Below are 72,089 nucleotides of genomic sequence, written 5' to 3'. Positions count from 1 at the left end.
AACTTTAAGGGTGGTCTGCTGTACGATTTTTTTTTATATATGAAAATGCTTGGAAGACAGGCGAAAATCTTTATTTTATTATTAAACAGAGGAAACAGGGCTGGGGGAACATAGGGCTGGGGGAATATAGGGCTGGGGGAACATAGGGCTGGGGGAATATAGGGCTGGGGGAACATAGGGCTGGGGGAACATATAGACGCTCCCCTCAGGATCTTGTAGTATAATTCTGAGTAACTGCCTGGGCTTGCTTCTGGTGGTGATGATACACCAGTGGTTAAAAAATTAAGAAGATTCTTAGATGAGCGGTGAAACATTTTCAAGTTGTTTCACAGCAAGTCCAGCTGCTCTGAATACTACTACAAGATACTTACAATGTAATCCATTGCCACATTTTTTCCTGTAAGACATAATAAGCTGTTCTTCTTTTTGTAATACTAACCAGGGGAAGGATGGCAGTCATAGTTGTGATCTTTGGCCACTGCACCTGCAGGCGATGCCTGTCTCCTCTGAGGCAGGTATCTCCTGAGATTCAGGCAGGACAGCAACACAAACTGCTTTCTTGCTCGCTGGTAAACTGACTCCCGAGTTTGGGAGCCTAGTCCTGTATGAAATATGTTGATACAATGATTGTTCATGATACATTTTTGATAATTTTTCCGTCCTCAAAAATATCACAGAATTTAACATGTAACCGCATTTTAGCCGATTGAAAAGAGGGTGAAATTAGGTCTTAGACGTTCAAACCCAATATCACCCAGATTTCAACTAAAAATCAACGTTGAAAAAACGTTTTGTGCTCGCTGGGTCAGCTCAGATCAGCAGGAAATTGATTACCATTTAACGCTAGCCAGGGGCATAGTGGAGGCTAAACCCAAATGAATTCAGTTTACACTTGTACTATCAATGGTTTACACGCCTCTTTGAAATGAGGCAGAGAGTTTACTCACCTATTTTAAGATCAACTGTAGCCTACTGCTAACCTTGGATAGTTTACCATCGCTGTATTTACCAAAAAAACCCAGACGCTACTCTTAATCAAAGCTGTATAACTTATAGCTTTGATTAAGAGTCATTATCACGTTATTGTTTATTTGGATCCCCATTATTTGTAACTGATATTAATGGTCATTGTAAACAGGTGTACGATGCATTAATATAAAAAGCAAACACAAGCACTAAACGTAACAGGTAGGCAAGCTAACGTGAGTTGTTGCTAACGTTGCTGCTAGCTGCCTACTTTCTCAACCTAGTTAGCTAACGTTAAGGCATGTACACAATGGACAGTAAACTGGAAATGATCGGTAAAGTGAACGTTACCAAGAAGAAGAAAATTATATAAATACCTAAACATTAGCCTTCTTACCTTTAGAAATTAACGTTAGGTTGAGCTAACGCTAGTTGCTGTTGAGTCAGTCTCCTATAGCGAGTCAACAGAGATGCCTCTGCGAGTAATACAGCCTTTATGGCGTTTCGAACGTATCGACAGTCTATTGTTGTGAGCGAAAATGTGTCTGCAAGTCGTCTTACATCATCTAAACCATTGACAGTAAATCTAAACGTATTACTGGCAGTGGCAGCTTTAAAAGGGACTGTGTGAACTCCATCCATGCCTGACTGTAAACAAACCGGAGACTCTTCTTCTGTTTATTTTAACGGCGGTTGCCCCACCCAAAATGGTGCATTACCGCCTCCTTCTGGATTAATCCATCCAATGTTTCCATACTCCATTACAGTCTTGTGATTAGCCCAGTTTCTAGTAAAGGAGTAGAGTGTAGAGCGGGAGAAGAGGAGAAATTAAGAAGTGTAAACAAGCCAAAAATAAAGATGGACGTTCCCTGTTAAACGCATACGCGTTAGTTGTAATTCCAAACTCTAACATAACACCCAGTCTCTCTCTGCACACCATGTCCTGCATGAGGGCGCAGAGCGAGCGGTATGCCCGGTGCTCTTATTTTGGTGGGGTTATTGAGGAGGCGGGACATCCCTTAGCAAGCGATCCCCCTGATTGGCTGATTACATTTGTGGATTGACGCTGTGGTGAAGGGGGAGCAAAAAGATTTGTAGACGAATGCAATGCATTCCACACACAGGCTGTGATGTACAAACACTAATTCAACACTTGAACACCTAGCATAGCGATCCACACACACACTGTGATGTGCAAACACAGATTCTACACTTGAACACTGAGCATTGCACATAATTTGTATGTGTGTCTGGAAACAGTGGTTTGAAAATACAAGTTAGAGTGTGTTTGTTTGCAAATTGCGAAGAGTGCATTTGTAGAAAATTCCACCATAAAACAGCGGTACAATAGTGTCAAAATTCAGAAAATAAATGTGAAACAATCTACAAACAGAAATTCTGGTTTTGAAGTACAAGTCACTGAAATCTATTTGTGGATCATGACGTGGATTTAAAATGTATTTGTGGACCATGTTTTCCATTTGCGGATCATGATGTGTTTGTTTGTGGATTTTAAATCTATTTGTGGATTTTAAATCTGTTTGTGGATTTTGGTTTCAAGTGTGGATCATGTTTTAGTGTTTACAGATTGTACTATCTATTTGTGACTCATAATCTGTGCATTTACAGTTGTTCAAATTATTTGATACGGGTAGGTGAATGTGTTTTGCACCTACTTCACCGCATCGGTATGTGCAAAAATGTGAGTGTGTGTGTTTCTTGTTTTGTGATTTGTATAATAGGTTTTGTGCACCTGTAATGAAGAATTTGAGAAGGTGTAACTGTTGTGTTGTGTTTGTGGGAGAGAGAAAAAAAATCTATAAGTTTTCTACAACTACAAATTCACTGATACACATTTGTGACTATGTAATACAACTACAAATTCACTGATACACATTTGTAACTACTGATACACATTTGTGAATATGTACTCCAACTACAACACATTTTGCTCCCGAATTCTCTTCATAAGTGCGCTTAGGGGGACTCAAGGGAGTGCAGGGAGCTGAATTCTGTGAAATTTGGCATAGCGCCACCTACTGGCAACACAAAAAGCGCTTTATCTCCATAGCCATTCATCTGATCGACTTCAACTTTGGGGAGTGCACTGATGGGAACTCGACACAGTGCAGTGCCGGATTTTTTTGTAATTCAGCACAGCGCCACCTACTGGCCACACAAAAAGTGGTTTATCTTGAGAACCGTTCGTCCGATCGACTTCAAACTCGAGGAGTGTGATTATAGTTAGAGAATTTTAGCAAAATGCTTGGACCATCTGTGAAAAAATTTACTACCAATAGCTTTCTTCACCAATGTGTTCTTATAGGTGTCTAGAATCACCTCTCAATTAGTGCAAACCCAAATCCTCGTGGAAAATCCTGGTTGATTATACACTGTGCTTTACATAACAATAACCAATATACCAATATCATATGGTCAGGGAGACATTTTTACTCAAAAATAATGTTTGGAATGGATTCAGCACCCCTGAAAACCCCTAGTTAGACACCCCACAAGTTCATTTTAGACTTTTAATTTTTATCATATTTTTCACCCAAGCCCTCGGGGCACCTTAATTGTGATAGGCTCTCCAGGATTTTCCACGAGGATTTGGGTTTGCACTAATTGAGAGGTGATTCTATACACCAGAGGAGGTTTTTCCAGTGAGGCATAGGAGGATGGTCCTCCTCTATTAGATTGGGGATTTTATATAAAAAAAATATATATTAAAAAAATATATATTTTTTTTTTTTTTTTTTTTTTTCATTTTTCATATTTTTTTTTATAATAAAATATCAATCAAATGTGTTTTTTCTTATGTGCAGACGCTCATTTTTTCATTCATTATATAGCTCCATGCAGACGAGTCACTCTGGCCCTGGTCCCAGCATGGGGGAGGGGATTAAAAAACACCCGCCCTGTGGGCTTGATTTATTTGGTAATTTATCTAATGAAAAAATAAGATTGGTTGAAAAAGACTTGCAATTCACAGAAAACAGTGAGAGTGATGTGTTTTCCAACGAATCAGATTGAGGAGGAGGGGAGCTCTCCCTTAGCCCGTGAAACCAGGTGAAACCCTAATTGGTTGTTGTTTGATTGATAGATTGCTTGACATTGATTGACATTCTGTATTGTCCAATGCTGAATACGTCTGAAAATCGGCAACGTTGTTCCACTGGCTGGTCTGTGGTCACGCTGAATCAAGGAGGTGAAATCCACTGCTTGACCTGACAGGAAGGATTTACTGAGACAGTAGCAGCATATCATATTTCCCTCTTATTTTTATTTACTTTTTTATCAATCAGTAAGTGTTCACAAGCCAGACAGTCGTTGATATTGGATTACCACCAAAACGAGTTTCGAGTTGCGGGGAGACTTGAGCTGCGCGATACGGGCTTTTTGCAATGTCAGAAAACTGGAATATTTGCAACGTCTCGACTGCAGCGTTTCCCCTACAGACAGCACGGATATTCAAGTAAGTCAATTGATTTCAAGTTATCCGAACCTTCTATTAAATTCGGCGTCGAAATGGTTCACTGAGCAGCGCTATTTTTGTCGTATTGAAGTTTCATCCTGTAATTTCTTATACTAAAACCCGCGAAGCTTAAATTCACACATTTTTTAACTGAATTTGGCCTGTAAATCGATAGCTGACAGCGGGCTCAATTTTAAAGCTTGAGTGGTGATCTTTATATCATATGAAAGTAGAAGAAATAAGGAATCGATTGGGATGAAGCATGTCAACCTAGGATGTCGGGAAGGGGGGGTAAATAACGCTCCAAAGTTGATAACTAAATGAGTAGTGCAGCACTGTGCACATGAAGACACACTCTCGTTCCAGATGCAATTAAGTGTAATTTAACGCTATTTGACAACAGTTTCGGCCATAGATTTTGTCAAGTATCATACAAACAGTGCAAGACAGCCATTATAAAGACAGGTTAGCTGATTGAATGGACAACACCTGTCTTGTGAAAGCACACCTGAGTGTGAGACATCATAGGATGAATCAAAACATTGATGTCACAGGTAGGCTGTATACCATAATATATCATGAATCTATGTGAATAAATAGATTTATATAAATAGTAATCACAGCCTAATGCATAGAGATAAATCCTGAAACCTTCTCGCAACAGTTCTAGCCTAAGCCAGTGGTTTTCAAAGTGGGGTCCCCAGCAAAAAGGGGGGATAATCTATTTTCACTATAATTCCATGCCATCCATAAGTAACACAATCTAAGATAGTGTAGAAGTGAGTAACTAGGCTAATTATAACCATAACAGCACAAATAATTGACAAAAATCTCGAAATAAATATACAGTATTTACTCTGAGAAATGAAATAATGAGAAAAGGAACAATTATTGATGGTTAAAACTGAATAATGACATCACAACAGTCTAATCCTAATGCTAATTTAAAATGAGATTTGGGCGTTTTGGGCAAAAACTGCTTGTGGGTGAGAGTATCAGCAGCAGAGCACACGTCATATTTTCCCTGGGACCGCCTCACGTGCCAGGTGCTGTTCCGTCCTGTAGTCCTCTCACTGGGTGCTAATGCAATGCTCCTCACTGGGTGGAAAGCTAAGAGGCTTGACAGCATGGGAAACATGGCAAATACACACACACACATGCGCGCACGCGCGCGCGCACGCGTGAAAAAAAAAAGCCCAAATTTTTTTCGCCGACTAGCTTCCTCCCCTGTTTCCAAGCTCACCAGCCACCACTGCTATACACCTATAAGAACACATTGGTGAAGAAAGCTATTGGTAGTAAATTTTTTCACAGATGGTCCAAGCATTTTGCTAAAATTCTCTAACTATTAGGGGGACTCAAGGGAGTGCAGGGAGATTAATTCCGTGCAATTTGGCATAACGCCACCTACTGGCAACACAAAAAGCGCTTTATCTCCATAGCCATTCATCTGATCGACTTCAAACTTAAAACTCAGGGAGTGCGCTTAGGGGGACTCAACAGAGTGCATGGAGCTGAATTCCGTGCAATTTGGCATAGCGCCACCTACTGGCAACACAAAAAGCGATTTATCTCGAGAAACATTTGTCCGATTGACTTCAAACTTGGTAAGTGCGCTACTCGGACCCCGATGGAGTGCGGTGCCGCATTTCATGCAATTTGGACTTATTCCAGGACTGTCTGTATGTATTTTCTTCGCATATCTCGAGAACCGTTTGTTGGATCGACTTCAAACTTGCGCTTAGGGGCACCTGACAGAGTGCAGTGTGTGTGCGGGGGGGAGTGCCCACGGGGTGGTGCATGGGGGAACGGGCACTGCACTAGTAATAATAATAATAAAATAAAATAAAATAATGCGTAATAATGTGAAAATATATTTTTCTTTGACTGGTTATTACTGTAACAAACAAATCATTCATCGTTAGTATGACAGGTTGACACAGCTGACTGTGAATTTGAATGCAGGTTGCTGGGCCGCATTGTCAATGGCATGAAGTTCAGCGTTGAGTTCACAGTCAACCACCGTGTGACCGTGCGTGTCCAGCAGAGAGCAGCAGAGCTGGCATCTGTACACAGACTAGGCGAGGTGCTGTTCCCTGCCGTGCCCACCTCCCTCTACCAGCAACCACCACTACCCACACTCCGGTGAGTCCTGCCTATATAGCAACAACAGGTGGATCTACTACTGTAGGGAGGCCCCTTTCCCATGGGTTGTACTCTGGACTGTGTGGACTATTTATTTCACAGCAGCGATCCCTGTAGAGTTGTTCTCTCTATGGATGAAGTCATATAACGTCATTATAAGATGATAAAGGAGCTGCACGCCCTCTAGTTAAAGTTGGCACATGATTGCATATCGCTGTTTACCTGTAGTGGACAGTTAAAACAAAATAGACATATGGAAAAGTGTTAGCCACCAGCTACCCTCTTTGACTGAGCAGTAGGTTATTTATAATACATGGGGAAAAGAGAGAAAGAAATGATGACCCCAGTAGTAATAACAAGATTTCTCGCGACCTTGTTTTGTTTATTGACATCAAAGTGTAATCCTAATGCTGTGTGAGTGCATGAGTAAGCCAGGTATCTTACAGTAACTGCATATCAATGTGTGTGAGTGCATGAGTAAGCCAGGTGTCTGTATCTTACAGTAACTGCATATCAATGTGTAGATGAAGCCACAGTCTCATTCAGCCTCTGGTCTTTCTAGGTTGTTTGATCGACACCTGGAGGAGAACCCCGAGCAGTATGAGGCCGTTCAAAACATTGTCGCTGGCTCCTCCAAACCTGCACCTTACCTGGTGTTTGACCCACCTGGCACAGGTACTGCATGTGGGTGTGGCTGTGTGTGTAAATCAGGCAGTGGCATTTTTGTCTCTTTCTGAATAGAAAATAGAATTGGGGGGGGAACTGGGGGGGCTACATGGACCATGATGCTATGAATCCAACAGCGACTTTTGTAATGTAGTAAATAGTAAATAAAATAATAATAATAGTAAAAAGCCTACATAATGATAATAATAGCTCTGGGAAATGTCCGGCTCCCGGGCCCTTAGCTTTCTGACAATGTGGCCCCCTGAACAAGTAATAATAATAATAATGCATTTATTTTATATAGCGCTTTTCAAGACTCAAAGACGCTTAACAGTAAAACAAGAAACAAGCAGCAGGCAGCAGACACAGGCAACAGATACAGGCAACAGATACAGGGGACAGGTACAGATAACAGTGACGGTTCAGGGCAAGGTTGTATGGACAAGCAGAGGAGAGGAAGAGAACAGGAGGGAGGGGCAGGTGGGGGGGGCGGAGGGTGATGGTTTGGAGGAGGTGGTCAGGGGTAGGGGAGGTTGTAAGCTTGGGAGAACAGATAGGTTTTAAGTGGGGTTTTGAAAGTGGGGAGTGAGGGAGAGTCTCGGACGGTCTGGGGGAGGGAGTTCCAAAGTCGGGGTGCGGCGCGGGAGAAAGCACGGTCACCAAAGGTTTTGAGTCTGGATGGGGGGATGATGAGGGTGGCAGTAGAAGAGGATCGGAGTGTACGTGAGGGGCGATGGGGGATGAGGAGGTCAGTCAGGTAAGGGGGGGCTAGGCTGTGGAGGGCTTTGAAGGTGAGGAGGAGTAGTTTGAAGTCGATGCGTTGCAAGTAAAGGCTTCACTAAGAGCGTATTACTTCCTCTTGGTCCTTGCCAGGGTTCTTACACGTCTCATCTTTTAAAAGAATACCTCCATTTTCTGTCATTTATCAGCTGTCATTTCATCCATTTTATAGCACTGTTTAAGGCCGGCCCACGTTTTAAATCGTAAATTAGCATTTGACATTACATCTGGTCCAGACTGTCCCTGCTCCTCTTCAGGACGTCTGGTCCAGACTGTCCCTGCTCCTCCTCAGGACGTCTGGTCCAGACTGTCCCTGCTCCTCTTCAGGACGTCTGGTCCAGACTGTCCCTGCTCCTCCTCAGGACGGAACATATTGCCTACATATTGCCTACATATTGCTTACATATTGCCTACTGTAGGCAAGGTTTCATAAAATAAATGCACAACTACAGAAAAAATTCAATATTGATCATGACAAATAATCATTCTTGCGCCAAGCAATGTAGTCCTTCAGCCGCGGCATTTAGCGGAATGGTTGCCAAGCAACAAACAGATGCATCAATACAAAGGCGCCATGCCATAGACGCAGTAATACTGTGATGCGGTCACAGGTGTGTATCAAGAGAGTATCTTACCACGGCTTTCAAATGCAGCTCAGCCAATCATAATCAAGGACCGGAACTATTTGTTTTATAACTCCTTTATTCAAATCTGCTGCATGTATTTTCACAGGCATGCTCTAACCTGGTCAGGGACACGTACGTGTTTCCTGCTAAAGAGGAGCTGATGAAGTATGATCATGGTCACCACCCTGGTGACCGCTGGAAGGTACAATAGCAAATTACGCTTACAGTGCATTTGTGTGGTGGCCTGCAAAAAACATTTTCATTTTGTTTTTAATATTTTCCAATGAACTAGAAACTCTCACCTACTGTATACATGTATATAACTTTTTGAATGACTAAGATAGTTCTCTCACATCAAAAGTTACGAGTACTTTAATCTGTTATGTGTCATTCCACCAAAACCATAAAAATAAATGCTTTGCCTTTTGCTTTGCGAAACACACACACACACACACACACACACACATGCACGCGCGCACCCACGCACACACACACACACACACACACACACACACACACACACACTGTTCCTTCTGCACATCTCCGTTGCAGTTCAGATACACTAACATAATTATGCAATCATTATTTATTTTTTTATTACATACAGTTATTTGTTTTAGTTAACACACATGAATTAATTATAACTTAAAATATATATAATATAGTCCTACTACTTGTGTTGAACCAGGATCTGGTCAAACAGTTGCATACTGGTGATCTTAAAAGGCTTTGATGTCTGCAGGTGTGTCCCTGTTGCAGCGTCTGATGGAGGATTTCACTCTGTACCTGAAGGATGAGGGGACGTTCAACAACCGCTTTGTTACCAAACTGCTGCGTAACTACAGGTGTGTCGTACTTACGGCTACGGTTTATTATTGTCACTCCTTGACAGAAATGGACTCATCGTCTAAACTAAATGTGCTTTTCATTTCCCCCCTTGTCCTCTCAGGTCTCATCCTGCCATTCTAAAGATTCCAAACGAGCTCTTCTACGACGGAGAGCTCCAGTGCTGTGCTGACGAAATTATCCGCAACTCCTACTGCAGATGGGAGCACCTGCCCAAGAGGGTAACAAAATCCACCCAATACACACAAACAGTCTAACATCACAGCATCTTAAAATACACCTGCACTAGAAATCGCATAAATTGTCTTACGTTTTAGTCTACAGCAGTGATACTCAACTTGCAGCCTGCGGGTCACATGCGGCCCCTGATGGAATTGCACAATTTATTTATTTATTTGTTCATTTATTTATTTATTTATTTATTTATTTATTTATTTATTTATTTATTTTTGCTTTTTTTTTTTTTACAGTGCACCTGAACGCAATATGCAAGATACCCGCTGAATAAGTGTCCAAATGTCTGTCATTCTGGCCAATACTCCACTTCTGTTATAGCATTTCAGTCTGGAATATGGAATATCTTTCAATAATCTATGATTTAGCTGCTAAAATTTGTCAAATACCGCCGTCTGCTTGCTACCCAGGCACTGACTTAACCTAACTAACTATCCGGTGTGCACAACATTGTCAGACTAAACTCCGGCTGACACCCCAAAAACCTACAATCCGCTACAGAAAAATGTCTATTGTTTGTTTATTAACTGGCCCCTAGCCTTCTATCATTTCACGAAAGTGGCCCCCGGGCAAAGCAAGTTGAGTATCCCTGGTCTACAGTCTACTACTCTGTGTTGTCAAAATGCTTTTGCTATGACAGGACTGCCATCTAGTGGCGCTCTTTTACTCATCAGGTTGACAGGATTCGGGCGTTCTGATATTTTCTCATGTGTTGGATAGAGAAGCTTATATTTTATTATGTTCATGCTTGATTCAAACATGTAATTGAAGCAGGAACCAAAAAGCAGTACAGGTCCACACACTGAAGCTCCCATTTACCTTTTATTAAGCCATCCAACAGACGTCATTGTGACATTGTGGACAAACATGTCTGAGGAGGACATCATGTCTGAGGAGGACATCATGTCTGAGGAAGAGCAGTCGCTCGAAACGTCACATGTACACTGTACACAATCTTTTTATTTCAATTTTTTGTTTATTTTTTGTTTTTGCTTTTCTTGTCATGTGTTTTTTAATTTCTAATTTTTTTCTATTTTTAGTACTGTGCATCAGTAAATGCTTGTTTTACTTTATGTATTGTCTTTGTAATGTCTGTGATGTTATGTTATTGAAATATACGGGGGGAAAAAATTGTCATAAAAAAACCAACCGACCAAGCTGAGGTAACACGGGGCTGCGTACCTGCGACCCTCGTGTTGGTAGGCAGGGAATCTACCGCTACACTACCCGGACGCCACAGGCTTGACGGTTAGATATGACCAACCAGTATCGTGTGTGTGTGTGCTCTTGTAGGAGATCCTGGAGCTCCGGAGCCGTCACGACAGCCGTCTCGTGGAGGTGGACTTGGGAAGACGACGAGAGTTTGAGAGCAAACTGTCTGAGGCAATGCCACAACTCCACCACGAGCACGAGAGACAGATCCTACATTACAAAGACGAGCTAGAGAGGACCTACACTGTCAGTCAAGGTACACCCCCAATAGGGCTGTGAATCTTCACTGGCCTCACGATTCGATTTGATTACGATTCAGAGGGCTACGATTCGATTCGATTATCGATGCATCTTGATGCATCTTAAATCGATGCATCACTTTAGTTCCCCAATACATGATTTTTTCTCACTTTCTTTTTTGTGGCTACTTTTAAAATAAAAGTGCATTTGGAATTGCATTGTATTATGATCCATAATTAAAATAAACAACTGCATGTACTTCCATTATATTTTATTTGATTATTAAAATAAATAAATAATAATAATAATAATTAAATCGATTTTTGACATTTGTGAATCGATGCAGAATCATGCACGTCCGCATCGCGATGCATCTTATAATCGATTATGTTTGACACCCCTAACCCCCAATCAATGTGTGTCCGGAAATAGCAGACTAGAATGCTTTTAAATGTTCTAAAGGTGTGTGTTTGCATTGCATGCTCTCCGTACTCCAGCTCGAGAATGCCCAGCAGGCTGCGTTGGACAAGAGTGACGCTGCATCGGCCACCAGAGACAAACTGGGAAGCACTAAGCTCCAGACGGAGCTTAGTGCTTCAGCCTCAGCTCCCAGCTCCAGCAGTACCAGAGAGGGGGAGGCAGACTGAAGACTACTGTCCTAAATAAGTGCGAAATGCCCCCCACCCCCCCGATTTTCTATCCCATTTTTATCCCCCATTAGTGCTAATTTAATTTATTTATCCTGGTTGCTGCTCCACCCTCTGCCGATCTGGGGAGAGCCGAAACTGGCTCCATGCTTCCTCCGAGACATGGGCAGTTAGCCAGCCGCTTCTTTTCATCTGACAGGGGAAGCTTCACCGGTAGGACATAGCACGTGGGAGGATCACGCTATTCCAACGAGTTCCCCTCCCTCCGAACAGGCGCCCCTAACGACCAGAGGAGGCACCACATCAGCAACCAGGATATTGCATGTTTTGGTGAAGGGAGTTCCTATATGAAGGAAACTCCCGGGAGGCACGGGGAGAACATGCAAACTCCACACAGAAAGGCCCTTTTGACGACCCCACCCGGGCGGTGGGCACTCAAGGACATGCGGACGGGCACGCATTCCTTCAGCGTTCACAGCGTCCCAGGTGGGAATCGAACCCAGGACCTTCGAGCTGTGAGGCGACAGCGCTTACCACTGCACCACCATACCCCCTCCCAAGTGTGTTTCTGACCACGTCCGGCCTGGAGGTGCTTTGGGTGGATCTTCTTCTTCTTCTTTGTCTGTTTGGATGCAGGTTTATGCAAGCTGAAAGCAGGTCAGCACTCAGAATGGTGTGTGGCAGACAGTCCGGGCCTATAAGTGCTTGTAATAATCCATCTCTGCTCGTGTTGTTTTCCAGATTGCACCTGTGGCCCAGCCTCTCTCAGCTCGCCTGCCTGCAAGATGTCCTCACACTCAACAGAGCACGATGCTGTGAGCGTGGCCGAGGTCCACCTGGATGGGAACTACATCATGCTGAAGAACAACTCTGAGGCTGTAAGATTCTGAGTTAACAGTTTGTCTTTCGGGTGTGTGTTTTCACCCTGCACTACTATGCAATTGAAAATGGTTTCACATCTCTAAATCATTACAATAAATAGTAGTTTATTTTAAGTCACAATTTCACTTCAGTTAGTTATGTACCATATACAGAGGGGGGAGGGGGCAGTTAATTCAGTGGCATACAGTATTTTAAACCTTAGCATTTTTGTAGACTAGTTTTAATGTAATTGTTGTAATCAAATTTCCATTGGACTATAACTTTCTTTGTTTTAATGTGAAACACTTTGTAAGCTCTGATTTTAGATAAGGGTTCTATAATTAATGATTTATATAGGACTTGTCTCAAATAGATTATTATTAACATAAATGATTAATTCTACTCTGCATTATCTTATTGAAACATCTCTGGATGCCTGTTTGACCCCACCCCCTTCACCTGTGTTCTCATACCTGCATTCTCAGGAACAGCCACTAGGTGGCTGGTCAGTTCGGAGGACTTACCCAGATGCAGGTGACATCTCCTTCCACATTCCCCCTAACTATATACTGGCTGTGGGGCAGACACTCACTGTGAGTAGTTTGTTACATAACGATTAAAAAAAGGTAGTGTTATCGTTGTTATATGTTTTCAGTATACTATATTGTTATGGTTAAAACACTTAAATCACCACCAACCAAAGCAACCTAACTTAGAGTGTGTGTGTGTGTGTGTGTGTGTGTGTGTGTGTGTGTGTGTGTGTGTGTGTGTGTGTGTGTCAGATCTGGGCGGCGGGGGCAGAGGTGGAGCCCCACCCTGATGACTTGGTCCTCCAGGGCCACAGGAGCTGGGACCCTCTCACTGATGTGAGGGTGATCCTCCTCAGCCCCGACCATGAGGTAACTACTAACTACAACTGCATCTCACTACCTGGCTAGGTACATCAGACGGCAGCACCAAGTCAGTCCTGTTTTGGCCACACATATTATTATATCAACACGTGGAACGTGTTTGTTAGTATAATATTAGTCACTTACAGGGATCCAAAGTAGTAACCCACAGCATCCCAGGCGGGAATCGAACCCAGGACCTTCTAGCTGTGAGGCAACAGCACTACCACTGCGCCACCGTGCCCCCATTTACTGTACTTTACTGTTTTTCAGCCTTTAAAAGCAGGAAAAGACAACACGTGTGCCATGTTATGATATCCAAAATCTAAGATGATATCTAGTCTCATATCACGATATTGATATATTGCCCAGTCCTACTCAGATCTTATCTAGCTAAGATGTGGGATGAAATGAACCAACAGATTGATCCTAACACCATTTAGGAGATGGCGGCCTGCAGGGTGGTGGGCATGCAGGGATGCGCCCCCCCTGTTTTGCCACTGCGCCCCACACTTTGAGAAACACTGCTCTAAAAAGCAATGTCCCTCATGCTGTCACTAAGTTCAGTTCTTTGGTATGGCCGCCGGCTGGGAGCAGCAAGTAAAGTTGGCTGCCACTGTCAATCACTGAGGATCAAGCCAGTGTGTGGCTGTCATTGCAATTTACTATATCAAGCACCTAGTCAACTTTTTGATGTGCATAAACTACTTTGCATGTTAACAACAGTACCGGTAATTAATTGTTCATATAAAAAACACTAAGTATGTTTTGTTTGTCATACCTGATATGTTTCAACTGCTGACTTCCTGCAGTCTTCTTCAAACACATCACGTGATGCTACTGTGACGTGTTCTATGGCTGGTTTATGTAGGTTTGGTGCATACAGTAGACTGTACATATAAATATTGGTGGTTTGGTGGGAGGACCATGCCCCCTGTTGGCCGGTAGTTTATGGAGGAGTGCATCCCAGGTATGAGACAACATGTAGGCCCCCTCATAGCAACCCACTCTGATAAAATTGCTTATTTGGCATGCTTTCCCTCGGCTGCATGGCTAACGACCACTTACGTAAGAACTACTTTGTTCCTGATAGGACAGCATGCGTCCCACGATGGCAGTTTGTTTCATGTGTTTACTTGGCACGTTGTGTTTTCCTCAGGATCTGTCCAAGGAGGCCAGCTGTGCGGTGATGTAACATCTCCCACCTCCACCTCCACCTGGGAAACCTGGTCTCTGGCCTGGAAACTGGTCTCCTGTCGCTATCCGGATCCAACTCTCTGCTTGGAGTAGTTGAACGTTTACTGCAATATTTTACTGTAAATTCTCACTGAAGGTGAATAACTTTTATTTTATGTTTTATTTAATTTGAATGGGTATGGGTGAATGTAGAGGTGTATTTGCAGTGCCTCATCTACACAGGTGACCTTCTCACAGGTGAGGTTGGTGACCAACTCGTTGACCAACTTGCAGATCTCCTGCTCCGGCCTTTTGTTGCCCTTGCCGGTATACAGGTCTCATTATAGATCTGATTATGAATGAGATCTCCACAAAGCTTGCTGTGAAGGTGAACTGTACGCCTGCACATATACCTCCTCTGCAAACTGTACCTGTGTGCCATGCTGCCTGAATGCATAGAGGCAGGGTGCCAAATACAAATACTATCTCTTTAACAAAATCCACACACATTTAGGCTCTTCTATGTGATCTCCTTTTCATAACTATAATAACTAATGTAATGTTTTGTTCATGTTATTCTATCATGTAATTTGAACCTGTGGTAGGGAATATGACTGTTCATCTTCTTTTTTTTTACCTGCAGTTGTAACCCTCCTCCATGGGCTAATCCATGTATGTATATAAACAGACTAAACTAAACCAAACTACTTCAACAATGTGCCTATATCCTAAAAGAAGGGGGGGGGACCAGCCAAGGTGAGACAAGAGAGAAAACGGGTAAAAGTCTGATGCCATAACAGACCAACAGTCACCGCTGTCACAGTGAAACTGGTTGTGTTACCTACCATAAGTGTCACATTTCACAATGTATGGAGACTGAAAAAAATGATTGTAAAGATTGTCCCTTCTAGGGGGAGGTTAAGCTACAGCGAAAGTCAAAATACAGAAAACAATTAATCTTTTAAACATTTGAGTTTTGTTTGTAGAAAACATTCACTTTCCTCCCCAAACAAGCAGAAATGAAAGCAGATCATCGCTACCCCCCCCCCCCCCCCCCCCCCCCAATTCAGACGCTTGCTCTGCCCAGTTTGTCTTGATCCAGTTTGTGCCCATTTTCCCCCACAACTCAACAGGTCTGTTTGAATCAAATGTGCAAACATGATCATTTAAGTGTTTGTATTTGCAAGGTAGACAATGGTTGCAATCAGACAATCATATTCTCCAATGAAACAATAAGTAACTCAGAATGTACAGTCTCCCTCTATTTTCTTTTTCACGTGTGCAAACATTATCAACAGAAATGAATATTTGATAGCAGTGGTTCCAGTAGGGAGGTCGTCTTAAACATTGGGCACCAAATAGATTTGACCTTTAAAAAGTAGATTAGGAGAAGTGCTTAAAAAAAATGCCTAGTCTGGTTTACCAGACCGATCTCCACATCAGCACTGTGAACCTATCTCCACATCAGCACTGTGAACCTATCTCCACATCAGCACTATGAACCTATCTCCACATCAGCACTGTGAACCTATCTCCACATCAGCACTGTGAACCTACCTCCACATCAGCACTGTGAACCTATCTCCACATCAGCACTGTGAACCTATCTCCACATCAGCACTGAACCTATCTCCACATCAGCACTGTGAACCTATCTCCACATCAGCACTGTGAAATGCCTAAACAATCCATTCTTCTGTTATTCAGGGAATCAGGGAGATACAGATACATTGTTTATTAGTATTTGTTGATTTTATTTTGATTTTTGCAATAGATGAAATTAAACATATTATACACACAGACACACACATACATAACATAACATACATATATACTGTGTAGGGTTCCCACTGTTTCTACACATCAAAATAAAAGAATCAGGGACATTCTAGGTCTAAGTGCACTGGTTGGTTCTCTGGAAGGTAGGAGGGCGGGACACAGCCATGCTAGAGCTACTATGGGGGCTGGGGGAGGCCCACCGGGCGCATCACCATGTAGCCGTCAGAGTCCATGGAGGACGGGGGCTGGAGCTGGGGGTGACTGTGCGGGGCTGAGCAAGCTGAAGCCAGGCTGTGAAACTGGGGGGAGTTTGAGACGTGGTGGGAATGGGGGGAGGAGCTAGCTTGCATAGGCACGCCACACATCATGGGCATGTAGCCGCTGTCTTCTATGGCAGAGGCAGTGTTGGGATGAAGCAGGCTTCCGGTGGCGGAGCGGAACAGCCAGGTCATCGTCCCCTCGGCCTCGCTGGACGTTGGGAAGCGATCGCCGCCAGCGCCGGAGCTCTTACTCGACGACGTGCCGACAACAACAGACTCCGTCCTCGAGCGCCGCTGTAGCCCCGTCTGGCTCGGCGGCAGGTTGCCTAGGAGACGCCACGCCCTGATGACCGGCATGGGGCTGGAGCTGTTGCTCCTGGGCCGAAACTCCCCCTGGGCGGTCTCCAGGATGCTCTTGTGCATGTTTTGGGCCACGACAGAATCGTCCACCTGCATTCATAACTGCCCCGGGCCGATGAAGGAGAGAGCCCCGGTTTCAATGAAAAAGAAGCGCCCTGAATGTCCGCAAGACCTGATGTTCATCAGGTGGAGGTTCACGCGGGGGGCTTCAGAGTTCAACTTAAGGAGGTGGATGGTTTTACTAGAGAGGCACAGCCGGTAAACACCTGTGAGCTTTTTAGTGTGACCCAGTCCCTTCCGTTTCACATTCACCTGCCACACCTCCTTAATCACAGTACAGGGGGTGAGCGTACGTGTACCATAGCCATCATCTAAATCATCAGAATCCAGGTGGCCTTTTTTCCCCTCACGTATCAACTCACCGACAGCTACGTACCAGTCCTCTTGCTCCTGCTGGTTTTCAGCCCCAATAGCAAAGGATTGGTCCTTAGTAAAGAGGGCAATGAGGTGTTTGTTTTTACAATCCTCCCTTTTGTTGACCATGAAGCACTGGTCGAGGTAAATTACCCGTTTCCGGGGAGGCCGGGCAGCAGAGCGCAGGCAGCTCCTGAACTTCTTCTCGCTGTCGTAGTACTCCAGGCGGCTCGGGCCGAGGTGGCTGGCCGCGCGCAGCACGAAGAACCTCTTGCGTTTGTGTTTCTGCTTTCTCAGGTAGCCACATTTGCGAATATCGTCCACGACGTCTGAGGTGCTGTTGACAGAGGCGTATACATGGCTGCTGCTGGCGGCGGGGGAAGCGTCAGGGTCCTCCTCCTAGGCATGCGTTACCTATAAGATATAAATATAGCACATGAGATTATCAATGAGCCCAGACATGTCCTTTGTGACTGCTTTAACCTAATGCCATCAGGAATGTGTTTTTAAACTGCCTGCATTTCAAACAAACAGAAGCAACTTTGCTTTGATTCCAGGAAGCATTAGACTTGTGAACAGCCACAGTACAAGAGGAAATGTTCACTTTGTGTTCAGTGTTCAGTGTGTGAACACATCAATTCATGCAGTTGCACTTTGACTCTTGTGCCTTTGAGCTGTTGGATATTGTTGGCCAACTATAGACGGCCCGGTGCCATTAATCCTTGTTATGATATTGCCATATTTAAATGTGTTATAAATGTGTATGAATGAACTGTCACAGGCTTGGGCGGTATCTATTTTTTCATACCTTCCTGACATTAGACTTTGAAAACTGAGATGTGCTACCCTTTCATTTTGTTTGCAGTATACATGGCTGTTCTATGTATGTGTGTATGACATGTATGTGAACTTTGGTCTATGAAATTAATGCTATTTTCATGTTAGAGACTCAGCTTACCTGATTGGATCGTAGCCCAATTTTGGCAGAGGTGACACCCATGTTGAGGACGGACCGGGCAGCGCGCACGGTACTCTGGGTGCTTCCGAGAACAGACCTGATCCTCTTCCCACAGAACTCTGGCTTAATGACCTTAGAGAGAAACAACACAGCACTTTTAGTAAATAGATAGTGCGCCGAAAGCGGGAAACACACAGTGTTCAGCGAAACCTGGGGAACACACTGAGCAGGGGCGTAGGTGTAGACCTATGGATTAGCAATCTATAACAAAATTCAACATTAAATCAACATTAAACATGTCAGTTTAATGTTGTCATATACAGCTCCTCTGCTCTCAGGTGCTGCTTCAATACTTTGACTGTTACCAGGAGTCAGAGCGCTGTCCATGGTTCTGATACTGTAGCTTTTTCTTACAGGGGCAGACTCACAGAGCAATGCTCAGAACTCTTTTCGGGAGTGCCTTGTTCACATTCACACACATTCATACCTGGAAGCTGACCAGTACAACCAGTCTGATCTGCTGGCCACTGATCAGCTCCAGTGGAGCAGTTTGCAGCTTGCTCTATGACCTTTCTATTTTCCCCCCATACAACAGCCTAAGTAGCTCATTCACCTGTCAAATCCAACACATTGTTGCATAATTTATATATAGCCTAGAATGATGTGTGTGTCTGTGTGTGTGTGTGTGTGTGTGTGTGTGTGTGTGTGTGTGTGTGTGTGTGTGTGTGTGTGTGTGTGTGTGTGTGTGTGTGTGTGTGTGTGTGTGTGAGAGATTGTCACAAAATGCAGCATCATGTTATGGTCATTGACTTGTAATTTTTCTCAGATCATGATCACCATTTAAAAAATGTCATTACATTGCTCATAGTAATGTTGAATTGCTGCATGAGTGACACTGCAGCCCCCAATATACTACAATACTACTAGAGATGATTACTTTTAAAAATGAAGACAAACCAATATTAATATCTGTTTTAATACTTAAATAATGTCATATTATGCATAATAAAGTGATTATATACCCCTATAATGTCTCTCATATTATGCTTAAACACACACACAGACAGGGATACACGGTGTGGACGTTTCATAGACCCTTCTCACGGGGGCCATTTTGTGTCGAAAAGGCAGAATAAACAGGTGCGAGCAAAACGCTAATGAGGGTTTCCACATTCCAATCATGGACGTTTGAAACCACCATTAGTGTTTTGCTCGCACCTGTGTTTATTCTGCCTTTTTGACACAAATGACCCCATTAAAAGGGTTTATTGATGGGGCTCCGGCAAAACCATGCCCTGTGCCAAGCAAGATTAACATTGTGTGTCCAAAGCATAGGTCTAAAGTCTGCATTGATTTAGCTAAATGACAGTTCCAAACGGGGCTAGATGTAACATTAATGTTAAAATCTGAGTCTCAGACCTGAAACAAATCCTAAATTCATGTTGCATCATATGATTTAACTGTTAGCTCGAATTAATTACGGTTTAGCTAACGTTAGTTTACCTAAGGGTCGTTTTTTTTTTTTTTTTTTTTTAGTTATAATTCATAACGTTAGCTTAACGGTAGCTAGCTTACTAAGCTAACGTTTTAAGCTAAGCTAACGTTAGCTAAGAACACAAACAAAACAAAAAAGTTAATGTAGCTAATTCAAGTTTTAACGTACCTTCTTTGATGTAAGAGAGGGTGTTGCTTGGAATTTGTCGTCTTGTCGATTGCTTGACGTCTGTTCAAATTCGGCGGCCTGCATTCGAGACTTCCGGGAGAGACTTTAGACGCCCAGGAACACAGCGCCCCCGGGCGGTGAAGTAAAATTGTGGCCAAGCTCGGTATTGCAAGTCACTTGACGTGAAGTCACGGCTACTACTGCATGCTGTATGCATTTGAATGAAAGCTGCATAAAACATTGTATTTGTTTTTATTTAGCCGGAGCTGGGCACAGACCATCAGTGTGCAGTGCACTGTTCCAACATGACCATCACAAAGCCCAAACAGACGGTGTTGACTCCGGTGAGAAACAGCTTTCTGTGTTGACACTACTAGCTACTGTAACTTCACTTGCTTTGTCGTATTCAGTGGTTTCAGGATATTTGATATTGTTCGTAAACTAGTCTGAGGCTAACGTTAGCTATTGGGTTAGCTAATGGGGCAACGGTGTCAGTCTCCATTCATAGCTCAATCTGAACACTTCATGCGGCTTGTAAAAAGTGATTTTGTGCTTTTCTGAAGTAACGTTATATAGCCTATCTAACTGATCTGAAACAGCTGTGATGTGTGATGCACTGTCTGTAGCTCTCCTAGCTCAAACAAACAGGAATGACAGCTATCCTTTTCCTGGTGCAATCATACCAGCGTTCTATGCTCTGCTTGGGGCCAGACTTTGATGGAGATATGCCTCCACCAGATCAGATGAAAATACACATTTCAGACTGAAATAGCCAGGCTACTGACAGATTTTTCCTAATGTGTGCATCATGTGTTTATTTGCTGTTAGGGCTGCACAATAATACATCGTATTTTAATCATCATTGTGACCATGTGCAATGAACAGAACACATCGCAAAGACAGCCTGAAATGAATGAATAACCAAAACCATTTTATTTACATGTGCTATGCCTTCACACTCATTCACACACCTTTCCCTTGCAGCGGTGCACTGACTCCGCCAAAGCCCAAACACACTGTGCATAGTTTAATCTAAGAGTCGCTACCAGAGAGCCATGCTTGTGCATAGGCTATTCAATGTTTGGGGTCTATGTTAGCAGTATTAAAGCAGAAAGACATAGGAACTGTATAGCTAATATGCATACTTTAATATTTGTTTATTGCAGGCCTATAACCTGATGCTGCCAGATGGGGGCAGTCTTACCTAGCAGCCACTTTGGCAGCTACCCATGAGCCATTATGGAAGACATGCTCAGGTGTGGTCAGCTTCTCTCTCCCACTGTGTCCAGCTGTTCCTTCTTGGCTCTCATCCCTGATAATGTCTGTGTTCCCCACAGTCCATTCCCTTTGCTGGGACCATCCTGGGCGCTCAGCAGCCGGGGGAGATGGTTCTGATCCAGGGCTCCGTCCTGAGTGACGCTGACAGGTACAGGGTCCGAGCGGAGGGCGGGACAGGACAGGACAGGACAAGGGGGCTTATAACACTAAACTTGTGAGTTACAGTCTGCTTTAAGGTGATGACACAGCAAGACGTCCTTGGCTGAAAAACATTTGAGAACCTCTGCCTTAATGCATGTAAAAAGCAGTAGGCCATGGGGTTAACTAGCCAGCACACGCGCCTGATCAACATGTGACTCCAGATCACAAGCTACAGTGGGTTATGTTCCAGCAACATTGTTAACTTGATGTTACTGCATTTCTTAGCAAGACTTCATTGACAAACTGATATATAAATTCAAGAGAGAAAAATCATCACCGTTCATCATTCAATATCTCTAAAATTGAGGATCCAAAAATGTTCTCATTTTGTCAGGCAGGGACTTAAGTTACTTACACTGCTAACACTATGCTTTAAAAAAAAACATTTCATTGTTTGCTATCAATAATGTCTCAAATAATGTTGTTAGAATAGATGTCACATATTTCAAATGGAAATATCTTGTTTTGAAATAGTTCAGTTGCAGGGTGAGGATAGTGACACACTGGGAAACTGTTGAAACAATGTACAGAGTAGATGAGCACTGAAGCACACAGCCAACATCTATTCAAAGGATCTCTCTGCAACAAGCTGTTTGCATGTGATTCACCACAGTCAACCAGACAGGCACAAGACTACTTTCAACCTAGCCTACACAAGAACCTCTTATCATAGAGGCATGTTGAATTTTGGATTTCTTACAAGGACAATTTTAAGGCTACAAGTAGCCTATGTATTAATAACCTACAAGTATAAGCCAAGTTAGGGTTTCATGTCTCTACATCTACATTGTTTCGTTGTTTCCGTTTCTGTTTTTAAAAATGCAAAAAAAGAAGAAAAAGAATGACGTCATAGGCTGTGTATCTGATCACGTCTTGCAGCAGGATGACTCACAAGAAATACGTAGACTGACTTTTGATATGCTTTTGAAATAGGATGTTGCTTTAGACATGAGTCAGTGCATCAATGGTGTTTTGTTCACACTCAATCTTATTTAAACAGTCTATTTGGCTTTGGAGGAATGATCTATTAACAGGCTAAACTGGTTGACATTCATTATAATTAAAACTGCTGTATTAAGCAATATTTGATGTTAAAATAAGTAGCCTATATTCTGAGTGATGAGCATGGGCACGGGCACCCCTCAGCAAAAAGATGTTCCTGTGTGACTGACTAAATTCTACCCACTGGTCTCTCATGATTGGTCTCGACCTAGTTTCAAGATGAAGAAGAGAGAGGTCAGTGAAGAGACAGGGCCAGAGAGTGTTCCTGGGGAAGAGAGGTAATAGAGTGTGAAGAGATTCAGAGGTGGGGAGGGGGCAGAGAGAGACAGAGGGGGGGGGGGTGTTTTTTTTAACAGGAACAGCAGGATGCCAACAGAGCTGTGATGCTCGGAAACAACTGCCCAACCCCCCCCCCCCCACACACACACACACACACACACACACACACACACACACACACACATGTGCGACGCCCCCATTCACAGCGGAGGAACTGAGCCTGAGGAACTCGCTATAAGAGTTGGAATTTGTTGAGAGATGACATGAGTGTGCTATCGGATCTGACAACATACAGGAGAATGTTATATTTATTAATACACATGTATTTCTTATTGTCATGCCTCGTCAATTTGTCAGGGGCGAACTCTACGCATTTACCAAGGATGATATTTACAGACAGAGGTAAGATCCCCGCCTCTCTCTCTCTCTCTCTCTCTCTCTCTCTCTCTCTCTCTCTCTCTCTCTCTCTCTCTCTCTCTCTCTCTCTCTCTCGTCTCAGACAAATAAATTGAAACATTAAATAGCCTACAATTAACACGTCATGTAGCCTACAGAGGCGATCATTTTTAAATGTTTTCTGATGTTTGAGGAAAGTTCAGCGTTTTGATAAACAACCCGCGTTTATGGAGCCAGCCTTGATCTGTCTCACTCTAGCCTTGTTGTTTATAATGTTGTTTAAACTTTACATTATTCAAAAAATGTGACAGTTCACACAACTGTAATACGACATACACAGAGGCCTACATCAGACTCTTGAGCTATCTGCTCTCACTCAGAATGTCAAAAAACCGATGTCATGTAGGCTACAGATAGGCTATCGTTTTTGAACGTTTGTTTGGCACACGACTCATAGCTGCCTGCTTTTGCGGTGTCCAACCGACATCACTGATAAAAAAAAATAGAAAGAAATTGGCTCGAGCCAGAGAAACTCTGGCATAACAGTGAATTTATTATATTGAAGTCTGATTCTGCCATATCAGAATCAGAAAAACTTTATTGATCCCTGAGGGGAAATTGGGACATGCTACAGTTGCTCGTAGGCCTACTTATGCAGGCATGGAAAAATATCAACATAAGCATCAAACATAAGAGACATAGGACTGTTCCATAACAATAAAATGGAATAAAATAGAATAGCCTACAATAGAAGTTACGTAGCCTATGTACAGTAAAGTGTCACAAAAATGTGCCTTCTCCATCAGTCATTCTACTACTATGAAATATAAAGTGAAATATCGAGGTAGCCTACCTACTATTTCCTTATACATATCGCAGAGGGGTGTAGTAATAATAGTAGTAGTAATAATACAATGGTATACGGTATGTATTATCCGTGTCTCATAGCCTGTACATGTGTGCAGGAGCACTGGCAAACAAACGTTGCTGGTGACACTTGTAAATTTTGAGGGGACCCTCAATGATTCTTCAAGATTAAGGTTTGAATTTAATTAGCTTTAGTTTTTAATAAAACTGTCCCGACTCCATGGATGTTATACTGGTATAAAAATAACAAGGGGTCCATGTTTTAAAACGGTAGGCTATATTACTCCAACCTACAGCAGAATATTTCAGCGAACAGTTGGCGTGGCGGTAGAATAGCCGGCCTGTAAGTTGTAGATCCCGAGTTCAAATCCCACACGGCCTGGTATTATATTTTTTGAAAATGTAGCATGAAATTGTAAATCTGGACATAATCTAAATCATCCTCAAATCACCATGTGATCTGGCCTAGTCCTGAACGTTACTGGAACACGTCATCACAACGTTATCATAAATTGTTGTCATTTGCAGTTATTGCACATTGAGTGTTATTGCACATCAGGTATATGGAACGTATAACTTGGATAGAGAGCCAAGCCAAACTGATCCTTGCGGATCAGTTTGTTGAGTCTGTTGGCGTGATTCACTGTATCAGTTAATTAGCCTATTCACCTTATTTGGTCTCTTAAAACAGACTGTCTCATCTACATCCGGGCCGCGAATGCAGCTATACACATTGTATGGCGGAAGCATTTGAAAATTGCGGAAGCCAACTCGTCTGTTTGAGACTACTTTATTCCTGGAACTAGTTTCCCATGATTCTCAGCCGTTGCCGGTTGTCGACTTCCTGTTTACATTTTTTTCACTAGCAAGGACGTGCACGCCGCTGTCAGAGTGGGAACGTTTGGCTTATTTATCCGAAATGGCTAAGAATAGTAACGTTGTGTGGTTGCATAGCGGCGATATTTTACAAAAACGAGGTGAATGTCAATTCACTCGTACTGTACGGGCTTATTTGAGCCGAAATTGCTAAACATAGTATGTGGTTGCATAGCGGCCGCTTTTGTTTTGAAGGCTAAACGTCCAAACCGGAACTCTTATTATTTGGTCATTGAACGGAGCTTTAGCGGTCTCTCTCTTTCAAGATTCAAGATATTGTCACTCCGTTTTGTACAATTATGCACGTGTGAAATTATTATGCAGGGGGGCTCCATTACAAGACATAGGTAGGTACAAAGTCACAACAATTATTATGATTATTTTTCGCTCTGAACGCTATGAACGGTCCTGGGCGGAAACAGGCAACAGCAGCTGGAAACAGGGAGGGAGGCTGTCATGGAAGCGCCCACGGTCTCATCAGGAAACTCGTGAATACATTGTTGAGATCACTAAACTAACTATAGAGCGCCACAGACACATTCAAGATCCCTAAAGTCTAGGAATATCAATGTGTTTTCTTGTTATGGAGGGGTCAGAGCAGAAGCAGACCTGGGGTCAGCTGTAAGATCTCCCTTCAGTCAAAATCATTTAGTTATAGCTTTCACTATTCACGTCTCAGTATTTGTATCACCTGCTTGTTTTACTTAAACATACCCCCTTAAGGTTCAGGATATAGTGCAGATCTCAAGGTTGAACTTGCCATCCCTTGAAATAAAATTGGTCAAAAACCATCGCCTTTGTTTTGTAGTGTCCCACCAACAGTTTTGTATTTGTGTCTTACACAGGCAAAATGTATCATTCACATGTCTTTCTATTTCAGAGAAAGTGTTCAAAAGGTTACATTTACCAGGAGATGGAACACCCATGCAGATTCTCCAAGATGCACACCCGGACACTGTCATAGCTGCAGCACAAAGAAACCTGCACTCAGTCAACTTTCAAAAGCACAAGGTATGTTCATACTGTATGTACTCAGGGATGTTGTGTTATTGAATGCTGAAGACTATGTACATTTTGTAGATTGCACTGTAGCCTATGTGAGGTGTTCTGTGTACTAGGCCTACTACTGTGTAACTTGCAATATGTGTCTGCACACATTCCTGTATATTGTACTCTGAGAAAAAAGTGTTTGCTATTCTGATCCATATGCCGGATATGGAAGTTCCAATTTGCTGAACAATAATTCTAACAGTTTTTGGAAATCATTAGGAGTTGATTAGTTCATTGCTGGGAGGCAAACGTGTTTTCAATCAAACTACACGTTGTTAATCCATAATTAAATGGAGAAAAGTGACAGACTTTTTATTTTTTTGTTTACAGCCTGTTGAGGAAAGGACTGTGCCGTGGAAGGAATGCACCAGTGACCAAGTGAGTATCTCACAAGGTGATGTAATAGAGACGAGCCTAGCACAGTAGGATCTGTCTGTGAGTGATGGTTATTCTCCTGTTCCACTCACTGTGACGTGGAACCCTGTGAGTGATGGTTATTCTCCTGTTCCACTCACTGTGACGTGGAACCCTGGATCTGAGCTTCAGCTCAATACATAACATCATGTCACCTCAATATTTGCTTATGCTCGTGTCCGTCAGGCTAGTTGCCATGACAACATCACTGTGCTTCACAAGAGGAGCGAGACCAACCAGCTGTTCCTGTGTGCAACTGATGACAAGGGAACCATCTGCTGTGATATGGTGAGAGACAGCAGAACCACAACTATTTCTGTTACTATTAGAAATAATGGATCTCATTGTACTCTGCTCTAGAATTACATCTAGCAACAGCAGTGAATACAAATTGTAATGACCTGTCAATCCAACAGTGTGTCCAGTAGCTATGAGTGTGTCCAGTATATGGACTTTCTATTGATGTAGTTTGTTCTAAATGTTGTATAGGGCAGGCTAAATAATAATTAGAGGACTTGTGTGCTCTGTCAATACAATGTTGGCTGTTGCTGGTTATTTGTATTAACAGACTTATTCCCTTGCAGAATATAACAGAGCTGTCATCTCCTGAGCAGCCATCTTGCACTCCACACATGGGAAAAATAATGACAAGGGTGAAGGAAGGTGAACCATCTGTCCTTAGTGGTGAGTGCCTCTACATATATATACATATATATACATATATATATATATATATATATATATATATATATATATATATATATATATATATATATATATATATATATATATATATATATATATACTGTATGTTTCTTTCCTGTTTCACCAGAGTACTGCCATCCTGTCTAGAAGGCAGCTTATATCTGCATTTAAAGGGATAGTTGTGGTTTTTTCATGTGGGGTTGTAGGAGGTCCTTGCCGACACGACAGTCAGTGCTATGAGGTAGGATGCAGCCGTCACGGTCTCAGTTTGGAGAAATGGAGAGCGGCCGCGTCACGCACGTACAGCTGTCTGCCAGTGGCGTGGAGGACAGACATTTTGGAGGGCAGGTGCTCAAGTGGAAAAAAGGGCACCCCTCTCATAATACAGATGGATTAATACAGAGTGTGGTGCCTCTGGGTGACCACACTTAAAGTGCCCACCTCCTTCCAATTTACATGTCAACAAAAAACAAAAAAAACTATGACACTTAAAGACCACAGGTTTGCATGAACTTATTGAGTCAGTCACATCATGATCAAACCCACTAACGGGTGCTCCTTCAGAGAAAATGTGACATGTCTCTGACTGAACACTCTGAACCTCAGTTTGTTGACTGAACTGCTCTTGTCTGCAAACAAAAGCAAACGATCACAGCTAATTGTTAGTCTTGTCTTTCCAGAGAGCGCAGGACGTGCAGACCTCTACATCACTCACTCGAGTCCCTCTACAGACTTGGTTGGCATCTACAAGTTTGGAGAGAAAGGAGTCGGACCAGCGAACCACGGAAAGGGTACTCATACTGTCATACATAGATGATCTCTGTAAAAGCTCAGGAGCGCCCTGTTCACGTTCACATCAGGGGCGTAGCTATGGGTGGGCCTGGCTGGGCCTAGGCCCACCCACTTCTTGTCTAGGCCCATCCAATCGCGAGACTTTAAACTTCTAAATGGCTGACATTACTGTCTTTCAGAGGCTGTATTGGGCTGATTTTTAGAGAGGGAGTGAGCGTCCTGCTATCATATGAAACTAGAAGACCTAAGACCTGCATTGGTGCCAACCCTGTCATGTTAACTTGAAGGGGGGTAAATAATGACCCCTTCAAATAATGCTCTAAATTTAGGCTAGATTTTGGTCAGGAAAAAAGTAGTCTCGACGCCAGACCCATGAGAGTTCTTACGCTGATACACTACGTTACTGCATGCTGCAGAGCTCTCTCTGGGTCTGGGACACTTTCCCTCAGCCGGCTGGTTATGGGAGGGAACCGTTCACTTGGCCAGTCATATGCCAGGGATGGATTCAGTCCTCTCCAATCAGTAACGACTTTGCGATCAGACGACACGGGAGGCGCAGCCCATTTTTCGAACCGCTCTCTCATCGGTGCTACGACCTGTCACTCATTCAATTGCAACCCGCCTTCAAAAACCAGCAGTGGCTGTGTAGTGTCACAGACTCACTTATGTAGTATGTTAGAGCGCAGCGATTCAACGTAATATTTGAGTCTGGGGAGAGACTAGGGGAAAAGTGGCATGTCCATTTTCAAAAGGGTCCCTTGACCTCTCACCTCAAGATATCTGAATGAGAATGTGTTGTAGCGGTACCCATGAGTATTCCCTTTACATACATCCCTTTACATACAAACATGCATTTTTGCATGCAGTATAATTATTGTTATTGTTATTAGAAAATACTGTAGGATAGTAGAAATGATGTGATGATGCTGCCATGCTAGCATTACTTATGTCAGCATGTATTTGGAGCTGAGCTAAGTGCTGTTTGAATCCTCTGCCCACAAGGCTTGGTCAGTGTCAAAAGTGGGGTTTTGCTCAGTGTCAAAAGGGCGTAAGTGCAATTACACCCTTTTGACAGCAAAACAAACTTTGAATGACTTTGCAGTACACTATACCAGAGGTTCTCAAATGTTTTTCAGCCAAGGACCCCTTACAAGATAGAAAATATACCGGGGACCCCCTCATTCTGATTTTGGGCTAAGCCTAATTGTTTCCATGGTAACATGCTTGACTTTTAAATTGATAGGTTTGTTAGATTAGAATGTAATCCATGAACCATTTTAGATTTAAAGCATAACATATTTTCATTGAACTATGAAGCTTTTGCAAAACAAAGTTTTCATTTTTATTTTCCTGAAAACCTTTCGCGGACCCCCTGGCAAAGTGCCACGGACACCCATTTGAGAACCACTGCTCTATACAATGATTTCCCTGACCCTTTGAACAAATCAAACGGCCTGTCATGTTACCTAAAGAGCAGGTGGACCATGTGTCCCAGGACACATGACTTATTGATGTGTCCTTGCTGGGACACATTCAAAGAACTGTAAACCACTGTAAAACTCTTACTATCAGACCTCATCTTGACCAGTTCACACTCAAAAACCTTATAGAATAACATTTGAAAGTATTTAATGGGAATATTAACATATTTATATTCATCTAATATTGACCTAGAATATGAATTGGAATGTATAATAGTAGAAATGATGTTATCATGCTGCAAAGCTAGCATTACTTATGTCAGCATGCATTTTGAGCTGACCTAAGTGCTGTTAGGATCCTCCAGTCTACCCACAAGGCTTGGTCAGTGTCAAAAGTGGGGTTTTGCTACTGTAGGTGTCAAAATGGCATACATGATGCAGTTACACCCTTTAGACAGCAAACAAACCCTACTTTTGCTGTCTTTGCAGTGAGCTATACAATGATTTGTACATATACAATTATTTATTTATCTTACTCGTGCTTATAGCGGACATTCTACATAAAACTTATTTTATATAATGTAAATAGCAGTTAACCATAGATAGATAGATAGAGATAGATAGATAGATTTTTATTTCTGTGTCATGCACCGTATTCATGGTGCCCAGCCCGTCTGGGCTTACAAGACACAAATCATTCAAGTTCAACAATACAAACAAATCAACAAACGAGCTACAAAACGCTCAAACATAAACAAGACAGAGTTATATATTCAGATGAACAACTTCTCCATTCTGAGTTTCCAAGCCCTCCCAATAAACCTGGCCAAACTGAAGACTTCATCTCTGAATAACCATTCCAACTTAGCATCATCTCCTAACCAAAATAGCTCAGGTTTCTTCAGTCAGATTCCCTGTATGTCTACATACTTGGCCAATAAAGCTGATTCTGATTCTGATAATGCAAATTACATCAATAGTGTGGCCCATCCACTTTGATTCAGGCCCACCGATAATTTCATTTCTGGCTACGCCCCTGATTCACACACACATTCATACCTGGAAGCTGACCAGTACAACCACAGTCTGATATGCTGCCCACTGATCAGCTCCACTGGAGCAGTTGGGGTTAAGGGCCTTGCTCAAGGGCACCTCAGTGGTGGTAATGAGGGAGGGGCAAGCGCTGCCTTTTCACTTTCCCCACCCAGATTTATCCTGCCGGTCCCGGGGATTGAACCGACGACCTTCCGGTCACAAGCTCGCTTCTCTAACTTTTAAGCCACCACTGCCCATGCTTGATTAATGACAATAACCATCAAAGAGTTGCCTCTGTTTTGCAGTTGTGTTGAATGTGTCTACCTCCTCAGGCTATAGAAACAAATAGTCCCTGTGTTGTGCCTGTGTGTGTCTACCTCCTCAGGCTATAGAAACAAATAGTCCCTGTGTTGTGCCTGTGTGTATCTACCTCCTCAGGCTATAGAAACAAATAGTCCCTGTGTTGTGCCTGTGTGTATCTACCTCCTCAGGCTATAGAAACAAATAGTCCCTGTGTTGTCCCTGTGTGTGTCTACCTCCTCAGGCTATAGAAACAAATAGTCCTGTGTTGTGCCTGTGTGTATCTACCTCCTCAGGCTATAGAAACAAATAGTCCCTGTGTTGTGCCTGTGTGTATCTACCTCCTCAGGCTATAGAAACAAATAGTCCCTGTGTTGTGCCTGTGTGTGTCTACCTCCTCAGGCTATAGAAACAAATAGTCCCTGTGTTGTGCCTGTGTGTATCTACCTCCTCAGGCTATAGAAACAAATAGTCCCTGTGTTGTCCCTGTGTGTGTCTACCTCCTCAGGCTATAGAAACAAATAGTCCCTGTGTTGTGCCTGTGTGTGTCTACCTCCTCAGGCTATAGAAACAAATAGTCCCTGTGTTGTCCCTGTGTGTATCTACCTCCTCAGGCTATAGAAACAAATAGTCCCTGTGTTGTCCCTGTGTGTGTCTACCTCCTCAGGCTATAGAAACAAATAGTCCCTGTGTTGTGCCTGTGTGTATCTACCTCCTCAGGCTATAGAAACAAATAGTCCCTGTGTTGTCCCTGTGTGTGTCTACCTCCTCAGGCTATAGAAACAAATAGTCCCTGTGTTGTCCCTGTGTGTGTCTACCTCCTCAGGCTATAGAAACAAATAGTCCCTGTGTTGTGCCTGTGTGTATCTACCTCCTCAGGCTATAGAAACAAATAGTCCCTGTGTTGTCCCTGTGTGTATCTACCTCCTCAGGCTATAGAAACAAATAGTCCCTGTGTTGTGCCTGTGTGTATCTACCTCCTCAGGCTATAGAAACAAATAGTCCCTGCGTTGTGCCTGTGTGTATCTACCTCCTCAGGCTATAGAAACAAATAGTCCCTGTGTTGTCCCTGTGTGTGTCTACCTCCTCAGGCTATAGAAACAAATAGTCCCTGTGTTGTGCCTGTGTGTATCTACCTCCTCAGGCTATAGAAACAAATAGTCCCTGTGTTGTGCCTGTGTGTGTCTACCTCCTCAGGCTATAGAAACAAATAGTCCCTGTGTTGTGCCTGTGTGTATCTACCTCCTCAGGCTATAGAAACAAATAGTCCCTGTGTTGTGCCTGCGTGTGTCTACCTCCTCAGGCTATAGAAACAAATAGTCCCTGTGTTGTGCCTGTGTGTATCTACCTCCTCAGGCTATAGAAACAAATAGTCCCTGTGTTGTCCCTGTGTGTGTCTACCTCCTCAGGCTATAGAAACAAATAGTCCCTGTGTTGTGCCTGTGTGTGTCTACCTCCTCAGGCTATAGAAACAAATAGTCCCTGTGTTGTCCCTGTGTGTATCTACCTCCTCAGGCTATAGAAACAAATAGTCCCTGTGTTGTGCCTGTGTGTGTCTACCTCCTCAGGCTATAGAAACAAATAGTCCTGTGTTGTCCCTGTGTGTGTCTACCTCCTCAGGCTATAGAAACAAATAGTCCCTGTGTTGTGCCTGTGTGTGTCTACCTCCTCAGGCTATAGAAACAAATAGTCCTGTGTTGTCCCTGTGTGTATCTACCTCCTCAGGCTATAGAAACAAATCGTCCCTGTGTTGTCCCTGTGTGTATCTACCTCCTCAGGCTATAGAAACAAATAGTCCCTGTGTTGTGCCTGTGTGTGTCTACCTCCTCAGGCTATAGAAACAAATAGTCCTGTGTTGTCCCTGTGTGTATCTACCTCCTCAGGCTATAGAAACAAATAGTCCCTGTGTTGTCCCTGTGTGTATCTACCTCCTCAGGCTATAGAAACAAATTGTCCCTGTGTTGTGCCTGTGTGTGTCTACCTCCTCAGGCTATAGAAACAAATAGTCCTGTGTTGTCCCTGTGTGTATCTACCTCCTCAGGCTATAGAAACAAATTGTCCCTGTGTTGTGCCTGTGTGTGTCTACCTCCTCAGGCTATAGAAACAAATAGTCCTGTGTTGTCCCTGTGTGTGTCTACCTCCTCAGGCTATAGAAACAAATTGTCCCTGTGTTGTGCCTGTGTGTGTCTACCTCCTCAGGCTATAGAAACAAATAGTCCTGTGTTGTCCCTGTGTGTATCTACCTCCTCAGGCTATAGAAACAAATTGTCCCTGTGTTGTGCCTGTGTGCAGAGCAGCAGTATGTGGGTCTGGTGGTCAGCAGCAGAGAGCATACACTGCAGGACAAAGTGTTTGCCTTCTATAAGGAGAGAAACACTGATTCAGCCAGGGACAGTACTAGGTGGCTGCCTTTTGTTGCCCAGGTTTGCATGGTAAGTGCCATACAAACAATCACTGATTACTCCACTGTATGTTTCTACCTTTTAGCCGCGACGCACAACTATAACGGACGTTTATGTCCTTTATATAAAGGGGAAACAATCTGTAACTGCCGTAACCGGTTTATTCTCGCCTATCAGCCCATCTGATTTAACATCACGTCTGAGTTTTGAGCAAAGATAAGATGAAAGTTTACTGATCTCTGTGGGGGAATTGAGTTGTTGCATCAGCAAAAAAATAAGAAAGAAAAAAAGGAAATAGACATATAAACCCTAAAAAACCTAGAAACAAGAATATAGCAATGTGGATTATTCAAATATGCACCAACAATTGCCACATGAGACCATTTTAGAATGTATCAATGATAATCCAAAGACTCTTGCACACCTGATAAGTCTAATGGCAGGTGTGTACTGTAGGTGGAGTAGAGACTGTTGCACACCTGATAAGTCTAATGGCAGGTGTGTACTGTAGGTGGAGTAGAGACTGTTGCACACCTGAGAAGTCTTGTGGCAGGTGTGTACTGTAGGTGGAGTAGAGACTGTTGCACACCTGAGAAGTCTAATGGCAGGTGTGTACTGTAGGTGGAGTAGAGACTGTTGCACACCTGAGAAGTCTTGTGGCAGGTGTGTACTGTAGGTGGAGTAGATGCACTTAGAAGAGGAAGGGACACCCGCACACTGTCTTCACTTGTTCAAACAGGAATTTATTATACGTTTCGGTACAAGGCCTTTTTCATGTATATGCTGACAGGAGGAATAGTAAACTATATAAAGGCTGGGTTCACAGTGACCAATCATTACAGACAAAAAGTATGAATGTATGAATGAAAGTGATGGATAGTGTACGCAGTATAACAGCTGTAGACAGAATGAAGCCAACTCTAACCTGCCGATGTTCCTCGGCTTCCAGGCAGATCATGGTGGGCCTAAGAACTACCTGCAGGACGTGTGGACGTCCCGGCTGAACGCCAGGCTCTTCTGTGGAGACCATGACAGCAGACAGCACTACTCTGAGCTGGTGGACGTGGCTGCCGTACACGCACACCACTGGCAGGACACCAGGGTCTACGCACTCTTCAGAAACGAATGGTAGGATTCCATTATCAATGTCTTGTGTTTTACTCAAGTACAAAGCGTTTTTTGGAAGTTCTTGGAAATGATTTGATGAGCAGAATTATCAGCCAAAGGTTTTGGGATGCTCCCTTTTGACCAGGTGAGTCAGACTAGTTTGAGCAGGTAGAACAGCCGGCGTTTTGAACAGGAAGTCGAGACACAGTGGGTCAAGTGGGCGGGGCTACATAAGGTGACTTTGTAGGGAATGACAAACGAGGAAGGTAAAAGTTGATCCAGCATGTCGCTGGCATCATTTATTCCAGATCCCTAACTATGTACATACATGTTACAGCACGTTGGTAGCTATAGCTAACAGAGTGATAAGCTAGCTAGTAGCTGCAGGCTGTGTGGAGTGGTCTAGTTGCCTCCTGTGCTAGGAGACGACGTAGACTGAAGAACAAGAGACTTGATTAGCTTAAATAGCCCCAGCTGCTCAATCCACCAGAGTCACATGACTGCACTTGAGGTTTCTGTCCCAAGCCTGCTAGATCACTAGCAGACTATGTTGTGGTCACCACAACTTCTCATTTTTAATAATAGATTAGCCAGGAAAAGTCAAAACTCAGTCATCATTGATTAATTGTATTTTGGAGAATTCCTTTCAATTCAACTCTTTAGGGTGTCTTCTTTTGAACAGATCAGAATCAGAATCAGAATCAGAATCAGAAACACTTTATTGCCAAATGCATCACAAGGACACAGGAATTCATTCTGGTGAATCAGCACACTCGACAAGATACAGATAAACATACACACGTATACGACAGTGAAGACAAGACATTCAGGACATGAAGGAGCATGTAGTTGGTTACACAACCATTAGTTTTGACTAAAAAGTGCAGCTATGCACTCATAAAAGCATTAATAAAAACAATAAAATCACTAGACACTAAAATAAAAACATTAATTATAGAAACGCATTAATTAAATTAGTATTTTAAAGTGCTCTAAAAGGTGACTGGAAAGCCGGGGGGGGGGGGGGGGGGGTGGCCATGACCTTAGATGTGAGTGGGCTTGTTGAGGAGAGTCTTGTTGATGAGTGGGCTGCTTTTGCTGCTTTTGCTTCCTCTTTGGTCGACCTCAGTTCCACTTTCTCAGCTCTCAGATAGTGGTTCTGCTTTCTTTCCGCCAACATGGCCACAATCTTTGCTGAGTTTCCTGCTGTCTCTGCTGCAGACGACTACAAGAAGTTGTGAAACAGTGCTGTATATATATAGTATATAGAGTAGCTGAGCCTTTGTGTCTCTCTACTACAGGGGGATGAGTGCTGTGTGTATATATAGAATGTAGCTGACCCTTTGTGTCTCTCTACAGGGGGATGAGTGCTGTGTGTATACTGTATAATAGAATGTAGCTGACTCTTTAGCCCTTTTCCCACATGCGTACCGGAAAATTACCTGTAAGTCAATATCGGACATTTCCCTTCCCTTCACACCTTAGCGCGCGCATATGGGAATCTAGTCGTCAAATAGCCGGTATGTTGGGGGGCGGGGGGAGCTTATTTGGGGGGTCGGCAAAACTTCACTCAGTCCTCCGTACTTATTCGCAGCAGCCTGACACAGGACAGACGCAGCGAGAATGGCAGAGGCTTGCAAGGCAAGCTGCCCAACGCTTGTAGCCTATGTATGTAGAGAAAGCAAATGCACTAAGCGAAATGTGGAAGTAGTTTGCTTTGATGTGCGCGAATGATTAGGTGATGCACTTTGAAGAAGTTGGGATCTGTGTCTGAGAGAAATAGTTGCTGGTTCGATGTTTATCCGTTCACCTGCGTCGCGTTGAAGCACTTTTTACAGACTGGCTTCGTTTGATGTGTCTGGGTTTGCCTTCGGAAATCAGCAAGCTGACATACTGCTCTTATTAGGCTATCACAAGATAATTTCGCCAGTTTGCTTTAATGTGCGCGAATGATTAGATTATGCCCGCTGGAACATTAAGCAACGTGTGTAGGCTACACTTCGCCCATGATTGAAGGAACGCTGTCGCGGAAAATGACTGGACCCGTTTCCACTTGCGTCCCCTTAAGAGCATACCGCTCTTCTGACTGGCTCGAAACTGGTGAAATGTCGGGGACGACGGGGTCGCACTTATACCGGCACGGCGCCTTTCCCACATGCAGGCATTACACCACGTTCCGGTCATTTTGCGGTACAAAGCGCATGTGGGAAAAGGGCTTTTGTGTCTCTACAGGGGGATGAGTGCTGTGTGTATACAGTATGAATGTAGCTGACTCTTTGTGTCTCTACAGGGGGATGAGTGCTGTGTGTATACAGTATGAATGTAGCTGACTCTTTGTGTCTCTACAGGGGGATGAGTGCTGTGTGCATCTATACAATAAAGGATATTGACAACATCTTCATGCAATCCATGTTCAAGGGGCTCAGCACGAGCATCCCAAATAACCCAAGGCCTGGGACGGTACGTGTCATAGTAATAAGTCCAAAGCTATATATATATATATATATATATATATATATATATATATATATACAGTGAATATTACTGGGATTATTGTCTATCAAATCAACATTTTAGAGGAAGTAAGACTTAATACAGTTCTCAAATGACAGCATTTTCATGACCCTCAGCTGTTTTAAAGACATGGCTGCTGTCGTGAAAACACCACATTACCACAATTATTGGACTTATTTGAATGGCAATGTCATGTGCTGATAGCCTGCTAAAACCATCCTGATCACATGACCTCACATTCTGTGTCATGTGCTGATAGCCTGCTAAAACCATCCTGATCACATGACCTTACATTCAGTGTCATGTGCTGATAGCCTGCTAAAACCATCCTGATCACATGACCTTACATTCTGTGTCATGTGCTGATAGCCTGCTAAAACCATCCTGATCACATGACCTTACATTCTGTGTCATGTGCTGATAGCCTGCTAAAACCATCCTGATCACATGACCTTACATTCTGTGTCATGTGCTGATAGCCTGCTAAAACCATCCTGATCACATGACCTTACATTCTGTGTCATGTGCTGATAGCCTGCTAAAACCATCCTGATCACATGACCTCACATTCTGTGTCATGTGCTGATAGCCTGCTAAAACCATCCTGATCACATGACCTTACATTCTGTGTCATGTGCTGATAGCCTGCTAAAACCATCCTGATCACATGACCTTACATTCTGTGTCATGTGCTGATAGCCTGCTAAAACCATCCTGATCACATGACCTTACATTCTGTGTCATGTGCTGATAGCCTGCTAAAACCATCCTGATCACATGACCTTACATTCTGTGTCATGTGCTGATAGCCTGCTAAAACCATCCTGATCACATGACCTTACATTCTGTGTCATGTGCTGATAGCCTGCTAAAACCATCCTGATCACATGACCTTACATTCTGTGTCATGTGCTGATAGCCTGCTAAAACCATCCTGATCACATGACCTTACATTCTGTGTCATGTGCTGATAGCCTGCTAAAACCATCCTGATCACATGACCTCACATTCTGTGTCATGTGCTGATAGCCTGCTAAAACCATCCTGATCACATGACCTTACATTCTGTGTCATGTGCTGATAGCCTGCTAAAACCATCCTGATCACATGACCTCACATTCAGTGTCATGTGCTGATAGCCTGCTAAAACCATCCTGATCACATGACCTCACATTCTGTGTCATGTGCTGATAGCCTGCTAAAACCATCCTGATCACATGACCTTACATTCTGTGTCATGTGCTGATAGCCTGCTAAAACCATCCTGATCACATGACCTTACATTCTGTGTCATGTGCTGATAGCCTGCTAAAACCATCCTGATCACATGACCTTACATTCAAGCCCTTTTCCCACATGCGCTTTGTACCGCAAAATGACCGGTACGTGGTCTAATGCCTGCATGTGAGAAAGGCACCGTGCCGGTATAAGCGCGACCCCGTCGTCGCGGAGATTTCACCACTTTCCAGCCTGTCAGAAGAGCGGTATGCGCTTTAGCGGATACTAGTGAGAAACGGGTGCAGTCATTTTCCGCGACACTCTCATGGGCGAGGTGTACACACGTTGCTTAATGTTCCAGCGGGCATAATCTAATCATTCGCGCACATTAAAGCAAACTGGCGAAATGATCTTGTGATAATAAGAGCAGTAGCCTATGTCAGCTTCATGTGTGGGTGTGCTGTGCTGATTTTCCCCTCTCCTCTCTGCTCGCTCTCTGGCCACAGTCCGTCCTCCTCCTTAAGTCACAGCCCGACAGGGACTAAGCAAATGCACGAAGCGAAAGTGGAAGTATTTTGCTTACGTTGCCGACAGCCAAGGCAAGCCCGGACACATCAAATGAAGCCAGTCTGTAAAAAGTGCTTCAACGCGATGCAGGTGAACGGATAAACAAGCAAACTTATTTCACCATTCGGAGTTTTGCCGACACGTCACTCCCCACCCGCTCTGCAGTGCCGCCCCCCCCCACATACAGGCAATTTCGCTGATAGATTCCCACATGCCAGAGGAGAGGTGTGAAGGGAAATGTCCGATATTGACTTACAGGTAATTTTCCGGTACGCATGTGGGAAAACGGCTTCAGTGTCATGTGCTGATAGCCTGCTAAAACCATCCTGATCACATGACCTTACATTCAGTGTCATGTGCTGATAGCCTGCTAAAACCATCCTGATCACATGACCTCACATTCTGTTTGGCTCCACGGAGCAGTCTGGACTTCCACTCTATCCCAGCCATTTACACAAATTACTATTTAATTGCCACCAATCAGGGCCCTGCCCATAGTTGAGGACATAACCGACCAATCAAGGATGCTGGAAAACAGTAAGAGCATCTCCCAAAGCAACGAGCGGTAATGTTCATGTTAATGAGCAGTAAGTAAACACAGCCATAAGTGCAGTTATCAGTATATAAATGGGAGCTAGGGCTCTGTTTGTTTCTCTGTCGCACTGTGATGTCATAAATGGGGGGTACGGTGGTGCAGTGGTAAGCGCTGTCGCCTCACAGCTTGAAGGTCCTGGGTTCGATTCCCACCTGGGACGCTGTGAGCACTGAAGGAGTGCATGCCCGTCCGCATGTCCTCGAGTGCCCACCACCCGGGTGGGGTCGTCAAAAGGGCCTTTCTGTGTGGAGTTTGCATGTTCTCCCTGTGCCTCCTGGGGGTTTCCTTCATATAGGAACCCCCTTCACCAAAACATGCAATATCTTGGCTGCTGATGTGGTTCCTCCTCTCGTCGTTAAGGGCGCCTGTTCAGAGGGAGGGGAACTGGTTGGAATAGCGTGAACCTCCCACGTGCTACCGGTGAAGCTTCCCCTGTCAGGTGAAAAGAAGCGGCTGGCTAACTGCCCATGTCTTGGAGGAAGCATGGAGCCAGTTTTCGGCTCTCCCCAGATCGGCAGAGGGTGGAGTAGCAACCAGGATAAATACATTAAAATTAGCACTAATGGGGGATAAAAATGGGATAAAAAATCGATAAAAAAATAAAAATAAATGTCATAAATCCCACTGTGACATCATCAGTGATGTCATAAATCCTACTGTGACATCATCAGTGATGTCATAAATCCCACTGATGACATCATCAGTGATGTCATAAATCTGACATCATCAGTGATGCTGGTCTCATTGGCCACACAGCAGCCGAGTTGCGGGCAAGGCTGCGCAGCGGCCAAGCTGCGAATGCGAGCTGCAGGGCCAGCTTGGCGAGCTGCAGGATGGGCGAGCCCGCAGAGCGGGTGAGCATTCCTAGTTGTAGAAATAGACACAATCACAACAATTAAATTCAATTAAATTCAATGACGAAGGAGGAGCGCGGCCGGGAGAAACCCACAGGGCCTGAGCCTCCATGCACCGAAGGGTCTTTCAATACTGCGGTGTAGCACTAGCTCTATTGCAGCGGATTGGGCGTGATCAACCCTTCCGCGGGCAACGTTGCAGACAGAGTAGGAAGGCTGATCCGTGAGCGGCTGCTTCTGGGACGCGGGTCAGGGTCTTAATCAGCCTCGGCTGGGTCTACTGGGCGAGGGTGTATGATGTTGACAGACACGAAACACCTTACGACCCCAGCTAACATCACTGATGACGCGTCCCAGCGCATGCTGTAGTATGTATTTTGAACAATCAATCAAACAATCAATCAATCAATCAGTCAATCAACCTACATTTATTTAATTCTCGGAACACACACTGAGGGTTGGGACCCTCTTTTCCAGTGGTGCTGAGATTAAGTTAAGAAAATCACAAACATGAAAGTGGAAATGAAATGCCTAAATAAACAAAAGGATACAATTCAAAAGAGGATCACACCGAATAGTTGATCATCCACACAATTACACCATTTAAAACAGGTGCAATTAAAGTTGATTTATCTTTTTCCTGTCCTTTTTTTTGTGGGGTGGGGGTAGTACTGGTGTGTCTGACCTTCCCTTCTTTCTTCAGTGTGTGGTGGACAGCACAAAGCTTCCTCATGAAGTCCTGAAGATAGTAAACAAGAACTCAGAGATGGAGGACAGAGTCCTGCCTCTGGACGACTCCGGTCCACTCCTCGTTAATCACCACAACTACACTCACATCTGCACGGAGCGTTTCCAGAACAAGACGAATGGGCACACAGTGCTGTTTCTCTCCTTAGGTGAGTTAAGGTCCTTACACATCGGGAGCGTTTTTTTCGTGCGATTAACTCGCACGTCAATAATATTTTCCGAACCTATATCAGTCAATGCAACTGTGCATACCAACGGCGAAGTTTCGCTGAGCGTTATTGTGGTGTTTATTTTTTCGAACCACGGTTGATTTTTCAGAAATTCGCTTCCAACGTGTACACATCTGTGGCTGTGATTGACAGGTGGGTCAAAACTCACATCGCAATTTCATGCCGTATATTCGCCTCGCTCTTGATGTGTAAGGACCTTTAGTCTGCTGAAACGATATGACTCAAGCAAGGTGAAACACACTTACTGTTTATACAATTTCCAAAAGGGCCTTTCTGTGTGGAGTTTGCATGTTCTCCCCGTGCCCCCTGGGGGTTTCCTTCATATAGGAACCCCCTTCACCAAAACATGCAATATCCTGCTCGCTGAAGTGGTGCCTCCTCTGGTTGTTAGGGGCACCTGTTCAGAGGGAGGAGAACTCGTTGGAATAGCGTGATCCTCCCACGTGCTATGTCCTACCGGTGAAGCTTCCCCCTGTCAGGTGAAAAGAAGCGGCTGGATAACTGCCCATGTCTCGGAGGAAGCATGGAGCCAGTTTCAGCTCTCCCCAGATCCCCAGAGAAAACGCATGCAATATGGCCCCCAAGAGGTTAGAAGTACAAGGATGTGTGTGGCTGGCTGGGTGTGTGGCCTGGTGGGTAGGACACTTACTCATCCTCCTCTGTCAGTGCTATATTACATCATATTATTACCGGTATGCTTCCCCACAGAGAATGGAAGAGTTCACAAGGCTGTGGAGACGAACACCAAGGCGTTTTTCATCACTGAGTATCAACCCTTCAGCCAGCCTGACCACATCCTCACCATGATGCTTCAGTCCACCACTGTGAGTCAGACATCATCTTCGTGCTGTCTCGATACCCTTCCAACAAGCTTTTTTAAAAGCGTTTATAACTGTCTGTCGTCGGACCTATTGCAAATAGTTAATAGCTCCCTTTTGACCGGCACTTTTCCTGAGTCCCTGAAAACTGCAGTTATTAAACCCCTACTAAAAAAGCGTAGCCTTGATGCATCGGTAATCAGTAACTACAGACCAATATCTAATCTCCCCTTTATAGCCAAAATAATTGAAAAGGTTGTTTACCTACAACTCAATAGATTCCTAACCTCAAATGATCTCCTAGATAAACTCCAATCAGGCTTTCGCCCCCATCACAGCACAAAAACCGCGCTTACTAAAGTCATAAATGACATTAGAATGAACACAGACTCAGGCAAAAATTTGATTCTAGTGCTACTGGATCTTAGCGCTGCATTTGACACTGTTGACCACTCAATTTTATTGGACAGACTCGAAAACTGGGTTGGGCTTTCGGGTACGGTCCTCCAGTGGTTCAGGTCCTATCTTCAAGACAGGAAGTACTTCGTCTCCATTGGCAATTACACATCTGACCTAACTAGGATGACTTGTGGGGTGCCTCAAGGATCCATTATGGGGCCCGTTCTCTTCAACCTTTATATGCTCCCTCTAGGCCTAATTATGCAAAAAAACAAAGTAGCCTATCATAACTACGCAGATGACACTCAGTTGTATATAACTATTTCCTCAGCTGACTATACTCCCATAGAATCATTGTGCCAGTGCATTGATCAAATAAATAACTGGATGTGCCAGAATTTCCTACAGCTAAACAAAGACAAAACAGAGGTGATCGTCTTTGGTCCCAAAGAACAAAGGCTTAAAATCACTGCATGCCTTGAGTCTCGATCCCTGAAGCCTAAAGGATCAAGTCAAAAGTCTTGGCGTTATTATTGATTCTGATCTCAACTTTAACTCCCACATTAAGTCAATCAGAAAATCAGCTTTTTATCATCTTAAAAATATAGCAAGAATTAGGGGCTACATGTCCAGACAGGATCTAGAAAAACTAATTCACGCCTTCATCTACAGTAGGTTAGACTACTGCAATAGCCTTTTCTCTGGTCTCTCCAAAAAAGAACTTAGGCAACTTCAGCTCATTCAGAATGCTGCTGCTAGAGTTCTAACGAAGACTAAGAAAGCTGATCATATCACTCCAGTTCTTAAGTCCTTACACTGGTTGCCAGTGTGTCATAGAATAGATTTTAAAATACTGTTATTAGTCTATAAATCACTTAATGGCCTAGGCCCTAAATACATAGCTGAATTGCTCCCACGCTACGAACCGTCTAGAACTCTTAGGTCAGCAGGGTCCAGCTTATTAACTGTCCCTAGGATCAAATCAAATCATGGGAAGGCCGCATTTACCCACTATGCTTCTGCTGGCTGGAACAAATTGCCTGAAAACCTCAGATCTGCCCCAACCTTACTTATTTTAAAAAATAGACTAAAGACTTTTATGTTTACCGTCGCTTTTTTTTTTGCAACTGCTGCGCCTGTTGCTTAATGCACTTTTTATACCCTTTTTTAAAAATATATATTTTTTTAAGTTTTGTTGTGATGCTTTTAAATGTCCATGTTATTCTCTTCTTCTATTCTTTTATTTTCCTGTCAACCATTTTATGTGAAGCACTTTGATACCCTAACCTCAGCAACTCTGTGTATGAAATGTGCTATACAAATAAACTTGACTTGACTACACACATCTAGGAACTGAAGGGCTCTTGCTATAAGACTTTAATCCATAAGAAATAATAAGTCTAAAATATGAGTGTCTGTCTGCAGTCCCACATTGTGAGATTTGTGATGATTCTGGTCAGTAATGATGTCACTGATGATGTCATCAGTGATGGTCACTCGAGCAATTGTGATGTCACTGAGGATGTCACAGTGTCATCTGTCAATGTGCGGACTCTACTTTTCTTTCACACACTGACATCATCAGTGATGCGAAGTTGGGCAATTGTCCATTGTATGAGAGCTGCAGCCCACGTAGCGGGCGAGCTGCAGGGCGGGCGAGCTGCAGGGTGGGCGAGCCTAGGAATTGAGCGCGGCTAAAACTGATAAAAAAATAATTCAGACTGTTTTTGTGTATCTATGATCAGGGAGGAACCCTGATCAACCTGGACAATATTGACTGTCCAATATCCAGTTTTGATTAAAAAGCCAATATGGGTGCCATGTATCTGCTAAGCTGTATCCGTCTAACCCTGCAGAGGAAGCTCTATGTGAGAAGCAGCAGTGAACTGGTCCAGCTGGACGTGGGGAGCTGTGGCCACTATGGAGACAGCTGTGAGGAATGCATCCTGGCCAGAGATCCCTACTGCGGGTGGAACAGCACCCACTGTACCCCTCATACACCGTAAGACATTTGAAGATCTTCATTCTTAGCCTGCTTAAAACCATCAGGATCGGTGAACTCACATTGTTTCCTTCTGTGGATCCGTCTTTATTGAGTCTATTTCTGCAATAACTGCACTTATGGTTGTGTAAACTCGACAAACGTTGATGCTACTGCTCCAGCCGGAGAGCCATGGAGGCAGCAACTACTGTTTTGCCAGTGGCGTTCCTGATTGGTCGATTATGATGTCAACTACAAGGCAGGTCCCTGATTGGCCTGTACACTTTGTTTCTGAAAACACCCGCCCCGGGCAGGAGGCCAGACGGATCCACAGAACCAAATAGAATGGTTTTAACCAGAGCCGTGTATATAGAAGAGTCGCGACATCACCATTCACTCCAATTGGACCCGTTTTTTTACTCTCAAGAGTTCCTGGAAGTAAGGTTCTGGATTAAGAAGCGCTGTCGAGTTGCAGTTTGTGATGTACTTTGAAAAAGTCTGACGTTTAAAGAATGAAATTGTATATTGTCAGCTTTATTTTAGCATTCAAACGTAGCGCGAGACCCATTCCTGGCTGTTCATTGGCTACTGAGTCACGCATTTTGGACCTCCGCTGACGCCACTCTCTTACTAGATTGCTCTGGTGTTAACCAGGCTACTTCATTCTACCTCTCGACCAAAAAAACAACAAAAAAACACACATCTTAGAAAATTATTTCTGCCATAAAGGTACAATCATAACTCATGTTCATGTCATGTCAAGTTGAGAGCCAACCAAAATGTTAACCTGCTAATTAGTAAGACTTAATGAATTTCAGGTGGCAATATTTCAATTTGGAGATAGAGCGTTTTGGAGTGAAATTCCTTATTTCCACTTAGATGTAGAATTTTATTTATTATTTGCCATATTTATTTAAAGTATAATTTCTGTAAACAAACAAGGCCATCGTGACCAGATGGTTGGCAGCATACAGTGCCTTTTACATGATGTGCCACCAGGTCCAATTTGGCAGGAAATGTGCTGGATGGCTCAATGATACAAAGATAGATGACTTTATAGCACAAAGCAGGAAGATGCCACACTGTTTGTGACAAAAGAGAAGTAGCAACATCCCCTTCTGACAGGAACCAAGAGAGTTGGTGTGAAATGTTGTCTTAGTTTTGAGAAACATGACCACATGCAATAGCACTGGTATGTTATAGTTGTGGTTAGTGGATGGTGTCTTTAAACGGTAAGCGAGACCACTCTGTCACCACCCTTCTTTCCTGTAGTCGTTCAGTTGGTGGAAATTATGATACACACAATATAGATCCTGCACAATTTTGCTGACGTTGTCTTCCTGTTTTTTGTCGGTTGTATTTTAACCATAGTAACCTTAGTGTTATCTAAAAGATTTGTATTATGATGACATGTACTGAAGTGAAATGAGGAACTCAGAAGTGGCACAGAGGATGTCACATTTGAAAAGATCAGATTCTGTGTGATTTGTACTGTTCACACGGTCATGGAAAAAACAGACCTGAGTCACTTACGGGGAGAGAGGGGTGGGGGGGGGTTGGGGAATTCAGATTTGGGCCACTTTTGCCTGCAGTGTGAGGAGGGGCTCTCGAGATCCCTCACACTCAAGACCGGACTCGAGTACTTCACAGTAGAGATGTGACGGTATGAAAATTTCACATCACGATTATCGTGACCAAAATGATCACGGTTATCAGTATTATCACGGTATTCGTAAAAAATTGCTAAAAATGTTCAAAAGTAGAGAGAAACTCACTGAAATCATTTTACAACATTTTATATTGAAAACTGAGACCCAAAAAGGAGTGATACACTCACTGAAATCATTTCTCCAAGGCTGCACGTTTGCATCTGGGAGACTGTTGACAACTTTGGTTGATGATGGACAGTATTTACCATGTTTTTCAAAGCACTGTAACCATGGTAACACGGTAATCATGGTACCACGGTTTGAATTATAATTAAAATTTGAAACGGTACGGTTATCGTAAGGAATTTTATCACGGTTATCATTAAAACCGGTTATCGTTACATCCCTACTTCACATGTAGATCTTGCTCAACTCAAATGCACTTTTCATTTCACAGTGGAACACTGCAGGATGTGGAGAATGGGAATTGCATGGTGTGCCAGAAGCAAAGAGGTGGGAAAGGTGAGATGCCAAAGCAGACAACACATAGCTTTGACTCTGATGGCAGCACTGTTTTAAAAGGGATGAGAGGAAATTGATTGGCTCCTACCACACCTATACAATTTATTCCTCCTCATACAATGCTTTTTACAACAGGTGTGCCACTGGCTGCTGTGAGCCTGCGCTACTGTCTCTGGTCACAATATTACCAAAAATCTGTTGGTTACACCCAAGTGTGATAGAACTGGCACAGATGGAAAAAGATCTGCTTGCACCCAATGAAATTGCTACTTGGCTGGTCACTGCACCTGATTGGCAGGGAAATATCACCATTAATATTAACACAGCACTGACTCCGCCCATGAGAACTACCTACCAAATGGCAATATTGCTGTTGAGCATTTTGTTTCACACATCTGCCTCTGAAATCCTTCCACTGTAAAACCTTATATCTATATAAGTATATATATATATATATATATATATATATATATATATATATATATATATATATATATATATATATATATATATATATATATATATATATATAAATATATATATCTATATAAGTATAAGTATATAGTTTTGAAATTAGTAAATTATGATTTGAGGAAAGGGGGTGGGATTAAATAAGTGTATACTTCTTCCCACTCCTTTTCAAATATTATGTAATGATAAAATTGAGTTTGATCTTTGTGTTTCTTTCATACATTTATATATTTTAATGGCTTAAGGCTATATCTGTACTTATTGTTTGTTGTTGTTGCATTATTTGAAATAAACTTCAATCAATCAATATAAACACTAATCTAGCAAACAACAAGCAGACATCCTTGTGTTGTGTTTTCAGTGCTTACCAGCTCTTCTGATAGGATTGGAGGAGATGCAGAAGGTGTCACACTTCTCTTGGGGTCAAAGTATTTCCTTCGGTGCCCGGTGTCGTCCCACCATGCTACGTACGCTTGGCATCATGGAACTGCAATAATACCCTGCAGCCCAAAGGAGCAGCAGTGCCTCCTTCTCATTGACAGCATGGGTCTGGAGCAGGAGGGCACCTACAGCTGTGTGATGGAGGAGATGGGCTACAGAAGAACCCTGGCAAAGTACCGCCTAGACCTGGACCACAACGGAACAGGCCAGGCATGCAGCCCACTGGCCTGGGTTTATCTGCTGGCTGCGGTGATCATGAGTCTGTGTTGTTAGCTCCAGGTATCTGTACAATAACAATACAGTAGCTATAGGGCTGCACAGTTATTATGATCATCCAGATTATTTTGCTAGAAATTGTGATCAGGATTGATTTTATGGCACTATATCAGCATCTTGACATCGACTGCAATAGCGTAAAATATTTTCAACGGCGAGTGGAACATTTCATAAATGCTCCTGACCTATATTGCCACTATGCCAACCTTCTACTAGTGATTGTGGAAATGAAAATGGCCATCTATGATCATACATGTACGTGATGAATTGTGCAGCCCATCATCCAAGTCTTGTATTACAATACATTCTTTTGAACGTGTATTGCATCATGTGGGACGACTGTGGCTCAGGAGGTAGAGCGGGTCGTCCACGTCAGAAGGTCGGTGGTTCGATCCCCGGCTCCTCCAGTCCACATGTCGAAGTGTCCTTGGGCAAGACACTGAACCCTAAATTGCTCCCGATGGCTGTGCCAGCACCCTGCGTGGCAGCTGGCTGCCCTCGGTGTGTGAATGGGTGAATGTAGGCACATTGTAAAGCGCTTTGGATAAAAGCTCTATATAAATGCAGTCCATTTTACCCTTTAGCATTTTACCATCATGTTAACTTCCTACCTTGCATACTACCTCAAACTTGCTTGGCAAGCTTTATTACTGCAGCTATTTTAAGCCATTTCCTGTATTCCTGTCGAAATCCATTGCTCAATTTAAAAAAGAACAGAGTGCACTTTGTACAGTACAATAGATTCTTCCAATGCAGCAGAGTTAGCATTTAGCTGCTAGCCCAACCCAGGCAGACAGGATCAGGGATTCAACCCCCGCAGTGAACGGAACATCTGAACAGACGTCTATGTACCTGCTCTAGAATCCCCAATCCTGTAGTGTAGAGCCGCCCTTGGTGAGTCAGCCCATAGAGATATATGGGAGGTTTTACTCCACTATCTAGTCTTGCACGCCAGCCATAACATTTTGTGGGCGTTCCCACACAGACCAACTGTATTTATGCTGGAGAAGTTGAAATATGAGGTTCAGTCAGCTTATTTAAGCCATCCTTATTTTTCAGTCAAACAATGTAGTGAGACTCAGCAGAGAGAACGATGTGATTTTGAGCTTTGATGTGTTTTGATCTTATTGAGCGTGAAGTATGATTCCTCTGGGAGTTCATTTGTATGTAGATATGAATCGCTTCCTAACTTTGAACTTTGTTTGACTGATTGCACTGTATTAAGGACATCATTTGTATGTAGATATGAATCGCTTTATTTTTTCCCTATTTTTAATTTATTTATCCTGGTTGCTGCTCCACCCTCTGCCGATCTGGGGAGAGCCGAAAACTGGCTCCATGCTTCCTCCGAGACATGGGCAGTTAGCCAGCCGCTTCTTTTCACCTGACAGGGGAAGCTTCACCGGTAGGACATAGCACATGGGAGGATCATGCTATTCCAATGAGTTCCCCTCCCTCTGAACAGGCGCCCTTAACGACCAGAGGAGGAACCACATTAGCAACCAAGATACTGCATGTTTTGGTGGAGGGGGTTCCTATTATGAAGGAAACCCCCAGGAGGCACGGGGAGAACATGCAAACTCCACACAGAAAGGCCCTTTTGACGACCCCACCCGGGCGGTGGGCACTCGAGAACATGCGGACGGGCACGCATTCCTTCAGCGTTCACAGCGTCCCAGGTGGGAATCGAACCCAGGAGGCGACAGCGCTTACCACTGCACCACCGTACCACCAATCGAATCGCTTCCTAACTTTGAACTTTGTTTGACTGGTTGCACTGTATTAAGGAATCTTTAGCACTTTATTTTGGGTATTTGACAGTGTTTCATGTGATGTAATTTGCACTATATTTAAGTGCCTTCCAAGCTGATTATCTAACAAACAATAAAAGCCTGTTTAACCACTTGCAGTCTGCTTATATTTAACTAGACATCTCACATGCTTAATGCCTAGGCTCGCCCACCCACCATGTCTGAGCTGACCCTTGCATACGCAGCTCAGCCACCGCGTGGCCTCGCGCGTGCAATGTCTCGCTCTCTCTATCTCCCTCACTCCTGTGTGTCACTGATGACATCATCAGTGATGTCACAATGCCTATGTATGACATCACCACTGAACTATATAGCCTTGGGGCAATTAATCTGCCCTAATTAAAAAATCTGGCCCCATAGGTCACCCGCATAGGTGACCTTTACACACCCAAAAGGTTTCAGCCCGATCGCACGTAAAACGGCATAGCTGAACACAGAACTTGAAACAGAGCCCACATTCTCAATTATATATATAGTCAGACCTCTAACTCAGTCTCTCTTGCTCTCTCTTTCGCTCACACATTTGACTGTTTATCTCTCTGTCTGAAAGAGTGGCATATTCATAAAAATTATGAACACTTTCAAATTCTTCCAGAACAGTTTTATATATTTTTATGATGCATTTATGGCCTTGTGGTGAAAGATTTGTGACGGGGCTGAGGTGTCAACATCACACAGTGAAACTGCAATTGTGAAATGTTTGCTTGGACAGGTGATCTGAAATCTGGGGGAGGAGAGTGATTATTACAAATAATTTCAATGCTAGTGAGCAAGACATAAAAAAAGGTGTGAAGCCGCCCAGTGGCCAGAAGACTGGCTGCACCTGACAGCGAGGAGATAACATGTTGAACTTTTAGTATGAAGCAAGGCACTGCTGATTTAAAAATAAGCCGTCTTCTCTGGTTAGAGACATTTAGAAACTAGATACCACACTGATGCAGTGGAACGTTCCCCAAACAAAGGGGTCTGTCCCCATTTGGTTGCAATGCAATCTTTCCAAAGAGCAGGTAGGTACTGTATGAGAGTTCCTGAGGGTCTTCACAAAGCCCCCTCCTTTTGACTCATGTGTTTGACTAATGTGGTAGATGTTTAAGCACTCCTCAAAACCAGGATGCGTCATATAACCGGGGGTGGAATAACCATACTCATATGTCAAGAGACAAGCCTTTAGGGGGATGTGACTAACTTGATGACAGAAACAGGCTGGTCTGTGGTCTACATTAACTGGGTGTTAGTAAGAGGAAGTGAGTGGTGAGTTGCGCAATGCGCATGCATTTGATAGGCTATTTGAAAAGATGATATCAGCAGCTACATGTAGGAGCAGAGCTGTAGCAGCTGTCTGTGTGTTTCACTGGCCGGTGTTATCTTGGTTTTGCAGCAACCCACCAACTGTTTCCAGATAACGGGCCACACGCCTGCGAATGTGTTCAGTTAACAACTGTGACCATCATGGAGCTCAAATGCAAATTTGAAGAAAAAAAAGAACAAAATACACACAAATAAGATATAAAGTAAAACTTTATCATGACATACAAGTTTAAAGCCCTGAGAACCATATCTTTATATTACTAATGTGAACAAAACTGAATGTGTGAAAACCACTTTGGAAAAGTGCTCCTCAATCAGCACAAACCAGTTTTTACAAGCATTCATGTGTTTTGTCCTATTTTTGTTTGTTTTAATCAAAGAGAAAACTATAAGTAATATCATTATCATGTCCATAATAACAGTACAAAAATATGCACAAACCCGACAGATGAATTAATATACGGAGCATTGTACAAGCCAAAAACAACATAAAATTGATAAATGAGGTATTCAATAACCATTTGCATATGCGCCTGTTTTTACACAGATCAGGTTAGTCTTTTAAACAATTTAAAACTGAATTAACTCCAAAATCATCCGAGAGACAAAGGTTCTGCAGACTTCCAACTTCACAGCTTCCTGAGTGATGAGACCTTGCCTGCAGTTACTGAAGACAAAAATCCAAAAAAATGCAACACCAAAACCAAAGTCAGTCTAAAGTAGCATTCATATGTGTGTCTGAACGCACCACAGCATCTGTGTGTCTGAACGCACCCCTCAGCCACAGCATCTGTGTGTCTGAACGCACCACAGCATCTGTGTGTCTGAACGCACCCCTCAGCCACAGCATCTGTGTGTCTGAACGCACCCCTCAGTGTAGCTTCAACATCGAATGCAACAGTGACCGCAAGCCCAATGCCCTGAGGTATCGTGGTGAGACGAGGTAGGGGGGTCTTTAACACACACACACACACAACACACACACACACACACACACACACACACGCGCACACACACACGCGCACACGCGCGCGCACACACACACACACACACACACACACACACACACACACACACACACACACACACACACACACCATACATTGTATACGTATCACAGCAAGTGGGGTGGCGGAGATGTGAGGAGCCGGTTGCTGGTTTGAACCTCAAACTGCACCAGTGAGAAGATGTGAAACGGTGTGACTGTGAAGCAGGTTGGGGTCGTCAACTTTCCCCGGATAAATAAAATGTCCAGAAAAATCATCAACAGTTGCTCACGTGAGTCTGAGCTGTAAACTGTGTTAGCATTGGCTCCAACCCGAGGGTCTCTTTGCCACGGTGTAGTAGGCCTGGAGGTGGCGCCACCTGCAGTATTCTTCATGGCATTGCAGGTCACAAACAAACAGGAGATGAGCACCACACCCGCACTGTAAAAAATTTACTGTGAAATTTACAGTAACTTACTGGCAGCAAGTAGCCATTAATTTACTGTAATTATATTCACAGTACAACTACAGTACTCATATTCACAGTAGTGATTTCTTTATTGTAAAATGTATTTACAGTACCATTGTCTTTACTGTGTTTCCTTTCACAGTGTTATTTTATTACTGTATATTTGTTTACAGTAGTATTATACTGTGTTTCTGTTCACAGTCCCAATTTTTCTACTGTACATTTGTTCACAGTAGTGTTTCATTACTGTAAAATCTGTTTACAATATATTTTCTTTACTGCGTTTCCTTTCACAGTGCTAATTTCTTTACTGTACATTTGCTTACAGTAATGTTTCATTACTGTAAAATCTATTTACAATTCTGGTTTCTTTACTGTGTTTCTTTTTACAGTACCAATTTATTTACCATATATTTGTTTACAGTAGGTTTTTATTACTGTAAAATGTATTTACAATATTTGTTTCTTTACTGTGTTTCTTTTTACAGTGCCAACTTATTTACTGTACATTTGTTTACAGTAGTGTTTTATCATTGTAAAATCTTTTTACAATATTGGTTTTATTACTGCTTATCTTTTCACATTGCCAATTTCTTTACTGTACATTTGTTTACAGAGCTGGTTTCTTTAGTGTAAACTAAACAGTTAAGCACTGTGATATTTAATGGTACTGTAAATGGCATTACAGTGCAGTAAACAGTGCTGTACATTTGATAACTCTTATTCACTGTGATTTCAATCTTCTACTGTAAAATTTTAATCTTGTTGTGATTTCATTTTTACCTATTAGTAACTTCAGAAAACAGGCAACTTGTTAATTACACAGTTATTTATTAAAGTAATTTGAACATGCAACACACAAAATTACCCGTAACTAAACTTTTTCGCTAGACATTTGTCTGGACTTCCAGCATGTAACGGGTGCCAATCAGGGAAAACAATAGGCATCTCCCGAAGCATCGAGCGGGAATGTTAACGTTAGTAGAGTAAACACAGCCGTAAGTGCAGATATTGCAGAAATAGGCTTAGTAACAATTAAACAAAGAATTTGAACATGCAACACAATAACAATTTTAAAACAACTAAAAACCTCACATTATGTTTCGCTACATGTTTCAGTCTGGACTTCCAGCTGTCCACCGGCAAAACAATAATGGCATTTCCCAAGGATCAAGCGGTAATGTTAAAGAGCATGGTGCAGGCAAAAAATAATAATTTATAGTTAGGAGGTAGGAGTGAAATGAAAAAAAAAAAAAAAAACATGCCCTTAGCTCAGAAATCTGGAGGAAAAGGTGGCATTATAATGCACCATTTCCCCCCCAAAGGCAACTGTTTAATTTCTGTTTAGTTTTGGCTCTATCTATGGTTGATATGGCACTTTATGAAGTTTTTAATAGTTTCAGTAGTCAAACATAACTAGTTGACCCCTAATATGCAATCGGTTTTTCAAAATAACGCCTATTTGGAAATATAATTTTGGAGAACCGCACAACCGACTGACCATCTCAGCTGATGTAACCCGGCTCCAGAATGGTCTCAGGTGGATAAGTATATCGTCGCAGATGGACGGACAGATGGTCGGCCTACGGAGGCAATGATCCGAGGGAACGTTTATTGTTAATTAAAAACGTCACAGGTGTTATTGCTCGATTTGCAGGTTTATAAAAAACAGTATAGATGCAACTATGTGTGGGGAAAAAACAAAAGAGAATCCTAAAAGTCCCACATATTATTGCAAAGTGGTCTCTAACCTGCACCATGCTCTTTAATGTTAGTAGAGTAAAAACAGCCATAAGTGCAGATATTGCAAAAATACAATAACAATTAAACAACAAAAAATGGCAATGGGATTTTAGAGAAAAAAATCCTTTTCAAAAAAGGTAAAAAAAGTGCCAAAAAAGGTCTACCCCTTGCCTTCCACCCTGAGAGGACCATCACCAGAATTCCAGTTGGAGCCCTAGGCCGTGGCGCTGCAGTGCACTCGCTTCAACAAACTGTAATCACACAAGAGAAAAATGTGATAAACATGTTCCAGTTTTATTATCTGAACATCAGAAACGGTAAGCAAATGTTAGGCCTATACATATAAAACAGAAATACAAAACAGATCAGGACAATCTGTGTAACAGAAGTACTGAGAGGGAGTATCTCCCGTAATGATTGCAACAATAATAAACTAAACATGTAGCCTACAACATTAACATCTATTATCAACAAATCAAATTGTCTGTGGGCTTACTGGGCTACAATCCAAATTAGATTATCATTTGAAATTATTTGACCAGACTTACTGACCATTAGTCGATTTGTTTTCTGCTTGTCGCCTGCCTCTCTTGTTTTACTCGAGATGTACTTTTTCCTATTGTTTTATTTATCTATTGTAATTGTCTTTTTGTTTATTTGTTTTTATGCGGCCATTGTTTGTCTTCTTCCATCCAAACCGTTGGTAATCGAGAGAAGAAAAAAACTTTGTTATAAAATAATTAATTTGTTCCTAAACAAACGCCAATGTTCCAATGTATTTATTACTGTAGTAGTCTATCCTTTATAGTTGATATTTATTCCAGTGTTTTCATTAAGGGGCAGTAGGAATATGTAATTGGTCGGCATTAAACAGGCCAGGCCAAAAGGCGTGGGCTTACGCCAGGGGTGGGCAATTATTTTTCATGGGGGGCCACATGAGAAACCCAGATTGTTGCCGGGGGCCGAACAAATATTGTCATGCCGTAACCCATGGATGGGTAACTTTGATGATAGAGAGGGCCACAAAAAATGTCCTCGCTACCAGGTTTTGCTGAGGGCCAAACGGCGACAGCGTGAAAAATTTGGTGCATTTGAAGCCACGTTTAGAGGAATAACTCATTTTAAATTAACAGTTGTGATGTCATTATTCAGTCTTAACCACCAATATTTCATCCTTTTCTCACTCACTCCTATGTCACCACCTGCTCTCAGGGCTTGAAATTAACTTTTTTGACCACCTGCCAATATGGCTGCTAGATTTTAAAGTTACCAGCCAATTAGAATTTCCACTAGCCAAAATGTTTTTCTTGAAATAAATCAGAATATGAGTGGGTTAATTTAAGCATAAGTATCAGTAAGTGGCCCGGGATGATCAAAGCCTGTGTTGAGGGTCACACGAACAAAAATGCAGTCTTGAAGCTAAATAAATCCAAAACCAATGAGTTAATTATTTAAATTTCTAATTCAATGTAGCCTTTTAGTCATAAAGATTATTGAAAGATATTCCATATTCCAGACTGAAATGCTATAACAGAAGTGGAGTAATGGCCAGAATGACATGAACATTTGGACACTTATTCAGCGGGTATCTTGCATGTTGCGTTCAGGTGCACTGTGTAATTTTCTTTTTTTTTTTTTGCAATTCCATCGCGGGCCACACAGGTGGCGCCCGCGGGCCGCATCCGGCCCGCGGGCCGTAGTTTGCCCATGTATGGCTTACGCGCACCGGCAAAATGTTTGGCCATTTGAAGCCAAATGAGGTGAATCTAATGCTAATGCAGGGATGAAAAGTCATGGATAGTGAAAAAAGGTGACAGATATCAGGGCAGACATAAAACCACTCCGATATCCTCCTATTTTGCTATGAAAAAGGTGACTGTCACCTAAATGTGACTCGTTTGCATCCCTTCTAATGTGATGTTACATCTTACCTATTTGTTCACGAATATAATTCAACATTGCCTACATAATTGTAAATAACCTCAACTTAAAGTGGAGATGAAGCTGTTTGATAATATGACTGTAATTTGCATTTTATCTCAGACATGACACTGCAATCAAGTCTGAAATCCACTTCGATTTTCTAGAAGAAAATATAATTCATAATTCACCTTTTCACCACTAGATAGATGGATTTGAGACTTGCAGTGTCCCATCTTGTCTTGTCTGAGGTAAAATGCAAATTAACCACTATTAACAAACAAGAGTGGTAGGCTACAGAAGCAGAAAACAAATAAAATTTCATTTTACAGTTTGGTCAAATCGACTAATGGTCAATACGTCTGGTCAAATGGATTGTAGCCCAGTGTACTTGTATTGTGCAATCATTGCATACCCGATTATACCATGAATACTCGATTCTGATTGGCTGCATGGTGTCCATCATTTTCTGATAATGTACACCTGTTAGGCTGGCCCAAACAGCGGCTGGATTTACAGCAAGAAGAGGCAGTTGAACTGTGCAATCAAAAGGTGTTTATTCACCAACAAAAAGAACAAAATAGTTTTAACAGGACAACAAGGATTTGACAGAAATGAGGCATGGCTGAGAGCAGCCCTCCAGTGTCTTACCAGCAGCCAAACTGAATCATACACACACTGGCAGCTTTTTATAGTCTGCCTCAGGTAATTAGCTGGATGCTACCAATTACATAGGGGTCACTTTAAAAATAGCATTAAATAAAACAGCATACTGCCCCTTTAACCAACCAGTCTACATATCTATCAAATAGACAGTTAAATAAATGTTGCTCTCAATCCATTTAATAATGCAACATATAAACAATACACATTTCAAATGAAAGCAAATGCACAACACCCCCCTCCTGCTATCCCATTAGATAGTTCCTCCCGGAACCATAAATAGGTGCTCGGACCTAGAGGACTCTTTTGCCCGAACACCCTGAGAACAGAGAGACAACAGGTAAGTGACTGCATGCATCAAACAATTAAAATATTTGCTTTGCACAATGTACTAGAATTATATTGCACTTAAGTTATATTGCACTAGTCCAAACCAAACTATGAAAACCTACTACATGTCAGGTTAAGCAGGCTACTAACCATTTGTTTGTTTGTTTCACAGGTGGAGCTCATTGCTCCTGCTGATTAGCTGATCCAGCAGGACAAGACCAATTAAGTCACAAATAAAATATATTCAATAAATACTACACATGTCTTGTGTCATTATTAATGCTGTGCAAATTATGCTGTGTAAACAAGTCAATAATTCCATGTTCCCATATATATGTGAAAATAGTGCAAATGATTGGTAACAAAGTACTACCAATGCTAGAGCTTTGTTACATTTCCTCCCCCCTCTCCCATGGGAGCACAGTACCTCAATCTTCATACATACGGGACAGCCAGTCAGCCACGATGTTGGACTTCCCTGGCTTGTATTGGACGGTAAAGTCATATGGCTGCAGGGCGAGGTACCAACCAGCGATGCGCATGTTTGCATCCCTCATGCGATTCAGCCACTGAAGGGCCCGATGATCGGTTTCCAGGAAGAAGTGTCGTCCCAGCAGATAGTATCTGAGGGTGTCGATGGCCCACTTCATCGCCAAACACTCCTTTTCCACTGTAGAGTACCTTGTTTCCCTGTCCAACAGCTTGCGACTCAGGAATGTGACCGGCTTCCTTTCTCCATCCACCTCCTGCAGCAGCACTGCTCCAAGGCCCACTCCAGAAGCATCTGTCTGCAGGGTAAAAAGTTTATCAAAATCTGGACTGTGAAGAACTGGATGGGTGCACATGGCTTCCTTGAGGTCTTTAAATGCTTTGTCACACTCATCTGACCAGCGCACTTTATTGGGGGCTGAGGCTCTTGTGAGGTTGTCCAGCACTGCTGACCTCTCTGCAAAGTTGGGAATGAACTTCCTGTACCAGCCTACCAGGCCCGTGAAGCCCTTCACCTTCCTCTTGGTGGTTGGAACAGGGAAGGAACGGATGGCTTCAACCTTACCCACTTGTGGCTTGATCTTGCCAAACCCAATGACAAAGCCAAGGTACTCAACTTCTCTCTGGGCAATAGCACACTTCCGAGGGTTGATGGTCAGCCCAGCTGCTCTGATGCGCTGCAGAACTTGCTGCAGATGGCACACGTGCTCTTCCCAAGACTGGCTGAAAATCACCACATCATCCAAGTATGCTGCAGAGAACTCTGACACATCCCTCAACAAATAGTCCATTAGTCTTTGAAAAGTGGCAGGTGCCCCATGAAGACCAAATGGCATCACACGGAACTGGTACATACCAAATGGTGTCTTGAATGCAGTCAGCTCCTTAGCTTCTCGTGCCAAAGCCAGCTGCCAGTAGCCTTTGCTCAGGTCTAATGTAGTAATGTACCTCCCTCCACCGACTCTCTCCACCAAGTCATCGATTCTGGGCATTGGGTATGGATCAAAGGCGGATATGGTATTGAGGTACCTGAAGTCAATACAAAATCTTAGTGAACCATCTTTCTTTGGCACAAGAACAATGGGACTGCACCACTCACTGTTGGAGACCTCAATTACCCCCAATTCCAACATTAACTTTATCTCCTTTTTTAGTGATAGCACCAACCGCTCTGGAATCCTGTAGCTCCTCTGCCGAACTGGGGCATCCTTCTGTAGACGAATCCTGTGTTGGACCAGAGATGTAAACCCTGGTTTCTCCTGGAACAGCTCTGAGTCCAGGAGGGGCCTGACATCCATCTGCTGGCTTTGTGACAGATGGGACAGATCCACTGGAGTGGGCTCTGCTGCACTGGTGGGAAAGAACTTCTCATTTACCTCCTCATCCTGGACTGCACGCATAAACAGCTGCTGGTACACAGGCTCCGGGCGAACCTGGAATTCTTTCAACAAATTAACATGGAAAGTCTGGTGTTTTTTCATTCGCTCTGGCATGTATAGTTCATATGTGACCTTACCCACTCTTCTGGTGACTTTATATGGGCCATGCCATTTGGTCAGCAACTTGCTGTCGCTGGTGGGAAGCAACAACAGTACCTGCTGGCCTGGGCTGAAGACTCGCTCTCTGGCTTTCCGGTCATACCAGGTCTTTTGGTATTGTTGAGCAGACCTCATGTTTTCCTGTGCCAGTGCTGTCATCTGCTCGAGTCTCTCCCTCATCTTGACCACATATGACACAACATTCTCACCTTCAGGTTTGGGGCTTTCCCAGTAGTCCTTCAGAAGGTCCAATGGCCCCCTCACCTGACGACCATACACCAGTTCAAATGGCGAAAAACCTGTCGACACCTGCGGCACCTCTCGGTAGGCGAACAGCAGGTAAGGCAGCCATTGGTCCCAGTCAGCACCTGTGCAAGAGACAAACTTGCGCAGCATGTTTTTCAGAGTTTGGTTGTATCTTTCCACCAGCCCGTCCGTTTGGGGGTGGTAAGGGGTGGTCTTAATACCCTTGACTCCTAACAACTGGTAAACTTGCTGCAGCAGTTTAGACAAAAAGTTTGTCCCACAGTCTGTCAGGATCTCCTTGGCTATGCCTACTCTAGAGAACAGCTGTAATAGGCAATTTGCCACATGTCTGGCTTTAATTGACCTAAGGGGGAAGGCTTCAGGGTACCGGGTAGCATAATCGCATATGACAAGAATGTAGCGATTACCTGAGGAACTCCTCTCTAATGGTCCCACTATGTCCATTGCTATTCTTTCAAAAGGTGTTTCAATGATTGGCAAAGGCTGTAATTGAGCACGCACCACCCCCCTTCCTGAAGTCAGCTGACATTTTTCACAGGAGCTACAGAACTGGGAGATCTGAGTATACATGCCTGGCCAAACAAAGTGACTAGAAATCCTCTGCAGTGTTTTCTGGAATGCCATGTGTCCTGCCCATGGGATTGAATGACCAAGTTCCATGACTCTGTCTCTGAACTGCTGTGGCAGTACTAAGGCCTCCACCTGTCCCTTACGCTGGTAGAGTATCCCACCTTTTACTACATAGGTAGCCTCTTCAAGACAGTCTGCACTGCCCTGCTTAACTCCCTCTACCTCTGTCACCTTCTCAAACCATGGCTTTAAAGTGGAGTCCTCTTTCTGCAGGCTACCTACATTTGGTGGGATCTCACCGTCTGAAAGAGAAAGTGGTCTTGAGAGCTCCTCCATCCCTTTTTTAGCTGTGCCCAACAATTTTTCTCTCCTTCTCTGGGCCTTGGACTTGGGCTGCTTCACTGGCCCGGACTCTAACTCTGCTTCAAAAAAGGGCAGCTCCCTGAGAACTTTGCCTGCCGTTTGAGCTCTAGTAGTAACCACATAACAAGGCTGCACTGGTTCTGTGGCTGGTTTAAATGCAGTGTCAATATTACCCGTGCTACCATCTGCCTGGTGCACAAGATCTAGGAGAGTGGGAACATCATTTCCTAGAATGACTGCATATGGTAAGGTTGGGGCTAGAGCTACTGGCAAAAGGAATGTCTGGCCTCCTACGGTCAAATAGACTTCTGCAGTGGGGTACTCATGTTCATCACCATGGACACAGCTGATTATGGCCTTGTCTTCACTCCACTTTTCTCTGGGGACCAGACTAGACAGTATAACTGACTGAAAGCTCCCCGTGTCAAGTAATGCTTCCTCCCTTTGACCATTAACCAAAACATGTACATTGCGAACTTTCTCCTGCTGTGTGTTTAACTTTGTTGGCCGGGGGACTGAACACAAAAGGGATGGATTGCTCTGATTGTTTGGGCAGGAATACTGTGTGTGGCCTAACCCATTGCATTGATAGCACCTAACCTCAGTCTTTGGAGATTTGGGGGAAAAAGGCTTAGCTTTGGCTGAAAGGAAGTGCCTACCACTGGAAAAACCCCTCCCCAGACCAGAGCCCTGTTCACCCCCAGTGGACTTACTTGTCTGGGCATAGTGGTTGTCCTGGCCAAAGGTGGTGTTTTTGCTCCCCTTTCTGGCTGATGTAAAAACCTCTGCAAGGCGAGCCGCCTCCTCTGCAGTGTTGGGGTCATGTTCGCGAATCCAAACCTCCAGGTCTGGATGCACCATCCTCAGGAACTGTTCGAGAATCAATGTCTCTGAGATGTCTTTGACATTTGATCTTTCTGGTTTGACCCATTTGGAGAACAAGTCTTTCAGGCGCACATACAACTCTCGTGGAGACTCTCCATGATCAATTTTCAGGGACCGGAATCTTCTGCGGTAAGTATCAGCTGTTATTTCATATTTGGCCAATATGGCTTCTTTCACCTTGTCATAGTCTTCAGTGTCATCAATGTCCATGAGAACATAAGCACTACGTGCTTTACCTGTCAGCAGGGGCACCAGGCGGACAGCCCACTCATCTCTGGACCACCGGCATACAATGGCAATTCTCTCGAATGTGGTCAAAAAATGTTCAATGTCATCATCTGGAGACAGTGGGAGTAACTTGGGTTCCCTGTGGAAGTGTGGCTCCCTCTGGGGTCTGACATTACCCATCTGGCTGGTTCCCTCCCCCGAGTCATCATCAGTTCCTCCGTGGCGCTGCTCCCTCTCCTGGTCACCTCCATTATCATCTCTTATTGCAGTAACTTGCAACTGGAGCTGCTGAAACTGGTGCTGCATGCTCTTCCATTTCTGGTCCTGACGAGAGGAATCTTTCTCTGTTTGTTGGTCTCTGTCTTTCTGAGACTGGACAAGAGACTTGACCAGATCTGTGAGCTGGTCCAGCTTCTCTCCTGGATTACCTGCTGCCCCGGCCTCCAGGTCAGCTGATGAAGATGCTCCTTCTGGGTCCTCCTGCACGTCATTCTTTGTCTTCGCACCTCTTTTCATCCTCTTTGCTGTGGTGTGGGCCCCAACTTCTGACACCACTTGTTAGGCTGGCCCAAACAGCGGCTGGATTTACAGCAAGAAGAGGCAGTTGAACTGTGCAATCAAAAGGTGTTTATTCACCAACAAAAAGAACAAAATAGTTTTAACAGGACAACAAGGATTTGACAGAAATGAGGCATGGCTGAGAGCAGCCCTCCAGTGTCTTACCAGCAGCCAAACTGAATCATACACACACTGGCAGCTTTTTATAGTCTGCCTCAGGTAATTAGCTGGATGCTACCAATTACATAGGGGTCACTTTAAAAATAGCATTAAATAAAACAGCATACTGCCCCTTTAACCAACCAGTCTACATATCTATCAAATAGACAGTTAAATAAATGTTGCTCTCAATCCATTTAATAATGCAACATATAAACAATACACATTTCAAATGAAAGCAAATGCACAACACCCCCCTCCTGCTATCCCATTAGATAGTTCCTCCCGGAACCATAAATAGGTGCTCGGACCTAGAGGACTCTTTTGCCCGAACACCCTGAGAACAGAGAGACAACAGGTAAGTGACTGCATGCATCAAACAATTAAAATATTTGCTTTGCACAATGTACTAGAATTATATTGCACTTAAGTTATATTGCACTAGTCCAAACCAAACTATGAAAACCTACTACATGTCAGGTTAAGCAGGCTACTAACCATTTGTTTGTTTGTTTCACAGGTGGAGCTCATTGCTCCTGCTGATTAGCTGATCCAGCAGGACAAGACCAATTAAGTCACAAATAAAATATATTCAATAAATACTACACATGTCTTGTGTCATTATTAATGCTGTGCAAATTATGCTGTGTAAACAAGTCAATAATTCCATGTTCCCATATATATGTGAAAATAGTGCAAATGATTGGTAACAAAGTACTACCAATGCTAGAGCTTTGTTACAACACCTAACTAGTAGGGCTGTGAATCTTCACTGGCCTCACGATTCGATTACGATTCAGAGGGCTACGATTTGATTATAAAACGATTATCGATGCATCTTGATGCATCTTAACACATTGAGTGCCACAGCGCTTCAGTAAAATTGTCTGGAGCCTGTGCCAGATTCACTGCATTCAGTTGAAAACAGCTATAGAATTTTTTCTATATTATATATATTATATTATATTATATATATATTAACGGGGCTGGACTTTAATGAAACATTGAACACTCCTGCTTCTTCCAAAGAAGAAATTTTGTTTCTAGACAGTTCCATTATGAAATGACAGCCTCTCAAAAAAGTGCACTTTCAAGGGTTTTCTGTCGTTTTTTTTTACTTTCCAAGATATAGGCCCCTATCGTTGCATCGGCGCAGTTTCTAGGCCGAGCGGCAGGCGCAGATCAAAGCAGTGGGCGTGGAAAGGCGCACTTGATATCGTCGTGCTGGCGCTAGATGCAGCCCAAAGCATTACAACCACGCCTTTTAGGCGTAAAATTATGCACCGTCATGCTCATTGGATAAGTGCAATAAACGAATCGCACGCTTGCCTTTTTAGCTCCAATTCCAGTGATCCCGCAAAACCAGACGAAAGCCAAACGCTCTGCCCCCCCCCCCCCCCCCTCCCTTCATCCAGCCTGTCTGTCTGCATTATAGGCTATTATTCCATATTATTATGCTTCTCAAACCAATCTAACTGCAGTTTCAATACTGCAAGCATGTAAATACGCTACACTATAGCAAGATCAAAGTGAAAATAATGTTCTATGCATCAGCTAGAAAAATATAGCCTATTAGATTGGTGAAAGTTTGTCCAGAAAGATATCATTTTCTCTCGCCTGCTGCAGGAAGGATGATGCACATAAATATACCCTACATTATGTCAAGTCATTGCATAAATGTGTTTTTATTGTAAAACTAAATGTGAAATAGGGCCAAGTTATTGGACGGACATCACAGTATAGCAGATGCCATTAGAAGCGCGTTCCGAAGCGCGTTCCGCTGTTACTTCTCTAAATCACGTTAACTCGACAAGGGGTATATATATGCCCAGGAGGACATATATGTTTCACATAGGGTGGTGTTTTCATTTCGAGGTTTTATTTGGTCCAATATTGAAATGTTGACAATGGCAGGCTGTGTTACCATTACACATTAATTTAGAACTACCTTTTATATCTATTTTGGCTCATTTGGTGGCTATTTAGTAGCGAAATGAAGAAACACAATGCATGCTGGGAACTCAGAGAGAGAGAGAGAGAAGGGTGACAGAGAAGAAGCAGTGAAGGCAAAGAATAGGCCTGCTTTTGAAAAGCGCAAAGCGCTAAATGTAGGCCAGCTCCCAAGATATGACTAGGCTGGTATTTAGCGCCGACACGCCCACTTTGGGACTGCGCCACGCCCATTCGGCCTAAAGCGCATTTGGCAGCCTAAAGCCTATTGCTATCTTGCCGAAACAGGCGCAAGGCACGTTTTTTTGCGGTTAAGGCCCGTAATAGCGCCGATGGCCTGTGGGAGAATAGAGCCCATAGTCCCTTTTATGAATACCTTTTGCACTCTAATTTCGAGCACATTCACTGACTCTGGCTGGTGTTTTCTGATGTGGTGGCGTGTGGTGTGGTTTCTGTGCAGCCTGTGTGCCACACACCCCTCTCCCCCCCCCCCCTCCCCCCTCTCCACCTCTGAGCTGCGGGCTCCTCCCCACACGCACAGAGTTTGTTTTCTCGACTCCGTTTTTGCCCCGGACAGATCCCAGCGCCCATCAAGGAAATGATGCGCGCTGGCAAACGCGACTGAACGAAAAGGCTTGGCCGTTCGGCTTCGGATGCTGGCTTTCTAGGAAATCGTGTGGAGATAGATAGAAGCATAAGAGCTCAGTTGTGAGCGCGGATGCAGCCGAGCCCACTGTCCGCTGTAGACAGAGCAATATATACGGCTCTGGCAGAAAGCATGCATCGGTTTCCACTTTGATCACGGCTTTCTCCGCTGTCTCCTGTACAAAGTAAAGGATCTGAGGTGGGTGGAGCAGCTCCTGTGACGATGTTTAAGGTGGCGCCGTGTGATCCCTTGAAGGGATTCATGCTCACTGGCTGGGTACGACCTTAAACAGCAGAATTATGGAATAATATGAATTATGATTTTAGGACGTGCACAGACGTCCTTGGCACTGAACGTTACTTTTTTTTAGGACGTGCACAGACGTCCTTGGCACTCAATGTGTTAAATCGATGCATCACTTTTTTTCCCCAATACATGATTTATTTTTTCTCACTGTGTGGCTACTTTTAAAATAAAATGCATTTGGAATTGCATTGTATTATGATCCATAATTAAAATAAACAAATGCATGTACTTCCATTATATTTTATTCGATTATTAAAAAATGTATAATAATAATCGATTTCTGACATTTGTGAATCGATGCAGAATCGTGCACGTCCGCATCGCGATGCATCTTATAATCGATTATTTTTGACACCCCTACTAACTAGACAAACAGAATCCAGGAGGTCTTGCTTGATGTCAGTCCCCAGGTTTTGATGCAGACTACCATTGGATAAAACTAAGGCACTCCGTCTTCAAGTAAAAATATATATTTAATTAATCATCGAGCACAAGGCAAAGTAAGTCAAGTTCAAGTAAAGTTTAGTTGGAGACGGAGATAGTTTTATTTCATGGTAGTCTGTATCAAAACCTGGGGACTGAAATCAAGCAAGACCTCCTGGATTCTGTTTGTCTAATACTATTACCTGCCCCACTAATGAGCACCAGTCGGATGAGCCATCAGATCCATGCGCTTCCCTCTTCTGCTGTATACTATTGTACACCTACTTAATTCAGTCAAATGGTCTGTTCACCATTCATAACTCAATGGGCCATGGTCTCAGCCTGTATAGAGGATTTTACAGCAGAGCCGTTCTGCTCTACCGGGTTAATATGGCCCTTTTATAAGTTTAGGGGGGGAAACTGTAGATCACCATATTGTGCTCAGTTTATCAAAAATAACGGCTATTTAGAAAATTTGATTTTCATTTTTAGAGATCTGAAAAACCCGGACGAGCCAGTCACCTCAGCTGACAGAAGCCAGGCTCTGAGCAGCACGCCCGGGGAACGTAACTGTTATCATACCAGGGAGAACGACCAAATTAACTGTTTTGTGCACCTCTGTGGTCATTAGATAATGTCCCTGTGGCATTTTGATTATGATGTATTTCCTTTTGGAAGATAAATGTTCTCACATATTCAATCTAATGCCTTGTAGTTAACTAGAACGACCGCACCGCGGATATATGCCTTCGCCAACAAGTGAGCAGTCGACATCCCTGTCTGTCCAGACTTTGACGTTTGAGCCAAATGTGATGACATTCAGTCAAGGTGTTCCTGAGATATCGCAGTAACGAGCTTGAAAATGGCATTCGTGAGGTGACAGTGACCTTGACCTTTGACCACCAAAATGTAATCAGTTCATCCTTGAGTCCAAGGATTTAAGCCAAATGTGACGAAATTCTGTCAAGGCATTCATGAGATATCGCGTTAACGAGCTAGAAAATGACGTTCGTGAGGTCAGTGACCTTGAACAGTATGGGTGCGTCGAAGGGACAAAATATCGGCATTCGATTAACACGATAAAAAAAAACGTGTTATGGTCGGCCCTTAATCGCATCGCGATTAACGCTGACAGCCCTAATATATATATATATATATATATATATACATACAGTATATATATCGAAAAGCAGCTGGGGGGGGCGTAAATTACAGTCTACCCAGTTCTCCAGGGACCACTACACCACTGGATACCGTTGCTATTTTCAAATACCCCAGTATACGAAATTTCTTTATTACCACCCAACCCTACCGTGAGTCCTGCTTGTGATAAAGGGCTGTATTTAAATAAATAAACTTTCAATACAAAGGCCAACCTATTATCAGAACCTCACCTTCATCTAGATTTGCCAATCAATCTCTGTGAAGGCCCTGATGAATGAAACCACATGGGGGTTCATTTCTGATGTCTTCCGCTTCACCATTTTCCCACTCTTCCGGCTCACCTGGACCTTGGCAGTGCATTTGGTGGAATCAGGATTAATCCTGACAAAAAACCTATAAAAAATGCAAACATTCGATGTAAAAAAAACTTAGTGCTAGTTAAAAATCAACTTTTCAGTGGCCACAGAGAAACTTTACACTTTCTGCAGTCAATTGTGGAAAGAGGAAACAGCCTTCTAGTGTCAAACTCTACACAGACATCATTCTGCACAGTGAAGCTCAAACATCCAACTGTATGAACAAGAAGAAAAATGTTTTCTTTTCTTTAGGGGTGTTTAAGAGTTTCATAAACTTTTGTTAACCACAGATCTTATTTCAGGCATCTAAACAAAACCCCCATACAAAAACCCCATTGATTTCCAGCAGGGCCCGAAATTAACTTTTGACCCACCGGCCAGTGGCGGTGGGTAGATGGAAAAAATCTACCCGCCAAGCATATTTCTTACCGGTCAAAAAAACAAACACATTTTTGTGTCACATATATTCATATATATTTAAAAAAAAATCAGTACATTTCAAGTAGATAAGGTATTACGTTGAAGAATACACACTTAAATAAGAGGCCAGAGTAAAATTTGAAGCAAATTATTGGCACAGCTGGCAATATTGGCACCATGGCGCAACATTGTTTTGCGTCGGTAACGTGTTCTCCATGATAAATTACACCCTTTGATATTTATGACTCATGCTTTTGTTTTCCACAAGCTGCCTCACTGCATACAAATTAAAATAACAGCTACAATTTAGCGAGGCAGGATGGTTGTAAATTAGCCTACAATGCTGATGAAGAGCTCACAGATAAACGTTAACAGTAGCCTATTATGAACCTAAACGTGTTATTGTAAGTCGCTTTGGATAAAAGCGTCTGCCAAATGATGCAATTTAATGTAAACTCATTTGGTTAGTGTTGATGAAATATGAAAGCACTAATTTGCGGTTGGCAACATGTCTGACTGTTTTCATTCCACTTAATTAAACAACGGTAAATAAACACCGTTTCCACCGTGCTTTTCACTGATTGGTCAGAGATACTGTACACGTCATTTTCTGCGACACTATTTTGGCTAGTGTGAGGTTTAAGGACTACTAGTTAAGATGTACCTTACGTCTCCGTGATGCAACTAAACAAAGACACAACTTTAGTGTCAAACTAACTAGTTTGAACGTAGCAGTTAGTTTACACGCTAACTTAAGAGCGAACTTATGTTCAGCTGGTGCAACAGGCTGCAGACTCCCATGTTACACCACGGAACAACTCATCACTACAGCCCCAGCATCATACTGTAGCCAGTCTCTTGAAACACCGCTATCGCCAAACTTCCACGTTACGTTTATAAAATAGGCCGCATATGGGAAAGGGTCTAAGTACTTGGAGTATTGCTTCTCCATAATATGCCATGTACTATCTGTGTACATGATGGATGTTATTGAGTCATTTAAGTTGGTGGTTCTCAAACTGGGATCCGGATGGGGACCCTGTGACAAAATCTTGTCAAATGGGGTCTGTGGTCTAATTTGTGTCTTTTATCTTTCATTTAGTAGGTACCACTGTTCCTGACATAGTGGTCCATGGCAACTGCAAGTAGCTTCTTAACATCTAAAATATTCCCTGCATGCAAGTGGGGCTTTGTGACTTTAGGGTCAATGCATTGCCAATATACAGTATGTAAGAATAGTTTGCAGGGTTTACAGCCGAAATCATTTAAGAAATAGTATACAGGTAAAGTGATTCCACAACCATTTGTGAAAATAAGTAATACCTCTGAATAAACTCCAGAGTTGTGGCTGCTTCCACCTGATATTCTATGTTGAACACATAGTAGGAGGCGAAGAGGACGGCCAAGGCAGTGGTGAAGTCAAGGTGGCAGGTGGCAGCAGGTGGGATTACTACTCTCCCCTCAATGGACAGCATCCATTTTTTTGCAGTCAGAATTGGATCACCTGAAGAACAATAAATCAGACATTGCAACAATTATATTTCATTGCAATATCTTCTACAAATGATTGGATCCTCGGTCAGAACTGTAAAACAGAAAACATGCTACAGCGTCAACGCACTTGCCAAATGAGCTGCGGCTGGCGAGCATGGCAGCGCAGCCGGCGTGCAGAGCTCCCCAAAAATGTGACTCAACACAGCTGATGCGCAGGGATGTATTAGCAAAGGGGCGTACCAGGCCCAGGGACCCAAGACCTCAGGGGCCCTATAACCCAGAGTAGGGATGGGTATCAAGCACTGGTATTATTTGATACCAGTTCCTGATTAGTCAGTACCAGGAGTATTGATAAGGTCCTGGACATTTGGTGCTGCCATCGGTATTTTATTTTTAATTGTTTTACCGTTCCCTAATGATAACGAAGCGGCACCAGGCGTTTGATGTTGCGTGTTTACACTCTGTCCTGTCACGGCATAGTTTGAGACACGGATCAAGGTTAATAAGCGTTATGTGGATTTTCGGTTAATTTTACTTTTGACTAACCGACACCCTTAAGCGGTTAACCCTTGGTTAATTTTTTTTTAAGAGGTGAAATATTAAGACAGTGGCGCGTGCCTTTCATTCCAGAGCTCCATAGGGTTTCAGACTGCATTTTTGCTACCATTATTTTAGTGTGCGAGTCGGCCTGCTCTGCTTCCTACACTACCAAATCCGCTTGAATTTGACATTAACCTTATGATAGATGGGCAGATAACAGGTATATGCACTACATTCTCTGCTTAGGCTAACTTCTAGTCAATTTACACATTTTGCTGGCGACTCCCCTGCGACCCCCTCGTCAAGCTGAGGTTTGAGTATATAGGACAGGTCATCGGCAAGGCTGCAAGCCGAGGCTGATTGTTGGAGCATGTTCCTCGCAAAAAACTGGGCACTGGGCAGCATGACAAAGGTTTGAATTGAATGTGAAAATATATGAATGTGAAGCTTACCAAGCATGATGATCCTTGGAGTGACGGGGAGAGACAACTGGGCTTCTGCATCAGCGGGAGTGGTAGTCACCTACAGTATGAATGACAGTGAAGATAAGAAAATGGAGAAAGGTATGGAGAATGAAAAAGTAATTGAGTTAAAGAATTGGGAAAAACTTCAGAAAGACTTCATAAATATCTGGTTTTCAGTTTTCAGATTAACTACTTTCAAGAGATTCACTGGAAAAAGCTCATGAGATGTTTCTGGGCAATTTAACTACTCGTACTGTAGCTAGCAACCCATTAGAATACATACTTTACATGTGCAATGGAAATATGATTTTTGGAATGTGGACAGAGTGCAGGATGCCACTTCTGGTTGTAATCAATAAACTCTTGATAATGTAAACATTGTGCACACAGTAGGCACCAGTGAATCCACCCTCCACACAGCATGCTCTAAAGAGTTGAGAGATAGACGCTTGCACCGTATAAGTCATAGTGTAAGGTGAGGTATTTCCATTTAAAAGTGCTCAACCACCAACCACATAAACGTGCCCTCAAACAAAAATATGACCCAAGGCCCCAAGCCATTGGCAAACAAACCATTTACAAATATACAGTTAATACAAACTCCTAGGGAGACAGGACTGCCAGATGCAGACCTGCTTTTACTTGAGCCCAAGCACAAGATGCCATCAAAGGTTCACCAAACCTGCAAGACAATTCTGGAGGTTTGAAATGTTGCACTCTAATCAAAGTTAAAGGAGAACTTCACCGAAAAATAATGCCGATTTATTTAGCACTTGATCTCACACATATCCAAAAACTGGAAACAGTTTGACAGTTATTGAGAGTTGATTTGAGTTAGTTGATACCAGTGATGTAATTTGTGCATGAATGACATCACTGGCATCAACTTTAACTCAAATCAATTCAATAACTGTCAAACTAAATGATTGCCTGCAAAACTGTACAGTTTGCGGATATGTCTGACATCAAGTGCTAAATAAATCAGCATTGTTTTTCGGTGACTATTCTCATAGAACGAGTAGCACTGAAATGAAGGGTCAAAATAGCAAACTAATATATTAAAGCAATTAACGCACTTAGCCACTTACATCAGCTTGGAGAAAAAGGGCGCTCTCTTGCTCTTTGAAGTAGGTCAACATTACAAGCATCACTGCTAGTCCATCGGTGCCTGGCTCTCGGTCCTTCTTTAAGGCTTCCTTCAGAACAGCTTTCACTTCGTTACTCCACTTTGTACGCTGAGCTCCAAAGTAGTTCAGAAGCCTTTCACCCTTTTTGTCCAAGTCTTCGCCCAGTCTGGTGTGTAGTTCAACACCGGTGAGGGTCGTGAAGTGTGAAAGTAAAAACTTCCGTGAAAGAAGAAATGGCCACTGTTTACTTAAGTCCAGAATGCTGGGGGGTGGGGTTGCATTTATATCCTCCCGCTGTTTAACATATGTGATTGTCATTAGCTCTTCTACCTTCCCTCTCTCAGCTCCCTTGAGCCCCTCTCGACTGAATATATCCACCATCTCAAGCCTCTTTTCTTCTAATGACGCTGACGTTTCCCCATCTGGGTACTCCTCTGGCTGCCAACGAACACACCCATAACTGTCGATTTTTGCACATTTAGTTACTCTTGGCTGGTCATCATCTTCACTCATCTGGATGCGTTTGGGCTTCCTCAGGCGGGACAGTGTGTTGTCTCGATTTACATAATCAACTCTGGTCTTGAGCTGTTGGACTAAACTGAAGTACCCGCATCCAAGTAGATCCCCCTCCCCAGTTGTATCTAAGAAGCTATTTGGATATTTCTGAGTTATGACTTTTGCTAATACTGTGCATTCTTGGCGAGTAGGGTTCAAGGAGTGTTCTCTCATCGCATCAACGGTGACTCTTATCAAGTGTCGGCGGTCCCCCTCCTCTGGCTTCTTACCAGCATCTATAGCTCTCTTAAGAGACGGCTTCGCTTTGTCCCAGGGCACCCGGAAACTGTCCACCCATGCACTGTTCTGTATGGAGATGGGACTTTGGGGGGGCGATATGGAGCTTATGCTGGAGGTGGAGGTGGAGGTGGAGGCGGAGGTGGAGGCTTCTGGCTCAGGTGCTAAAGTGCTCAATTGGGGAATGGCAGGACCTGCATTATACAAACACAAGTGACAGGTCACAAAATGGTTGTGAGAAGTAGGGATGCACCAATACCACTTTTTTCCAGACCAACAGGGATAGATGCTAATATATGTGGTGGCCTGCAGAAACCCACATGCTGAAAATGTGACATTTTCATTTTTTTGATATTTAAATAAATTAGAAAACGTGAGAAAAACAGGTATCAATAATAAAGCATTTAAATGTATACAATACTCATTTGCAACAGTTTTGATACCATCAGTGCTTTCTTTTAAGATTTGTCCCTCCCTATCATAATAGGTATCGAAGTAGAAATTCTAGTGTCGTG

General features: G+C 43.2%; 1 protein-coding gene and 1 long non-coding RNA gene across 2 annotated transcripts in view; one reads left to right on the top strand and one right to left on the bottom strand.

Moving 5' to 3' along the window:
* LOC310800818 overlaps positions 1 to 1,591 on the bottom strand; it is a 1,743-nt gene extending 152 nt beyond the window's left edge. Inside the window, exons 1-2 of the long non-coding RNA XR_014553902.1 lie at positions 1,364 to 1,591; positions 440 to 601 (exon numbers count right to left, since the gene is read on the bottom strand). This is a non-coding gene — a long non-coding RNA (uncharacterized lncRNA). The remainder of the gene's footprint in view (positions 1 to 439; positions 602 to 1,363) is intronic.
* Positions 1,592 to 23,216: 21,625 nt separating this feature from the next.
* LOC310800819 (semaphorin-7A-like) lies at positions 23,217 to 49,482 on the top strand. The gene is made up of 14 exons (XM_083664732.1): positions 23,217 to 23,360; positions 25,978 to 26,108; positions 26,478 to 26,525; positions 26,748 to 26,849; positions 27,146 to 27,245; positions 27,947 to 28,057; positions 33,107 to 33,246; positions 34,166 to 34,344; positions 36,672 to 36,783; positions 40,775 to 40,967; positions 41,757 to 41,872; positions 44,122 to 44,267; positions 46,353 to 46,417; positions 47,250 to 49,482. Exons 1-14 carry the CDS (start codon positions 23,222 to 23,224, stop codon positions 47,600 to 47,602), a joined length of 1,935 nt encoding a protein of 644 aa, XP_083520858.1. The 5' UTR covers positions 23,217 to 23,221; the 3' UTR covers positions 47,603 to 49,482.
* The last annotated feature ends 22,607 nt before the right edge of the window (positions 49,483 to 72,089 follow it).

Source organism: Poromitra crassiceps (genome assembly GCF_964638095.1).
Source record: "Poromitra crassiceps genome assembly, contig: HAP1_SCAFFOLD_89, whole genome shotgun sequence".
Taxonomy (NCBI): Eukaryota; Metazoa; Chordata; class Actinopteri; order Beryciformes; family Melamphaidae; genus Poromitra; species Poromitra crassiceps.
This window is presented reverse-complemented; position numbering and strand designations above follow the sequence as displayed.

What these genes read in the sequence shown, in the direction of transcription:
- LOC310800819 (XM_083664732.1), top strand. Translation starts at nt 23,222, where the DNA reads ATGAGTGTGCTATCGGATCTGACAACATACAGGAGAATGTTATATTTA. An exon ending in AGGAATGCACCAGTGACCAA is followed by an intron (nt 26,526 to 26,747) that starts GTGAGTATCTCA and finishes CGTGTCCGTCAG; the next exon opens with GCTAGTTGCCATGACAACAT. An exon ending in GCACTCTTCAGAAACGAATG is followed by an intron (nt 34,345 to 36,671) that starts GTAGGATTCCAT and finishes GTGTCTCTACAG; the next exon opens with GGGGATGAGTGCTGTGTGCA.